General features: G+C 37.0%; 1 protein-coding gene across 1 annotated transcript; it reads left to right on the forward strand.

The window, feature by feature from the left end:
- Window positions 1-861: 861 nt before the first annotated feature.
- On the forward strand, window positions 862-47,778 carry LOC104074099 (DNA excision repair protein ERCC-6-like). Its single transcript, XM_009574099.1, is given in 21 exon segments — window positions 862-1,292; window positions 3,849-3,969; window positions 6,268-6,376; window positions 8,198-8,326; window positions 8,329-8,914; window positions 18,184-18,309; window positions 22,115-22,273; window positions 26,981-27,116; window positions 34,251-34,421; window positions 34,881-35,057; window positions 36,415-36,531; window positions 37,968-38,063; window positions 39,888-40,106; window positions 40,867-40,977; window positions 41,425-41,544; window positions 42,608-42,702; window positions 44,604-44,749; window positions 44,851-45,582; window positions 46,158-46,359; window positions 46,693-46,771; window positions 47,221-47,778. Coding segments are annotated over 21 exon segments (4,491 nt in total). The 3' UTR covers window positions 47,650-47,778.
- The last annotated feature ends 8,291 nt before the right edge of the window (window positions 47,779-56,069 follow it).

Raw genomic sequence — 56,069 nt, forward strand, 5'->3', positions numbered from 1 at the left:
GGGGTGGCTGGGGTCCGGGGTCCCTCGAGAGGAACTGGCCGGTGCGCGCGGTTGTCATGGTACCTGTTGCCTGAATGCAGGGCCAAACCCGTTGCGTGCGGGTTCGGAGCTGATGGAAGAAAACCGTGAGCTGGGACTGAGATCCGCGGGCTGCCACGCTAGGAGAGGTTGCTGATGAAGCCCACTGCCTTATTAATGTCTTCCTGCAAGTTAATAACGCTTGTTTCTCCCCGAAGTTGATAAAAAAAACATCCTTTCAGGAAACAGTCTCACCTTGAAGGCTTCAAACAATACTAGCTCCAGGCTTGCCTTGGTAAGTCAGTCCAGTGTTAATTTCCTAACAGCTAAGATGCTTTATGTTCTACTTCAAAGCTGAATTGTCAAACTAAAGCCTACAGCCAGCTGTCCTCATCAGTGCTTTCACTGGCAAGTCTTATCCTGTTTCAAAAACTTGTATTTTTTGATTTTGGATATGTTAAGTTGCATATGTTTTTGTTATGTCATAGTCTTCTGGAACATGACCACTTACACACAAGATTGAGTTCACTCTCTGGCAAGGAGGATAATTTTTACAGGTTGTTTTATTTATCTTGATATCAGCATCTTCCAGGAGTATTCCATATAGTTGTCTTTAAGACGTTTTGGCCACTTTTTCCTTTTGACTGTGGAAATTAGTGTGGAGAAGCCTTTGGGGGGAGGACTCATGGAGGAGTAGACTGGTAGGTGTTTTGAAACAAGAATTTCTCATAAAGAAACATCCTCATTGTTTTGCTTAGTTTTATTTGGGCAGTCTTCATGAGGAACTTTGCGGGTGTGAATGTTCTTATGATGACGTGGTTCTTTGTTGCCTTTGAGCAGAGGATGATAACAGACAACAGCCACCTGCCAGACAGTATCCAAGAACAAGACCCTGTAACTACTTCAAGCAATAATTGCCTGCATAATGCTGATGAATTGAGCACTGAACAAGAAAATGGCATTTGTAACAGTGAGCCGGGTAATGGTATTAGAGTTCCCAACTCTGCCAGCCAGTCATCCACTTCCATGGCTGTTCCTTTGGAGGTGCCCAGAAGAGGACAACCCCTTTTACAGATCAACAGGCAACAGATTCAGTCCATCTCATATAGTGCACAGGCTGCTGAGCTCAAAGGTTTAGGAATTGATGTCTATGACCAGGATGTATTGGAGCAAGGAGTTCTTCAGCAAGTAGATAATGCAATTAATGAAGCTAATAAAGCAACAAAAATAGCTGATGCGGAGAAAGAATATCAGTCAGTGCTGGATGACTTAAGGTAAATTGTGTCCTTTCTTACTGTTCCTTTCTGTTACTGACTATCTAATGAGGCTCGGTATCTCATGTTTTTAAAAGCTGGAAGATGAAAAGATGTTTTGAAAGCGTTAGATCACATGTACTCTTCTGAGTCACCCACCTTTTAAAAAAGGAGAAAATATTTTTGACATCAGAGCAGTGCTTCATTGCTCTTATTTGACTAATTCAGTCATGCATCAAGTCAGTAGAGGACAGCGCATCTCCTTTTTCTGCTTTGTCTCCTACCTTGCCAAGATGCATGTCTGTTTTCTGGGCAGTGGAGAACTGCGTTGTACTCTATTATTCAAAGTTATAGTCAGAAAAAGTGCCACTTCTTCAATTCTGTATGCTTCATGGGGTTATCTGCTTCTGGTTATGTGCTTTCTGTAACTTGGATGACTCCATGTCATGAGTGTACTACAACCGAAACATCCTTATCACAAGTGTTTGTATGAAGTACTTAGTGACACTTAAAATAATCAAATGCTTAATTAACATGGTATATTGACAGTAGAAGACTTTGAGGGATAGGAGCCACTAATCTTTTGAGTTTCGATCTCAGATCTCCCTTTCTGTTTCTAGTCTCGTTGTAGAGTTACTGTGTGAACTACTGCAGGTAAGTAATTCTACCTGTGCACCTTTCACTGTATTGCATTAATGTTGGGTTTTAGTGCTCAAGGGTGCTGTAGGCCTCCATTACCTATGTGAACATTCGCATAGCTCTCTTGTTATGCATATGCTTAATTTTATGCACTTCATTAATTTTCTAGTTTGGGTGTGGAGATGTGAAATTAAGTAAATTTGCAAAACTGGAACTAATTTCAGATGTTATGTAGCAGAAGGACGTAATGAGTAAGATGGTCGTTGAGAGGAAGAATGGAGCAGTGTAACCATTGCGATTAGGTTATGGAGTTATTGAAAGAGTGCACGGCACTGTCAATTACTTGATAGTTTTCCTTTGAGAAACATCCTGTGATTTTTCTTACCCCTCTATTTTCATCTGCCACTTAAAGTCATAAAATGAGATTTGCATGAGGGGATGCAAATGCTTTATGCAGACCTGTAGAACCTTGTTTGTATAAGATGTAATGTGTAAGTCTGCAAGTTGATTTTGGAGAAAATTAGAAGAGATATAGCTGGCTTGTTGAGCAGAGGGACTAACAAAAGTAAAGATGTATGAGTAGAGCGTGATAGAGTTGGTTCAAGTCCGGTAACATGGTGGATGCATGCCTAGAGGTAAAATCAGGCAAGAAGTGGTTTTTGAGTAGTTGGCACAGAGTTCATGGTAGAAACTGCGTGATTCTATAATAAACACACAAATTCAAGCAGAAGAAGAAGAATAAAAAATGGTTAAAGTTAAATCCTGTTTAAATCCTGCAGTCCTGTTAAATAAAGGTTTGTGGAAGAGGACAGTAGCGGTATGTGTCAAGAGACCCTAGGGCCAAGGAAGCAAGAGCCAAAAGGTAGGAGACATGCAACAGGATGGTATACTTCAAAGCAACGAAACAGAAGACTGAGAAAGGGGATAGGATGGTTCAAAAGTGTGGAAAGAGAATGGAGAAGTGAAGATGGCAGTGATAGCTGGGGAGCTGGTAGACTACCATCTCCTAGGGATAGCTAGGGGAACAGTAGTAGAATCCAGATTAGAGCTGGAGAGAAATATGGCCCAGTCAGTTTCCTCCCTGACTATTGAGGAGACTTATGTAGTGCTTTTCTTTGCATATAAGGGGAATAATGGCCGCTTTGCAGGTGTTGTAAAAAGTTTTCTTTGACATTTTACATAATGCTTTGAGATGTTAATTTGCGTATCCTTATGAAATACTGTCCTATTTGAATCAACAAACCTAGATTTGTTGCTTCTGACGGTGGGGCAGTGCCTCCTTCCTTGCAAGTGAATTCAACAGCAGAAACAGATGATATTAGGTTATAGTATGTGGTTCAGCCTGAATTTCATATTGTATATGGAAACATGAAAAACTGTAGTGCATAGGTAAGGAAAGTTTAATGTTGATGTGCTGTTAATTCTTTGAGTTAGTTTGTCTTCCTGAAACTGTATTTGTATCTTGTAGTCTATTCTTTGTGTAAAAGAGACATTGTGAAGGTAAAAAGAAATAGGCTTCTTTATATTATGGCATCAAACTATTAAGACATTTTTAGAAAATGAAAACATGGGATTTCCCATTTAATTTTTGTTTTGCATTTTGTTTACCTTGAATAATAAAAGCAATCACTATCACTTCCTTGTTATCATTATCAGACTTGTAAATTTTGAGTACTAAATATTGCAGTGGTTTGTTCAGTTTCCTTGCCTTTGGAATTTTAGTATTAGCAAAATTTTGTTTAAAAATATTTTATGATGTACAACTTCTTAAAGCGTTTAGTATTTCCAGTGTTGTTTAAATATAAGATGCTTATTTAGAAACTTAACCTTTAGACTTTTTAAAATCTTACCTTAAATTTCTAAATTGTCTGAATTGAGACTGTGCTATTTTTCTTTCTAGAGTTGACTAGTACATTGCAATCTTCCTGTTTTTTTCAGATCATGTGCAACATCTCTGAAACAAATAAATAAAATTATTGAACAACTTTCACCTCAGGCTGCCGACAACAAAGATATAAACAGAAAACTAGATTCCGTAAAACGGCAGAAATATAACAAGGTGATTGGATTACATTAATTTCCTGTTGACAATACTTAGCTTGTACTTTGGCTTAAGGTTTGGATTATGTGATATAATTCTTGCTTAATTATGTAGTTCAGAGTCAGTCTACAATTGCTGTTCCTTCCCTTTTAAATGGTTTAATTTTCTACCAAGAAAATGTAAATAATTATTTTAAAGATGTGAAAGTGAGAGCTGAATTTTTTTTTTTTTTTTTTTCCCCCCTAAGTTTCAGAACAAGCTGTAAAACTGAAGTTCCAGGACCTGCTCGGAAGACTGATTTGCATTAATTTAATTAAATCCCTTCCAGTAGCATTTGGAGAATTAGCAAAGCATTTTTAGGGCATGATTGAATAGTTGACCTAGATCTCAGCGGTCTTCATTCCCTACCTTCCTTTCCTTAATCCTCTTTCATTGTCTGTATCTTTCTTGTACCAGTACACATCATTCCTTTCTGGGAGCCATTTTAAGTCATTGGTTTGGCAGAAACTGCTCCAGCTTTTTTTCTGCCAGAGTGTTAAGTTAAAGGAGCTTGTAGAGCAATCTAGCGGGCATCAGGGTAATGTAAACAATAGACCTATACAGCTGTGAATAGGAAGAAGGAGAGTTGAGAAAAGGGAGACTTTGATCAGCAAACCGTCTGATGGAAATTCACCCTAATATTTTCTCTAATGATAAACCTGACTGAAAAACTTACTGTCCTTTGCCCGCAGACACATCTTCCCAGTCTCAGGCCATTTGCCACTGACTCATTCAGTTGTTTGTTTTTTAACCTTGATCATTTCAGAACTTGGATAACACTGTGCTCACAATTTGGCCAATTAAGAGAGTGAGGGGGACAGTACTGAACAACTAAAGAGTGATCATGTAATTGGACACTCTATTTTGTTTGTTTTCCTAGTACTTGAAGTAATTTCCGCAAGTGTTAGTTGCACGGGAAGTTCAGACCTTTTTGCAAGTTCATTGTTAGCCATCTCTAACAGTCCTTGAAGTGTAAGAATAAATCCCTGTATAAAAACTGTAATCTGTAGAAGTGGTCCTAATAACATCAAGAGTGTTTTGGAGGCTCTTTGGAGGCAGGCAGTGTATTCAGAGCTGGTGTTGAGCTGCTTTTTGCATGGAGAAGTACCTTTAGGTACTCTTCCTTTTGTAGTATTTAAAAAAAGAAATGGTTAAAGAAGACTGAATTCTTCGTTATTGAGACAAATGGGAAATTAATGACTGGTACAAGACAGCTATTTCCTTAGAGCTGTCATACAGGGGGTGTTTTATGATATAAAGTACTCTGGTAGCAAGGATAATAGTGCATACACACGAGATGATATATTGTACCATACATCAATATACTCTACCCTTTATGGTTTGAAAAGACATGGGCTGATTTTGCCATGAACTTGGTTTTTACTGAAGTATGTGCCTGTCTAAGTAAGAAAATATTTCCAAAGAATGGAGTTATAAATGTGGAAAGCTACATTGCCTATGTCTTTGTTTTACTGGTTGGAATTTCTTGTTTCATAAATGAAAGTTAGCAACACCAAGGAATCACAACGTCACCAGCAAATATACAGTTGAGGATATTACAATCAGATAAAAGGTGTAACAGAAGAGCTAGTTATGAATTATTTTCATAGCAGTAGTGAACTATACTTGTTATAGCACGTGTAATGTTGATTTTTTTCACTTACGTTTTTTAAAGTCATTTCACTTTGTAGTTTTTGCTGTTAAATTAGCTGTGACCGCTCCTGAATTAACTGTATACAAACATATATGATGGACTGATTTACAATTTCAGTTTCTTTCTTACAAAACATTCCAAAACTTCTGGGATGATAAATAAATCTTACTAAATCTCATAGCTGTTTTTAGTGGCTTATTAACCATTAACCCAGTCTTGCAAATCATGAACAAATCTTCTGGTGTTCTCTGTGCATCTCACTAGTCGTCTTGGTAGGCTTCCTTCACTAGAATCAACACATTCATAAGATGACCCCAAAAGATGTACATAAAAATGTGTAATGTGCACGAGATCTGTGTGTATAAACAATCTGATCTTACTGTACGCATATCATAAGATGATTGTACACACAAAATTGTGTGTGTTCTGTGGGTTGGAGCCCTACGGATATTGTGGTGACACTTTTTTGCACTTTTTTTGTTTCAAATGCAATACTGTGACCATTTGAATATGAGATTCTGGTGGAAAACACTGCAAATGTAGTAATTTACATCTTGTTTAAAAGGATAGCAAGTTTATGAATGAGATTAAAAATTAAATTATGTATCTACTTGTCATTCAAGGAGCAACAGCTAAAGAAGATCAAAGCAAAACAAAAGCGTCTCCAAGCAATTCTTGGTGGAACAGAAATTCTTGATAAAGTAAATGAGATTGAATTCGAGGAAGATGAAGGTATGGGAGAAGGCTGAAAGTTCTGTTCTACTTTGATGTAATACCTTTTTTTGTTTGAAGCTAGTTTGCAAGATCTTTGCCAATAAGGAAATGAATTTCAGTAGTTTGCTTTCAAAGAGAGAGTTAAGAACACTTATGCTCTGCACCTGCAGAATTGCAGATCTTGACATATTCATGTGGGGAGTTTTAAAAAATGGATGTTAATCCGTGTTCAGCTCAGTAGGGATGGCTGAGGCACATTAGAGTATTGGGCTTAATAAATTGGAAATCCTAATGTTTTTTCACGGCTAATTTGATAAAGATGACTAACATCATGATTGAATTACATTTTATATGCTGAATGCTATCAATCAGCGTTAACAAAATTGTTTTTTCTTACTGTTGGGAAGTATCAGTAGAAATGGAAGGGGGAAGTGGTTCTTTTTTTCAGGCTGCACTGTGATTTAAAAAAAATAAAAATAAGGCTTCTTCCAAAGCAGGGTATTTGTTCTCTCAGTGTTTCACTAGGTGTTCTTTCTCACTGCTGTCTGCAAACTGAGCTTGGGTTTTGTAACTCCAGCTTCGCTGCGTCTTGGCCACAATCACTAATCTGCAGTATTCTGCAGTGCAAGTCTGGACCCCGTTGACATCTGCACATCACCTTTGGGTTCTATTGTTGTTTGCAGGGGTGTAAACTCTTTGTGCTATTTGTCCATTGCAGATGTGGCTGGAGCGGATTCCAGATCTCTCCTTATTCAACAAAACTTACAGGAGTCAAAACCTCAGTAAACGTTTCTTAGTAGAAAAGCATCTTTAATCCTTTTTCTTTGAATGGGTTCATGCAGTAAAACTCAGGCACCCAGAGTGATGAAATGTCACTAGGAAGTGAATGGAGCCCAAGGCAGAAGAAATGGAGTTCAGCAGTTCCAGTAGTTTGAGAACTGGGGGGGTGGAGAGGGAGGAGTTTCATGCCTGATGCATCATCATTACTTGTTAAACATGTTTTGGTGATAAATACAGTGCTCTAAATGGGACCATGCTGGTACAGCTGTTTTGAACTTTTGGACCCTAATAGTAGATTTCAGGCTGGAATTCCCTTTTAGATTCTGAATTCAAGAGCTTTTCCCCCTGTTTGGTTTCAAACACCAATTATAGTTTGTGTTAATATGTATAGTAACTGTATGCAGTTTAACTGAAGTGTTCTTTTATGGCAACGTGCTGTGCAGCCAGTCATAATCCTAATATTAGTATTGTAGAGTAAGGAGATGGGTTTTGTTTTCTTTTTTTTTAAGCATGTGGGAAGACAGTCTTTGTGTTTTGTAAGATTTGTGTCTGTCCTGGTATGGTCATGGAAATGTCAAATTTCAAGCTTATGAGTAGGACTGAAAAATCAATGGTAAAATAGAAATGGACAATGTTGCTGCATATGGGAATGCAGTGGTTTCTTGCACTGAATGTGGTGACATGGGTTGAATTGACAGCAAAGGGAGCACATTAGAGTTCATGGGCCATGGGGGACTGTAATTTTATGGTAGTTCTTGCTGCTGTGTGTTGTTTCAGAAGTATTTGCATTTTGATAGCATGTGTGATGTTTCCTGTATGAAGTTTGAGAAGTAGTTTGAAGTAAAAGTTAGTCTGACTTTTTTGGCCTTCTGTTTTGTTGGGGTTTGCCTTTTTTGAACTTCAAGTATTATGTGTGACAATAATTTGGACTTTTAAGTTGTATATAAAAACTGAACTGAATGCATATAAAGCTTGCGGGGGGGGAACCACCCTTGTTCCTGTGTTTGTGTTATTCAGAGGGTGTTAAAGGCGTGCTGGATGTTCTGATTTTTGTTGTAGAACCTGGTCCATCATGTCTTGGCAGTATGCTTATGCCTGTTCAGGAAACAGAGTGGGAAGAGCTTATTCGTACTGGCCAGATGACTCCATTTGGAACTAAAATACCTCAGAAGCCAGAGAGGAAGACACGATAAATGAAGCATCTGATTTTGAGAAGTACTTAGCAGACCAAGCTAAGCTGTCATCTGAAAGAAAGAAGTTATCCCTTCACAAAGGAGCAAAGAAGAAAGCACAAGCCAAAAATGTTCTGTGCATAGCTCCCACATCTACTACAAAGGAAAAAAGGGGTAAAGTCCTGTCAAAAACAGATAAGCGCTTAAAAAAACATATGAGAAAACTTCAGAAGCATGTCCTTCAGATTCAATCAAAGGCAGAGATTCCAAAAGAAAAGAAATCTCTTGAGGCCAGGAAGTTCAGGCATGAACAGGAGGATGATAGTGGAGAGTCTGAACATGTACCTGATGAGGAGCTCTTTGATCCAGAAGCAGCAGAAGAGGAGGAAGAGCAGGCATCTTCTCATGCTGAGAATGATTCTGATTATGAACTCAGGAATTTGTCAAGAAAAAGAAAATACTTGGTGAAGAGAGATTTTAAAGAAACTGAAGATGATGCTGACTTCTTTCCAAGCTCTGAGGAAGAAGAGCATACACTAGGGAAGCGCAAAGTAAGGAGATGGAGAGATGATGGAGATGAAGACTATTATAAACAGAGACTAAGGTTAGTCCTAGACATTTTTATTAGTAACATTAACAAGTGACGTTGAACATGCAAAGGGCAATGTCTGTAATACACTGCTAGGAACTGAAGTAAGGAAAACGAGACAGTCGGAATGATCATAGCCTTCCAAAAGGAATCAGACATACCTCTTAATTACAGGACTTTACTATTAGATTTTTGTGATTGTTATAGGTCCTTCAGTAATAAGCTATTTGTGTATCAGTGTGTGTTTGTTGTTTGCAGAACTATGAATGTGCCCAAAATCAAGTATATATCAAACAACGTATTACTTGGCAGTTTTATACTTAAGTACTGCCTTTGTCTGTAGATCATATACCTACCTTTCAAAAAAAAAAAAAAAAAAGATGATGTCTTCTGTTTGATAGGCAAAATTACAGTGCAGACAGACAATGCCCTCTCTCTTCAGAGGGATGGCACTTCTCCATTGAGAGAGAAATCTTTGGTTTTGGATGGGGTGAGATGCTTAGTTTTCAGCTTTAAATAATTAACTGCTAGACAAGAAGAAATCATTTGAATAAACTATAGTTACATATTATTTTTGTAGAATCTGTTAGTTTATTGAAACCCGAGGCAATTACGTATAGTTTATATGGCTAACAGGTTTATTTGAAAATCAATATTAAAAGGATCTTCTGAATTTAAACTTGTAAAAAAATTATACTGGAAAGGACAATATCTATATTATTTAATTATTAGCACATGATATGTCTTGCATAACTTATATTAGAAGACATAAGTAATGAAGACTGGACATTTATACTGCTGTTAGTCAAGTCTAAAAAGAGCTGCTCTGTTTGATAGTGATTTTCCTCTCTTTTTTTTCTTGATGAGAGTGAGGGTAAAAACATCCTTATCTAAAGAGATAGTGACAATGGTGGTAGTAGTGGTGTTTTCTGTTGCTATGATGACCTAAGGTTGTAAACTGAGTAAGGTTTCTAAGAAGAATCTGTTAGGTGGGGAAATACAGCTAAGAACACAAATTATTTTTGAAAATGGCAGCTGAAACACCTTGTGCTAATCTGTGATTTATGAAACTTGTATAACCTGTGTGTTGATGATCTCTCTGTAGCTACAATGTGCTGTTGAGGTGTTTTCTCTACTGACAGCATAGCTGTTGAGCTCCTAACAATAAGACTAAGCAATGTTTCCATTTTCACAACTGCCTGGAAAACGTTTTGAAGGGCAACGAATTGACATGTGATTTGTTAAGCTGTTAAAATGCTAACTAGACATGCCAGTGAAGTTAAGAGACATTTCTGCACATACCGGGAGTCAAAAGATAAAGATGACTGAAATAGTTGTGTTGTTTTAATTGTTCTCTAACCGCTGGCATGTTGACTCTTTTCTAGTATAAGGGTTGAGCTTCAACTTCAGCTTGTTGATAGCATGCTTACTTTTAATTAATTACCTTTAGTGAATGTCCTTCAAGTAGTTTTATAGTCCTCTAGAAAATGGATGGATTCCAACTTGAAAACAGCTGCTCTAGAGTGAAAGGAAGAATATATATTAGGGCCGTCAGTGAAGCGTGATTGGGCGTCACATAGGTGATTGGGCCAGTGGTAAGGCCTAGCATAGGAACTTGGTTAATGCTTGGGAGACTCTAATTTTACACTTCAATGGAAATATAAAATCTTACGGATTTAAATGAAGCTGTATCAGAGAAGGGGTCAAGAAGTAGAGGTATAAACACCATCTCTTCCTGTGGTGAGAGCCTGAGCTGCTGTGGAGGAAGAGGTATCATCTGGTAGCAGAGGTACTCACAGTTGTAGAATTACTGGTACAAAACCTCAGGTAGGAAGAGCCTAACTTCACTTTCACATCCCAGGTTACAAAGGTAGATCAGGAGCTGGTATGATATGCAATAGGTTTGCAATCTCAGGATGCTGCATTTCAAAGTTAAAGCATAGTTTAATGCTCTTGAATAGAAGATTTTGGCAAGTGGCTAATCTGAACAATGTCCGAAGGGTCAAAAAGAAATATGTTTTTTATTGGATGCATTAACAAAAATTAATTGTACTTAATTGGTAAAATATTTACTATTTTATTGAATAAAACTGTACTCTTCACATTTAAATTAGACCAATATTAAATCATTTTTAATTCAGTGTTTTCATCAAGAGTAATTTATTTTGATTGAAAGTTTTAATATGACTCTCAGCTTAAATTCATTCAAACACATTTTTTAATAACTTTAAGATTGTGACAATTTATCCTTAGCAAAGTCATATCATAGACTACATTTCTTTTGGTTACTAAAGTTACAATAAAAGCCTAAATGAATTTTAGAAATATCAATAACTGTAATTGCTACCAAAACACTACATCTCTTAAAAATTTCATAGCTATAGTTATTGTGGCTGTTAAGCTGCAGCTGTCCACATTGACGTTTTTATGCTGACACCCCCAGGTAATCTTCATTATGGGAAATGCCATGAGAAAATAAAATGTAGTGAATTAAGAAACATATTAAGAATGCTATAGAAATGCTGTCATTTGCTTACATTTATGTCTTGTTTCATGTCAGTTTTACTTTTGAATGCAAACGAATGGGTGAGATTATGGTATATTTTACCTCTGAGAGAGGCAGGGGAGAATCCTTTAGGATTACTTTAGTCTTCTGAACATCTAGTCTTGTGCTTGGCGCCGAATACAGTCCTACACTCTTAAAGATTGAAAATGAGTTTCCGTAACATTAAAACTTTTCAGAGATGGGACTTGAAGAGATTGGTCTGTGTCAAGGGGAAACTACAATGATGTTGTTAAAGCATGATAATTAGCTAACTGCGGGACTGCAAAGCATCTCTAGAACAAGAGTCTGTTTTCAGAACAGGAGCTGGTGTTATCTGCAGTAAACAGGGCAGGCGGGAAAGCACCTGGCTCTTTCCTTTCCTTCTCTAAAGGCTACTTGCAGTGGTCTGCCTAGTCACTCAAAGCAAGATGTGATCAGTGGAATGTGAAAAAGTAAAAGTTAGCTATACAGAATTCAGCTCATGCTCTCAGTAATTTCAGTTCTTTTCCCTTTTGTGGGTCTTGCCTTTCTTTAGTTACTATTACTGGAGTCATGTTGCTGTGCAGACACGCAGGGGAAAAAAACTTCTGTTCTGAAAAGGTTAACGTCTAAGGTGAATCATAGCTTGCAAGAATAACAAACAGTAGCAAGGAACATCAGGGTTATGGAGAGTAAGGTAAATAAGTAGGATATTGTCAAGCAGCTAAAAGGTAAGTTTAAGATTCAGTGAAAAGTAGAGTATCATCATTCCCAACTGTCTTTCATACTGGCTGTTACCAGCTGAACCCAGAGGATTAGGTCATCAGTCTCTAGGATGGTGCTGAAGTTCTCAGAGGCTTGATCCCCATCCCCAGGTATGTTATCGGTGTATATTTTGTCATACGCAACAGTGACCATCTTGGTCTAGAAATGTTCAAAATTGGCGCTGGTGGAATCTACCTGTTGCCTCCTGCCTGGTCAGGTCATGGCAGAGCCAGTTTCTTTGAAGGCTATGGAATGAGTGAAAATGCACCTGTTTGCATACAAGTAACCTTGTATGCAGACTAAATGCATAGGAAATAAACGTTTTCGTTGTTCTCAACAAGAAAACTGTTGCATGGTTTTCTTGTATTATTCTCAAGACTCTGCAGGTGTGGAAACTGCAGCTTAATCAAGTTGGGGGTTTTTTGCATATTAATCAAAGTTTTCCTTTGAATGTATTAAAATGCAAAGCATAAGTATAACGAAGTAACTTTTTCTGCTTATAATATATGGAGTTAACGTGTTACATTATTGACATCACTAATACAGTATCTGCATAAGATAATAGCTTAGAGTCAAAACAAAACAAAAAATTAGCTGTCTTATGGTCACTATTCCCATAGCAGTAGTCAGTATGTTTCTGCCCGCTGCTTCAAAGAAGGAATTACATGTCATGTTATGGGAATTAAGTGCCATTATCTGTGTTTCCTTGTGTATTCTGTATAGTTTGTGGAGTACAGTTGTTTGAGTTTTTCAATTGCTGTCAAGTGCTCAGAGGCAAGGCTGGGAAAGCTGCTTCTTTCCATGTCTCCTAAGTGAATCCAAGCAGCTGAGTAGCTGGAAGTTGTGGCTATCAGTGCACAAAGTAGTCGATACAAAGAATCAAACCAAAAAATAAAATTTGCTTAAAAATAAGTTGTTTTTCTCAAATCAGATCGGTTTTCATGTGCTAGCTCTCTCTGAAGTATCTGAGTCACTGAATCTCTTGATGTTTCAGAGTTATAAATTAAAAAAGGATTAAATACTACCTTCTACCTTTCCTGAAGGATACTTTCTTAGAGCATCCTAACTGCTCTTTAAAATGACAAAGCCAAAACACAAATGAAGATACATTTTTGGCTCACTTGCTGAGTACACCTTTCATTCTAAGCTCAAGTGTGTCATTGTCTACATCAGTCTTAATTTACTTATGGAGACTTGTGGTACTAACTGCATGTATTTCATCTGTTAGGACGTACCAATTAAATCCATCCATATAGACCATAAAAAGTTAGATCAGAAAAGTAATGCTGAATGCTTCAATTTAGCAAATTAGAATAATCTGTAAGGGATTCTTAGCTGTATAAAGTAGAAAACATATTGTGCTTCACAAATGCAAACTATATTAAACACTCAGCTTGGTTCCTGACTGTATTTTAAAAAAAAAATCAAATTGTGCTCATTACTGTTTTGGATGCAGAATTTCTTTCTAGGGTATTGCAATAAGTGGGAAATGGGCTTAGTATCTGTATACATTCTTATATTAAGAAAGATTTAATTGTATGATATATGGCTTCATACTGCACTTCCAGGATAAAATTGTATTTATGTCAGTGACCATGGACAACATAAAATAGATTTCTCAAAGGTCATGCTTTTATTTTCAAGAGACCTTGGTGATATAGTAAAACCTGTATTTTCTGATTATTTGGGCATACTTATGATTTTAACTGAGGTGCCTAAGGAAGATACTGACCAAATGGTCAATGTGTTACTGTGTGGTTAAGTCAAATATGAACTACTGTTCTTTCTCCCTCCAAAATTTAACTTCTGGGGAAAGGTACAAGACCAGACTGACCAACTGACTGATCTGGTCTAGCAAATAGTTTGTCCTCCCATTGCTTCAGCCACTTAGATATTTACACTTTTTTAAAGAAAATAATGAAGTTTTAGTGTAGAATATCTTAATACAATGTCTTGCATTAAGTTCACAGCCTTTCAAAAACTGAATAGCTTCTTCAAACTTTGAAAGTTGTTAGTGGTAACAACAAATTTCTGCTTTTTCTTTAAACTGGTAATTAAGGGCAAAAAACCCTCCAGACCTTTGGAAGAGATATACCAGAGCCTTCAATACTACAGCTTATGTAATTATGCCCTTCAGTAAAGTAGCAGATGCAGTGTGTATAAAATAAACTTTTCTTTAGGAAAGTTAAGTACAGGATTTATTAGTTCAAATTCTATACCTATTTTCTAGGTATCTAATAATTTTAAGAGAAATCCCAACATTGATCACCCTTCTTGCAGAAAATATAGTAGTTACATTAAGGTGAAGTGCCTAAATTCCTGGACAGCTACGAGCTAATCTCAGAAACGTTTCTTCTTGGTTGTTTCTGGATCGCTTTTTCTAATGTACACTAGAGGGCAATCTGTTTCTTCCCAGGGGAGACTGAAGCTCCAGTGTTGGCTACTGGCGACTCATATTGCAATATAGAATTAGAAGCAAACTCTTGTACAAGTTATTGCCCTGCTTGAGTTAATACGGATTGTTTACCTAGCTGTCACTTCGTAAGCTTTGTAATCTACAATTGTTTCAATTTTAGTGTGGTAAGTAGGAGTTTTCTTCCTTGGTTTGAGCTTTGTCATAACCCAGTCAGATAAAATAATCAAGTTCTGACATGTCTCAGTTCTAGTAATGACACACTGTGAAGCAATGACTGTCAGCATTTGTCAGTTTGAATCGTTGATCTTTTTCTGGAACTCAGAAGAATAATTGACCATCTGTGCCTGATAGCACAACATTGTAGTACTGAACAAAAATAGATGCATTTTTATGCTGTTCCTCTAGAATGTATTATATCTGCCTGCTAGACTCCCGAGCACGAATGTTATTTTCCTAAACCAAACATTTAACAGACTGCTAGTTTAAGATAGAGATTTCCATTCCTGTGTTAGGATAGGTATGTAAAAGTATCTGTGGGGAAAACTTTGACACTTTATATATTTTTAGTAAGTTCTTTTTTTACTACTTAACTGGATACGTGATTTCATATAATGAAATAAGAACAATCCGATAATAAACATTAGCAACTCATGAGTTTTTAATCAGAAAACTGAAGACTATCTTTGTCTGTCTTGGTTTTTTTTCTCCTGCATATGCTGCTTTTTCTCTCCATCATGATTTTTGCTTCTGAAGACATCCTGACTTAAGAGATCAAAATATATTCCGGCGAAGCTGGCTCTCTAAACCTGTCCAACATTGTGTTGTCTTAGTTAGTTTTGCAGTGCAATCGTTTTTGGCAGTTATTTTAACCTGTGTATATTTGGAGATGGTGGTGTTTATTTTCACTTAATAAAACAATACCACAGTTCCAAGTTTGTGACTGGTTCCATAAAGGCAGACTGTAAGTATTTTCCCCAAAGATACTGGTGAAAAGTTGATCTAGAAACCTGCCATATTAGCTTTCTTCCTTGAGAACGGGTATATGATTGTGGTGTTTGTATATGAAGTGTTGAACTTCTTCCCTGTTCTTTTGTTCCTAACCCGAGTTTTTTAAACAAATTTGCCAGAGATGCAGAAACCTTTAAGTGGAAGTTCCAAAAAGTTTCACTGAAGTAAGTGGTCAGAAAGACAAGAGAAACTCTATTAATGCTGCCACTGGAGAAAACACAGCTTGAGCTTAAGTCTTGTTACGAGTTTGCAGATCCTGTGGAAGATGATTTTGAATGACCTAACAGCAGGAAGAGTCTCTTCTAGTGTTTTCACCTTATTTCACACCAAAGAATGCAGAGTAGTGTCCTTAGGAGACAGGCATCATTGGTTTAATTGTCCCCAGAACTGCTTATGTAGTTAAAAAATACAAGGGGAACACTAGACCTTCATTGCCTGTTTGGTGTTTTTTTTTTTTTTTCATTCACTGATGTGTTCAAGATAGTAAACTTGAATCAAATTTGATTTTAAAGAGTTTTAGCTGACAGGATTTTTCTCTAGTGGAGAAGGCACTTCTCATATCAGGCTGGAAGGAGTTTCGGTACTGTACGTGATACTGTGCCAGTCGTGTCTGCTCTTAACATGACTGAGCTAGATAGCAGCTTGGCTGAAGTCTTAAAGACTTGGAGCAATGCTTGAGATGTTTTATAGTGTCTTCTGGTTTGTTTGCCAGGTTGGAAGTGTAAAATGTCAGGGATGGTAGCTGTCTTACAGGCAGTTGTTTGAGAAGAATGATTATGCTTCTTTTTCCTGACATCGATAAAACCGGGCTAGTAGCTTTGAAAACATAAGGCACTCAGCCCATAAGCTTAAAGCACACTGGATTGTGCATAGCAAGGCTGGAAATAAAATACAGTTTGCATGTCAACCTCTAGATGCAGTTTTTCTTTGAATGCTTGAAAGCAATGCAGAGCTTTACAGAAAAATCAGGATAAATAACTTTAAAAATTAAAAAAAAAGAAAGAAGAAAATGTGAATTTCCTCATGTTTTTAAATAGTTCAGAAATCCTTTTTCACAGAATATGGAGTGTGTTTTGGGGAAGGGGGTTAAGGTTCTTGTTTTGTTTTGTTTTGTAGAACTCTGTTAATCCATTATGCTGCCATGTTTTTTGCTGCTACAGGGGCAACCTAAGCTAACAAGAAGCTGTTTGTGTAATGGGTAAATAGTAAAATGTTGCCAGGAGGGACACAGACTATTCCCGCACCTGTAATGTTTGTGATTCAGAAACTGGAGGTGTACTGGAAAGCTGTTGCATCCTGTTAAGTACCCCCCCATCCAGTTACTACAGGACTGTTCTAGAGTGCATTCTCCAGGGTTTCTTCAATGTAGAGTTAAAAGACTGGACAGATGAGTTTTCCAACATCTCACTCAGGAGGCTGTTTGTCGCTTAATGCAGCAGATTTCAGTGCTAGGCAGCTTAACTTACTTTTTTTGGCCCGAGTTTTCCGTTTGCTTCTTTTCTTCCCATCACTACTATTTATAGTTCTTTGGGACCTGAACAATTTTAGTCTTCATGTATTATATTTCAGATACTTCTAGACTATTAGGTCTCCTTCTCCTTCAGCCTTTTTATGAGATGAAATATGGCAACTTTTGCGCTACATCCAGAACGGTAACATAAGGATGTTTTTCATCTGTTCTATAGCTTGCCAATTTCTGTAGGGATTTTGTCAGTTTATACACCACATCATGTGCCTGCAGTGAATGGCATTTTCATGAGAGAATTCCAGCAAAACCCAAATTGTCAGTGAAGTGCTGTTGATTGGTTAGTACGTACCCAGCTAGCAGTAGCATACACTTTACTATTACAGGTAGATGTTTTGGGGTCACTAAAACACAAGTCCATAATTTCCTTGGATGTTGAAGATCCTTTGGTACTTTTTCAACAGCGCGGGGAACGATGGGACGGGAAGGTAATTCTCTAGGCTGCCTAGAGTCCAGATAAGATCAGGCTGCAGACCACAAATCACTCTGTAATTTCAAAACCTCAAAAAACTCATCCTCTTAATAATGACTGCTTAACAGATTTAGAGCACGTCACCGTAAAGATAGGGATGTTTCCAACTGAGCTGTATAAGATTATACACAGCTGCACATTTCTCTAGGTGAAGGAAGTTATTTAAGTATTTGGTTAAATTAATAAAATAGCTTTGGAATACCTAAGCTTTATTGATATTTTTGTGGGGTTTTTTATGGAGGCTTAGGAATTTAAGGTAGCCAGATTTCTTTGATGGTGTTAACTGTTGATTCCATTATATTAGTATTTCTGTCTATAGAAAATTGTAACTAGCTATAAAACTCTGAAGGCTTATAACTAAATAGGAGCGCATGCACCTTTTAATATGTCAGATATTTTGAACATTTACTTGCATAATTCTCTCCTCCAAAGGATTACTATTTAAATCATGACATCAGAGAATGCATTGTTGTTCGGTTTTTACGTGATCAAAAATTCAGTGTAGTTTTCATGTAGTATCTTTTCTATGCAATAATTGAATGTTGACTCCTTCTCAACACTTGTGTCACTCCAGGAGGTGGCAAAAAGAACATTTGAAGGACAAAGAACATCAAAGAGCTGAGGAACTCTCTGAAGAAAGTGACACTGAATTTGAAGAGGGTTTCAAAGTACCAGGATTTCTCTTCAAGAAACTTTTTAAGTATGTATTGTGTACTTTAATATTATGCTGCTGTATGCTGCTAATAATAATAGTAGCAATAGTCATGGTGATTTCTGGATGCCCTTTGCTGCAACTTTTACTTAAGTGAATGATGCCTCAACTTGTACTTCAGTTGTTTCTGTATGATTATTTCTTTAAAAAAGGCTCCAGGATGAAACCTCAAAGAAACTAATTTATTACGAGCACAAAATGCAGTTACATGAAAATACGGATGATAACTGGCTGAGGTGAATATCATGAATGCGTATTAGCTAAACTACGAATTGAGAAGCTCTCCTTGTCTATTTTTATAAATGCTTTCTTTTATTGATTTTTAATTCAGGTGTGGAGTGGTAGAATAACTTTACTTTGAGGAATAAGGTGTTGGCAAGACGTGATAAAAGAAATGTAGGTGTTTCTGTGATTGAGTGGAGTGAGTGAAATTTTCTGCCGGTAAAAAATACAGCCAACTTTAAATAACTACTCAAAGTCTACTCAAAGTAACTACTTATAATTCATATTATAAAATAATCTTGAATATTTTGCCCAGTAAAATTTTAAAATATGGAAAGTGCATTCTTAATTCCTTTAGTAGATCGAATACACTTTACAACTCATTCTTTAGTTATTTAATGCTGGATTACAGATTGGACATGACTGCTTTCTGTTTCAGGTTTTTTGAGACCATGGTGCCCAGTGACACTTTCAAGTTCATCTCAAAAAGCTATTTACAAAAGGCAGCCCAAACAAGCTAGCAGCTGACAGGTTAACTTCATCCATAATCTCTCCCTTAACTTCCATGCATAATAGGCTTGAATTCATTTTTGTTGGCAACATGTCACACAGCAGGAAAAACATCCTGTATTTCAAAAGCTAACTCTAAAATCCTATAATTACTGTAGTAGAAAGGCCTGGTTTATAACGGGCATGCATGGTATCCCTTCCAACAGGACCACTTAGTCTTAACCTCAAAGAAATTATTACTGTTGTCCTGCAGTTCCTCAGAAGGAGAGCACTAACTCTGAAATGGAATTTTATTAATGACTTGGTTGCCAGGACCATACGCAGCCAATATGTGGTCTCCTGTTGTTTATGCAAAGGATTACTGCAGAAGTAATCATCCTGAGAACGGATGTGTGGTCTGAGCAACCTGAAGGGAATTGAAATAAAGCAGACAACTGAAAATTAATCTTAGAGATACCAGCCTCACTAATGAAGGGTATCCCTGCAATCAACTGCATGAGTCAGTTGGCAAAACTTCTTAAGTGGTTAGAAATATCAATTGAGTTGAATGATTCTTCTGACTTGTAACTTAAATGCTGAAATCTCCAATGTAGGACGGCCCATAGTCAACAGGTATTAAACTTTGAGTTCTGAGCAAGTTTAGTACAAAACATGGAAGAATATTGACCCAAGGAGGTATACAGCAGTATACTGTAAGTGATCTGCCTGCATAGTTGAATTGAATTCTAAAGAAGTTAGCTCACGCTAGAAATAGTAGACCCTTAAGTTCATTGTTTGGTAAGCCTGTTAAAGCAGACAATCTGTTTCTTCCCTATATACTTGTCTGCTTTGAGGAAAGTTCAGTAAGAATACCATTGGTTCTGCTGTGGAACAAAACCAAACACAGTGAGGAAGACTGTCTTACAAACAGTGCCTTACGCTGTCTGCACTTAGCCTGAGAGAACGCTATCTGTATAAACAAGAAACCAGGTTTCTTCATCAATTGCTTTCAGTGTGTGATTTCCCTGATATGCCTGAAATGCAATTTTGTCTCAGCAGCTATGCAGCTAACTCTGCTAGCTACTGTGGTGAATTTTGAGGGATGCATCACAGCATGATTGCTTATGTGAAATACAGTCCAAACATAACTATTTTGGAAGACCAGGCAACATTTTTATTTTACTTCTACAGTATTTTTGGAGGAAAAAAAACCAAAACATAGAAATTGGTGAATGAAAGCATAGGATTAAAGAGAATTGATTATCTCGCCATATAACTATAAAAAATTATTGGGGGGGATTTTTTTTTTACTTCAACTTTTGTGTAGTTGCAATTATTGCATGTTTATATGATTATATAAAGAAAGCACCTGCATCTTTTCCATTTTTAGATAACCTTGGAGCAGAATTTTTCACAAACTTAATTCTGTACTGTGAAACTTTCTCAGGAGAAGGGGGAGAGGGAGAAACGTGCTTATAAATGCAGCTGGCTTTTAAGCACTAGGATGTAATCCTAAGAAATAATACAAAATAATATCAGGAAGTTCTGGAATGGTTGTCTTCTGAAGAGGCATGCTGGACATTAGTGTGGAGGAGCAGCTTCTGTCTGGAATTAGGGTTCTTTCCAATTCTTTAATATTTGTGTCAGAAAATGTTTTGTCTTCAAAAAATGTAGTAATGGTAGCATCTTAACCCAATTATAGCTAATCCTGCAATCCATTTCATAGTTGGTTTTAGATTTGCTGCATTTTTAAGGTGAATTAATCTCTAATAAAAGGGGTTTTTTAAGGGCTTCTTCGTATGATGCATTTGAGACACCAGCAGATAGTATGATGTCTGAACCATTAGATGTGTTCTTTGATCATCTTTTTCTAACTACTCAAGCTGTTTGTTTGTCTCCGTTTAGCATTCTTTGAATCCATACAGAACTCCTCATAAATTGTTTTTTAATAGTACTTTGTAGACACCAGTGTCATTAGCTGTCAGTAGTCCTAAATATTATTTGTTCAAAGAATGAAACAGGATTTTGAAATGCACACAAGACAATGCCCTAAAATGAACAATCCCTATTTCACAAAAAAAAATGTGTTTTGCTCTTTGCTGTGCTCTGCACTCCGGGAATGCATGCCATCAAGAAAATGGTGTCAGTAACCTTGTTCTTCCTCTAAGTTACAAGACACAGAAGTGCTGAAATGTGTTTTTTTTTTTTTTAACCATAATTTAAATATACTGTTTCTTCATTTCTTTCTGTTCTGTTTTCAATTTAACCCACACAGGTTGTGTGTTATTCCTACTGGTCTCAGTATTTCATATCATTATAAAAAAGCATGTCCTAAAGTGATTCTCAGTCCAGCATTTTATCTCCACCTTTTCATCTTGCCATTGTAAATCTTGCTTTCTAGTCTACTTCTTTTAATTGGAATGTATTTTACATTGTCGCTTATACAATTTCCAGTGAATGACTGGGAGTAGAAATTGCCCTGGTACTCTCACATAATAAAGCTCTGCTGCATCCCATTCACTGGAATAGTTTCTATTATTTTGCCTTCCAAAACATTTTGCCTTGTTGGCTTTTTTCTTCATTGAAAGAGGCCAAATGTTATTAAATAAATTTATGTAAAAAGAAAGCATGCTTTGGCAGATGTGATCAGTTTTCACAATGGAGCATGAAGTCTGTACCTCTTACAAGTCAAGCTTTTCCTTAAGTTCAAGGTATATGTTCCAAATAATATAATTTACTAGACCCTTACATGTCGTCTTTTCTGAAAAGATAATGCTTTTTTAGAGTAGCTTTCCAAGTTGCTTTTAACACTTAAAATATACATGAAATAAAATACCCTCTAATTATCATGACTATCAGTTTAATTAGAAATGTTTTAGTGTTGCATAAAGAATGAAAGTCACATGTAATGTCTGAGTGCATCAAAAATGTATGACCTAGTAAATACAGCACTCATGTAAAACACACATCCAGCGTGTTACTGTAACTAGTATAAGAACCTTGCCAAATAATTAATTCATGAGTACTTTCTGTTATGATCTGTATTATCAAACGTTTGCCATCTTCTTTTTCCTTGTTTTAGGTACCAGCAGACAGGTGTTAGGTGGCTCTGGGAATTGCACTGCCAGCAGGCAGGAGGAATTCTGGGAGATGAGATGGGATTGGGCAAGACCATCCAGATAATTGCCTTCTTGGCAGGTCTGAGCTACAGCAAGATAAGGACTCGTGGTTCAAATTACAGGCAAGTGCTCCTCTGCAGACTGTCAGTCTGTGGAGCTCAATTAATATTTCATCAGATGTATTGCTGGTGGAGGAGGGTCCTGTGAATTATTAATGACATTTCAATTACAATATTCCTTTAATTCTTTTAGTGGGGGACATCAAAGGAAAAATTTTACGAGACAATGGAGCTGTAGGGCAGGAAAAATTAAACATGTAACACTTTTAATGAATTCCAGGCATTGATGCTTCATTTTGCAGATGAGCCACACTAGATATTTTGGGTCAATACAGTGTCTAAGGTTAGCTTCCACAAATGGATTGTTTACAAACTCAATTACATTAATATCAATAGTTTACACAATATGGAATTTTAAATTAGCTGTAATACCTTTAGTTCCATTTATTAAATTTTACATTAAAATATTTGTTCTGGCAAGCCACCAGGTAAATGCTTTACAGGAAGTAGCAAGCTGATTTGCAATGAAAGTTAGAGTTTCTGATCGGCAGGGAATTATCCATGCCAAAAAAATAGTAGTAATAGTAAAAACAGTAACTTATACAGAGGAATTTCCATCTGCCCTTTTTTGTTGTTGTTGTTGCTTTTCAAAACTATGTTAGAGTGACTGGCCTTTCTTACAAGGTCTTTTATGCTTTTTTGTTACTGAACAATGCTTTAAAATTCCTTCTTCATAGGTGAAATTACTGGAAAAGATACTTGTTGGTGTCCTTAGATTTACAAAGGCATGCGTGAACAATACTTGATTTTTCTAGTTCTGTTGGCCTGTTTACCTGATGTAAATTACTACATGCAATTAAGCAAATGTCATAGTACTATAGTAAACAAAAATAATTAACTTTATATAGAGGCATATTTAAATTATGTTCAGCATGTACATGAATTGTAAAATAATGCTTTAAAGAGAAAATATTACTGCCTTTTCTCCAGTTGCTTCCTACTGTAGCCTTTATATAAAAATCTCCAGGTCTTCCATCACTCGGGTCAGTTGATTTACTTTGATATGGCTGCCTGATTTAAGGATGCTACTGTACAGATTATTTTGTGTAGGTATATTCCCTGCCCCAGTTGGAGGACCACTGAGTTGATGGAAATCTTTCAGGAACATATCTTGACATTGTTACACAGTTACAGCTTAAGACCTAAGATACTGCGGTGAAAACAATGAAATTTGAAAAGGCCAAAATATAAATACACACCTAAGTTGCAGTGTTCTTTCTGCATGTAAGATTATGTGTTTGGTTTCATTTTTTGGCTGGTGCATGTCATTAAGTCCATCATGATAGTAATCCCATGGGAGGAAACAAGGTTTAATTTTTTGGTGAAACCTACTCTGATTTTTGCTTGTGTGCCGTAAGGCAGAGGGTCTAAACAACTTGATCTTTGCATGGGCAAGTATTTTCCCCATCTGCACTCTGAACTAGCAGGCAGTAACACTGGCTAGCTAGCTTCTATCTGAAAGCCATGTAGTCTAGTAAGCAGAAGACCTTCTGGTCAGTCTGGCTGAGAAGCAAGCATTAAGATTGGATGTAGTTGTGTTGTCAGCATGTTTAAATGACTTCCAGCCTAGCTTGTATCTCATTACCTTGATGTGTAGGTGGAGCTAGCGTGCTATTGTATGAATCTGGCACTGCGGGCTTTCCCAGCCTCAGCTGGCCTTCTGTGAAATGGAGATCATACTGTAATCCCTGCACAGAATTGCAAAGATTGTTGTATTTGGAGGCACTTGAGTATTAAGACAATAGGGTTACTTTTGTTGATATTCAAAATATTCAGCTTTATTTTCTATCAGTGAAATTTTCTGCAAAAGTATCCTTTAAAATAAGGTGAATAGAAATTTCCTTTTGTAAACTGCTTCTGATTCAAATGGTTTTCTGACCTTTGAAGGAGCCTCAAGACTAGCTGAAGTAAGGAACTACTTGTTACGTGGAGTATAACTGTTACAAAAATGAAAATGTCTCACTTTTAACAGTTATTGAGCCATACAGCTGGGGAAAGCCAAATGTCATGTGAGGTATCACTAGAAGCATTGCAGCTATGGTGGTGTAAAGGATATAAGGGAAGCAAGATTTTTAGAGGGGGAACGGTCTTTTTTTAGACAAGCTGAGATAGTTGGAACAAGCAACAGCTTTCAGACCAATGGTCCTTTCACAAGAAAAAACAAAGCAGCAGCAAACTTCAAGTAACCCATCTCTAGCCTCTATCTAGGTTGAAATCTGTTGTTGAAACCTGTTGAAGGGCTTCGGTGTCCACAAGTCTGCTTGTTTCCAAATACATTATTTTGTTTAACAAAGATGTTACCTTTCACTACAGACTTGGCTTCATTTATTCGAGAGATCAGATGAGAAACTCTGCCATAAAGTTTATACACTGATTATTTACTCATCTGTGCTCTTCAAGATACTGAGATACAATCATACACATTAAACATTAAGGCTCAATATCTACTATGACTGGCAGAGAGATTAATTTCCATGATGCTTACATAAATAAAAATCCATTGCCCCAGATAATTTGTATTGCTCTTGCTGCTCTGTTCTTTTATTTTCATTAGGATTTAGTTGTCATTTCAATTTCATTTTGAAAGCATGATTTGCCAGTGCTTGGCAATAGAGTTGGTCATAATGCAACATGTTTTCCTCTGCAAATTTTTTGAGTACTTAGATTATATAGTATGATTACAGCTTCCTTTTTCTTGGTAGTAAGTTGCAGGAATAGATCTCATTTGCAATTCTAATCACATCCGATTAAATAAGAACTAATAAAGGATACTTGCTGTGAATTTGGGTTTTATAAACCAGAAGCAACAGAAGAAGAAGGAAGAGATTTGGGTATATTGATCATGCATGATACTGACCATAAGCTATCAGTACAATGCAACTGTGAAAAAGGGACAGAATACGTTATGACAATATATTTGGGGTAGGGCACTATTAGTATCCTGGTACAAGGCACCAGTAGGACTTTGGTTTGGAATGTTACCAGTGTCACCTTTGTTCAAGGAAAACAAATATAAATTGGATGGGCAGCAGAGCAAGTCTGTTGCAATGATTAGGATTATGAAGGATGCCTCCTAAGCGTAGCAAGCAGAAGTGCGTCGTTTGTTTAGTTTTGTGAAACAGCACAGACTGGAAGAAGTTAGATGACTCTTTTATATAAATAAATAAATAAAAGCTCTCATGAGAAGAGTAAAATGTTGGCTAGTGGAAAGTGGTTAGAGCCAGACTAGACACAGAAGAGGTTTCACGCAGCCGTGTGGAGGGGAAGTGGATTTTCTGAAAATTGATCAAAGGAAGTGTAAACTCTTTGTGTAAGCTGGGGGGGTGGACGGGACCTGGATAAACCCAGCATGTGAGCTTATTTCATACACACCAGGGGAATAAACAGAGGTAATTTGTTACTACCCATGAAGAATGAGAAATATGTTCTGAGAAAGTTGGCTTATTATTCTTTTATTATATTATTATATTCTTAAGAGCAGTTGGCTTTTTTGCTACAGATATTTTTAAGAGCAGTAGCAGTGGTTATTTGGATTTGTAGCTTAGCTGAAGCTATTTTTTGCATCTCCAACTTCTAACTTCCCCTTGGATTGCTGGGATTTTTTTAATTAGGCTATGTATATAATATTTTTTCATAATGAAAGAGATAAGCAACATCCAGGTTGTTATTCTGCATATGTATAAGCTTTTAATAAAGAATATTATTTCTTAGTGTCAGCAGTTTCTGAAGGCACTACAGGTTTTTTTAAAGCAGGGTGTTGCTGGTATCTGGGAATTGCTATATGCATGTGATCTTGAATGTATACTGTGATCTTTTGAATTGTTTATTTATTACCACTCGAATAGTACATAGTCGGCCAGACACAGATCAGTATGTGATAAATGTAGCTATTGCCTTTGTTTGCAAAGTCATTTTGTTCTGTTTTTTAAAGAGCAAATATATTTGAAAATAATTACTAGTAACCACTGCTGAGTTTATTTCCTATATGATTGTTGGTATTTGTTTGTGATGGTAATATTTCTTGTTTGGCTGTTGTGCCAGAGATTTTTCTCTTCTTAACCTGAAAAGTAGCTCTGAACTTAATGTACAGAAAGACTTTGTTTCAAACATCCTCAGTAATTCTCAGAAACAATCATTTGATTATGAATAAGAAACTTACGAGAGAGTTTAAGCCCAGCTCAGACCTCAACTTCCATGGATGATATATTCTGCTGCTTTAGAGTCTTTGTCTTATCTGTAAATTATGGTGATAACAGTACAGTATATTGCCAACATGAAGCAGAACACCTGTGTGTGAGTCCATTTGTGAGACTCAAGCTACACATTCTTTTTAGTAGAAGTAATAAAATAGTTGTTTGTTAATGACTTCTTTTCTCTTATAGAAACAGCAGTCACCCAAACCTGATTTGTATTACCACAGGAGGAAGTTCCCTTATGCCTTATTGTTTGGAGCTTTTCTATTTCTGTTTTTATCTTGATAGATGCATCCATTAACTGTTCAGTGGATAGGTTCTTACAGCAGTACCCCTTTCATCTTCCTTTAAAAAACAGACTTCCAGAAAAACAAAGTGCCAATTAATTTCCATAGCTCTCATATTCCACTTGAACTATAAAGTGTGTCATTTTAATATGTGTGTATTCTAATAAGCCACTTAATATAGAGTATTTATTTCATGTTAAAGGGTTTTTTTCTTGAATACTTTATTTTAGGTACCAGGGATTGGGTCCAACAGTGATTGTTTGTCCAGCTACTGTGATGCATCAGTGGGTAAAAGAATTCCACACTTGGTGGCCTCCGTTTAGAGTTGCCATTCTCCATGAAACCGGTTCTTATACTGACAAAAAGGTAATGGTTGACATCCATTATGTAACCCCAGAAGCTTCTCTTTTTTTTTTTGTTTTTTTTTTGTGCTAGCCAAAAAAAAAAAATACCCTGTTCCTGAATATTTCTGTGCAACCTTGTGCTCTTTCTCTGATTGTTTTAAAAGAACAAAAAGTTCACTGTCTTACATAGATTTGATAGGAAACTGGGCCAAAAGGGGATGACATGGGGTACATTTATATTTGTGATATAGACTAATGTTGCCTGAACAAATTAAACATAGTAACAGGTTTCTTGCTTGAGCTTTGCTTGTACTGTAGTCCATGCTAGAAGTTCATGACTAGACTGCTTGTACACCAGATAATGCTTCTAATACTGGTGAATTGTTTCCTTGCACTTCCGTGCATCAGTATGTCATTGATCTAATATTTAACACGTTTTGCTTGCACAGGCAATTTCTCTTCAGTTGGTCAGTATGTCAGTTAATATCAGCTAGTCTCATTTTCTTTAATGACAGTGTTACTTTGTACTTTGTTGGTTTTCTTTTTTTCAGGCAGTGCTTTTTGTGTCTTTTAATTTTCTTGGCCAGTCTCTTAATATGCGTGTTCTTATTCCATTTCTTAAGTTGACAAGCCTGACTTGTCTGAAGTTTCACTCCTTAGTACCTTGCAGGAACAAAACAAGGAAAACTTAGATTTTTTGTTTTGTTTTGTTTTGTTTTCCTTTGGCCTAATATTTCAGATGCTTAAATGGATTTTCAGGATTCAGCAAAGCATTTTTAAATTTCTCTTTAAATATTTATTGAATTTCTTGTAATAACATTAAAATGATATGGTGCTTAATTGCACTTGATTAAACGTATTCTGAGGTAATTGATGCAGTTACAGTACATGGCAAAAAAGGAATAGCACGCTGTAATGTGCTAATAGCTTCCTGTTGTTCAATTAACTTGGTATGTTTTCAAGCCCTAAAAGTCTGTTGACCTCAATAACATGCTCGCATGTCTTTCTAAATTAAATCGTGTGTGCTTATTTTGGGGTATTTGTTAATTAATGCAGTTGACAAACTGGCTCAAAGTTTTCCATCTGCAGGAATAGTCCAGTTTTCAGGACTTCACTTCCTGTTGTCCTCCCACAAATGCCTGCTCAACAACTTAAAATTAAGGAATTTGTATACCATATGATCACTTTAGATAGGTTCAGTTCTCTAATTCTGCCCTAATGCCTCCCCTTCTGAGAGCTGCAACAGTATGCTTTAAACAAGTGTCACTGCTGATGTGGTCTTCACCTCATGCACATTTTTTTCCTAGGTGCCTCTTAATCAGAGAAGAGCAAGCTCATGACTAAAGTATTAAAAAAAAAAAAAACAACAACAAACAACAAAAAACCAAAAAACTTTCCCATTCTCATTTTCCTTATACCTGCAAAAAAAGTTTACTACTAATTTATTAGCATAAATAACATTTGTACATTGAAAATATATTACATAAAATACAGGCCAGATGATTTACTCCCACCTAGAATTTCTTTTCAATATACATTATTTCTATGAATACATTGGTGCTGATCTGATCTCATGACAATTCCATTTTCTGATAACCTATGGCATTACAGGAGACTGCTTTTGCATATGTTAACTTTATAATACTCATCTAGGGACCATTCTGCCCTTATGCTCTGACATAAGGCGTAAACTTAAATAGGCTTAAGAAATAAATAAGAAAATTACGGTTAGGCTGCATAAGAACATATGTTTCTTCTTTGATTGAAATTAATTTTATACGGCCAAAAGCCAAGTTGCTGTGCATCTGTGGTCTCAATGTTACACGGACCTGTTTGGAAAACTGACAATTCCAGAATTCGCCTGGTGTTCTGTTAATATATCATGGTTTATCACAAAGTAAATGAGAAAAGTTTTGTGCTGGACAGCTAACTTGCCAGGAGACAGGATTGGAGAACTGAACGTTGTTATCTGCTTTGGAGTGAGAAAGGTCACTTCAGCCTCTGGGCTAACAGATGTTAGAATGGTCTGGGCTGGTGGAAGAACATAATTGTCCCCCAAATTAACTGGACATCAGACAGTGAAGATCTTAATGGGTTTTGAGGAATGCATTATCCTGTAGTAGTTGGCCAGCAGGTTGTTCGTGGTAAAAGACAGTATTGCAGCTTGTTCTGTACAGGGCTGAGAAAGACAAATAACAATGTTCTCTAAGGAACAGAAAAAGATTAATCTTAAAACTAATGAAGGAGAATTTTGGAGGAAAAGAGTGAAGCAATGACAGGTGTCATAGAATCATAGAATCATTAAGGTTGGAAAAGACCTCTAAGATCATCAAGTCCAACCGTTAACCCAACACCACCATGGCCACTAAACCATGGCCACAAGCGCCTCATCTACACGTCTTTTAAATACTTCCAGGGATGGTGACTCCACCACTTCCCTGGGCAGCCTGTTCCAAGGCCTGACCACTCTTTCATTGAAGAAGTTTTTCCTAATGTCCAGTCTAAACCTCCCTTGGCGCAACTTGAGGCCATTTCCTCGTCCCATAAGGCAAGACAGTATTTCATAGCAGAAAGAGACAACAGCTGAAGTTTCATTTGATAAAACTTAAGTTGATCTTTTAGGTGAGATGGATCTACGTATTTATTACCATAACATTGTCAGGAATCCTGAAATATTAGCAAATACTAAATCTTTCAGTGCTGGTTAAATTATATGCTTTTATGAATAGGTATTTTCTGTTGCACCTTCTCAGGTACCCAAGCATCAATGCAAGATCCTGTCTCCCAGTTCTTTAGACTTGCCCACAGAAGTATTTGCTTGGTAGCGAAGAGTGGGGTAACATCTGTTCCGATTGTTTTATCATAAATTGATTCTAGGTAATACCTTGCACATCTTTTCGGTTAGTGGCACTTTTTTAGTGTTACAAAAGGACTTCTGAGCAGTGTGGTAGGTGAAAGGCTCACTGATCATTACCTTGGCATATCCTCTCTTCCCAGTCCATCTTGGTTTTCTTTGCAAGCAACTTTAGGATTTTCCACAATAATAATAGGAAATAACAGCCTGAATTGTGAGCACCAGATTGGCTGCAAATCTGGTCGATCTGTTTCAGATGAGTCATTGAGACATCCTGCTTAGATATCTCTGCTGCTATAGTATTTGTATAGGTTTTTAGCATATGTGATGCTTCAAAAGAGACTACTTCATTCCTTTGCTAAAATAACAATGGTAGAGAATTTTTGGCAGTAAGGGAAAGAAGTGTAAAGTTCCAGTTTCACTGCTTGAAATATGACTAACAGTTTAAAGGCCTTCAGCTATCCACAAAGGAAGGCAGATTGGTATTTTAGATGATGGAAGGAAGACACAATAGCAAGTTGGATAGGTTTCCAAGACTTTACAGCTAGTTTAGGGCATTTGGAGGAAATGTAAAACTTGCTTTTTTTTATTATTATTTGTGATCACAGATCATTTGGCTTTTCTATGATGATAAATGTGCTTAAGTTGGAAGCAGTAGAAAGAACCAGATTTGAGTAATAGCCTTCCCCTGTGAAGTCAGCTTTCAGTTTGAACAAGGTACAGTGTTTGTGGCTAAATATGTCCTGTGGTGCTGTCTTATGCTATTAACCTCCTACTATGGTTTACACTCAAATCTGATGTAGCTTCAAGTGACTTGTAAGTATCAAGTGCTCTGAGACCTCTAAGAATGAGAGAAAATAAATAAGTAAATCTAATATAGTGTATCATAAATACTGGTTTATTTATGGTATAGAACAGAAGCTCTGTAAGTGTAGGGGAAAAAAGCCTTCTGTACAAAGAGCTTGTCCTGTTGTTTCAAAACTTCTGATGGCACATGAGCATTTGTAAATCATAGAATGTAAGAGGCAACATGAACTTTAATTATCTTGGTTTAACATATCGCATAGGGAAGGAAGCTGTATTTTTTAAGATCAAGGCTGAACTTTTAATTTCTTGATCTTTAGAACAGGTATCACTGAGCTTAACAATTCTTTCTGGTGGTAATCACATACCATTTGTAAAGCCATAACTTTACATTCCCTTATTCGGGTCAAATGTTGGACACACAATGCAGCCCTCGAAAGCAATTTTCAGTTTATGCTGCTTTCACCTGTGGAACTATCTATTTGAAGATGACTTTGCACACTGAAGATTTTAGACCTTCTAACCTCACAGTAGAGTACGCAATCTACATCTAAAGAAAATAAGCTGCAGAGGTTAGAGTTATTGGTATGACTGCATATGGAATGTCTATTTTAGCCAAAGGCTCTATTTCTGAGCTAAGGACCAAACTCGGATAAACTTAGTATCATGCCACAAGAAGTAGCATTCTTGTTAAATATGTAGTAAGTGCTTTAGCTCTTTTTATTGCAACTTTTACATTATTAAACATTGTAATGTGTTCTTTTGAAGCCTCTTCATGGTGCCATTTAGATTGTTTTGTTGGGGGCAGGGAAATAATAAAGAGGTTTTATAGGTTGAATTTATGGATCTCTGGGCTTAATGGTTGGTTATGAGATAGTGATAAGTCTGCTGAAGAATGCATTTTTGATTCACAAGTGATATACGGTTGTGTAAGTGACTAGATGTTATCTCTCTAAGTTCACACTTGCCTTAAAAGTATCTGAATATTTAGAGAATTTCGTAGTTATCACTAGTCTAGTTCTTTAAGTTCAGTCTTAACTGAACACATTTCTGTTTAAGAAAATTACCATTTTTAATACATAATATTATAGAGGAGTTCAGGTCCTCTTAAATATTTTTAAAAGACCACTTTATGCTAAAAAAGATAAACCTTATTTCTGTAAGCATCAGTCAAAAAAATTGTCCTGGTTTTGTAGTTTCAGAAACAAACTGGTAGCTACAGCAAGGTACCAACATTTGCTTAGAGGTGTGTCCTTAAAATAAATCATAAACATTTTAGCCTTAAGAAATGATGCTTGCCAAAAATCTTCCAGTCTTTGTACATTGCATGTGTCCCAGTGAAGACAAGGCAACACAATCAACTTATCACCCTAAGTTAGGAGAAAATACTGTCCTTGAATTGTAAAGGCCTGAAATACTGTGCTGAACAGAACTACAAGATCAGAATTACTCAATCTACTTGCATGTTCCTCTATTCATTAGCACCATTTAAAGGCTAGAGTTCAGAATTTCAGAGCTAGATAACTGCTGTGTAATCTTTTGGCGTTAGTAGGATTTGTCTCTCTTAAGCTGATATTTTTTTTTTTTTTAGTTTAACAGTGCATGCCCTGAAATATTTCACTGAAGTGTATTTCCTGAGAAAAAAAAATAAAATTAAATTAAACATGAATCTAACCAAATAGGAATTGTGAATTAAAGAATACATAATAAAATAGCATAAACTCTGAAATGCCACAGTCTCAAAACAGTGTGTATCCAATATTAAATCTGCTATCATATTTTAAAATATTTAAAATCATTCCAAGAGCTGCAGCTAAGGCAAAGGCAACCTCTGAGAAGTAAAATGAGAGTTAATAAGTGTTGTAGTGTGAGTTGATAAAATTGTGGTGTTGTATTTCTTCATTGTCAGCACAAATCCTTGTTTATTAAAAATTTAGCTTGAAGGAAACTTTAATTAATTACAGGTTCAGTAAATCCTGACTAGGATTCTGCTGTGGTGTGTTTACAGTGAATGGCCTTCATGTGCCTGTGTTTCACTTCTGTTCTCTCTGCTACCTGACAACGTGATTTATGGCTGTTGTTTTCTACTAGTCCACTGTTTGCCCTCTAGGAGGGATTGGTCTCTTGAGCCTCCATAATAACAGCAGCACTTTCACAAAACATCTTTTAATGACAACAGTGTAGCATTCTGTAAGTCGGGCTAATTGCAGACATACCCTATTAATTGCAAAAACTAGGAGAGGTTACATATTTTACAAGCTTTTAATTTGAAATCGCCCGAGATGATTTGTCTTAAGTGTTTGGGTAGAGATGTCTACAATACTCTATGATAGGCCATTGCTGAGACTCTAGGACACGGTTGCAGACTATGGGCAATGTAAGCTTTGGATGTCCACAGCTGCCTAGAAATCCTGCTCTGTCTGTAGTACAAATTGTTCTAAAGATTGCATATTCTCTTGAGAATCATGATGTCAACATTAAATAAGGTGTCATGGTTTTGTCAGGAGGTGATAATCAGAAAGTAGAAATTCTTGAACAGTTAAACACAGAAGAGCTTTTTGAATCTTGGGGTATGTCTGAGCAAGAAATTTTACAGTAAGAGATCATGGACTTTTAACACCATCTGAGTCTTTGAGATGGATTTTTCCCTTTTGTTTTTGTTGGGTTTGTGTTGTTTTTTTTTTTTCTTGGAGGCATTTCCAGTAATAAGGGTTTTGTCTTTACTTTAGCAAATTCTGTGGTGGTTCTACTTTTTTTTTCTTTTACATTGGGTATGTTTGTTTCATCCAGAATTGCCTCCCAGCCCATCATCTTCTGTTTAAGTCTTCTAGATTTATATATGGAGGATAAATGCAAGAAAGATGGGTCCTGAATACTGTGAATGCTGTGGAAGGTGATATAGACTGTCCCAGCCGTATATAATTTACAGCTATAAAGGCAGTAAAAACTTGGGGAAAGGATATAGCTTACAAGAGAAGCTTACAAAATCTGAAGATTAATAACAAATATATTAATCCTAGTAATGAAAAATGTTGGACAGAATTTAGGATTAAGCAGATAGATTTTTGTGATTGTTTTTCAGTTTTTCACTTGTTTAATTTTGCTTTAATGTTCTAGATCTTGCATGCAGTACACAAAGCTGGGTTTGTGAGGTAAATATAGGAGAACTTGAAGAAACCGGTTACTTTAATCAAATTTAATGTTTGTTTTTTCAAACATTGCCTTTAAAAAAAAAATAAATAAAAACCACTCTTTCCTTCTGACCAGGCTTCAGGTCAAATTCTGATCTGTTATAACACAGTATTCAAGTGCTTCATTCTTTTACAGATGAGCTAAGAATCATATAATCAAAACCTTGCCTATACTTATTTTCTTTGCAAAATAAATTACATATCTGCTTTTTCAAAACTCTTTGTACATACCTTGGACAGCAGATCTGCAGTTCAGTAGGTCTGAGTTTTCTCACTGTTACTGACAGTATGCACATTTTGCTTTTAGGTGAAACTAATTCATGAAATTGCTTCATGCCATGGAATTTTAATTACCTCTTATTCATACATTCGACTGATGCAGGATAACATCCACAGCTATGACTGGCATTATGTGATTCTGGATGAGGGTCACAAAATCCGAAATCCAAATGCCGCAGTCACGCTTGCATGCAAGCAGGTACTTTATAAAAAATAAATGAAAGATTTTAAGCGCTTTGGGGGGGAGGTTCCAAAATCTAATAGCCTGTATTACTTTATCATAAAAATACGTGTTTGACTATTAATAAAGAATAAAAGCATAAAACACAATGATCTGTATTTGACTATTTAATTTACTTAGCATTTTTAATGAGTTTACATCAGTAAATTTACAGAATTACGGTAGAGGAAAAAAATAAAAAAATTTAAATTGCGTAGTAATTTACCATTAGGGATAAATGTCACATTGCTGGTGTTCATTTTCTGCTAACAGTTTATGGACAATATATTGCAAAAAGGAATTTATTTCAGGAATATGAGGCCACATATCTTAAAATGAGAATTCATTGATGGTGAAATTGAGTATCCTGTGAGGCAGGAGGCAAGTTACACCACGAACCATGAAAATAACTTTCTTTTGGTTTTGTGTTATTAACAGTTCCGCACACCCCATCGAATCATCTTGTCTGGCTCCCCTATGCAAAATAACCTAAAGGAGCTCTGGTCCCTCTTTGACTTTGTATTCCCAGGGAAACTGGGAACACTACCTGTGTTCATGGAACAATTTTCTGTTCCAATAACCATGGGAGGATATTCCAATGCCTCTCCTGTCCAGGTAAATGCATCAAAAATATCACTTTGCTTGACGGAAACTTTTATGTTGTTTCTAAATTGACTTTTAAATGTACTTAATGCAGTATGTTCTAGACACTAACCCAGAAGAGTTGCATGTGTTTTTTACTACTATGCGTGTGAAAAGAACTGTTAACTAAATGAGACCATTTCATTTATACAGGGCTATAGCTTATACACAAGGTTTTCTTGTCAAAAGCCCTAAAGTTTAAATCATTAGAAGTATTCTTTGATATAAAGTAAAGATAAGCAAATTGGGGTGGGAGGTGACTGACTTTTTATTTTGATGTATTTAATAGAACTTTCCTGTTTGATATCAAGCTTCAGCAAATTATGCAATAGAGGAATCCTTAAATCGAAACTCAAAACTGTTTTCATTTTAAAAAGCTAAAGTAGGTATTGGAAGTCTGAAAGTAGATAAACTATTTAATTTTGAAAGCAAAAATTATTTGGAATATTATTTTGAATAAGTATGTCTATTAATCTTTGTAGTTGTGGTTCTCGGTATTTATAACTTCTTAAACATTTTTTGAATTAGCTGATAGATAAATTGTCCGCATAATCATCTGCAGACTAAGTTTCATATAAATGCTAATAAACTTGTATCCTTTTAAATATTCTTTGTAATGTTTTGCACACATACATTTCTAAAGTTTTATTTTCTTTTTCAGTTTAAGTACTTCCCATGTCTAAAGCTTAGTAATTTACTAAATTGGACAGCCAATTTGTTTTTTACATATCAATAATTTACTATATTCTTTGTTTTGCTTTAAGAGAAATGAAGGTATTTTTAGCCATTATGTACAGTTAATACCCATCTCACACATCCATTACCCATTATAGAACCATATGCTCCATTTAAGGCCAGAGTGACCTTTAGTTTCTGTGATCGTAGGGATTTTCTTGTACCGATTTTTTTTTAATAGTCTCAAGCGGGCACTAATCTTCACTTATTGTCTAGTAACCACCATTGCTGCAGGCTTCTTTTTTGATCTTCAGTATATGTATTAGCACTTTTTCATGAGGATTTTGGTTCTGTGCAAGTTTATACTCACTTCTTGGATTGGTTTCTAAAAGAAATATCTCATTTCTGGTCTCTTTTAAAGTCCATTAAATTAGGAAAGATAAATTAGTGGTATCTGACGAAGACTTGCTTACTCAATGTTATTGTTGCTAACATGAATTTTATTGCAATTCAAGTTGTGTTGAATATGTAACTGTAGATCCACATAAATCATAAATCATCTCATTTCATTAGGATTTTCCTATGGAACTTTGCTTGTTGCTAAAATTAGTATCAAGAACCAAAATACAACTTTTGCTTTTTCTTCCTTTTTCAGGTAAAAACTGCATACAAATGTGCCTGTGTGTTACGGGATACCATAAACCCCTACTTGCTGCGAAGAATGAAGGCTGATGTAAAAATGAGCCTTTCACTTCCAGATAAAAATGAACAGGTTTGCTTCTCTTTACTATTAGATCTGAGCCCTCTCCCTCCCCAAAATCCAGTCTTTCATGGACATTTGGAAATAATTTGTGCTAGCAGATGAAATGCTCTTTTAACTAAAGATAAGATGTAGAGCTTTCAAGTTGTATATTCTTTTCACCTGTGTTCTGAGTATTAAATGGTCGTAGTCTTGCAGGGTCTATACAAGTACACCCTCATCTAAAAAGCAAAGGATATATGAAGTATAATCACGTCTGCTTAATACTGTCCTCCTAGGTCACAGGTGCATACAAATGAGTTGTCTGTGGGGTGTTCCCTGTGGTGCCTCTCCTGGACACTTTAACATTGTTTCCTGCTGTAAAAAGGTTAATTTGGGCAGCAAATAGTAGAGAAATATTTGATGGCAGTTGTTCACGTTGCAAGCTAGCTGGGCCTGTACATTCCAATAAATTTCCAAAATATTAGCCTTTTGATCTAACACTTCTTTGCTCTACGAAGAGGTGTGATATTTTTTAGGAAACATTTTGATTCTAAGTAGAGAAGGTTGAAAGAATTATTTAAACAACTGAAATTCCTACACATACTCACTTGTAGTAATTACTAGATTCTTCTGCCACTCAGGTTTCAGAGCTTCAGGCTTTCTTGTCCTCTCCTCACTCTTTTCCTTTCTGTCTCCTCCCTCTAAAAGAGAAGTAGACGTGCTAGTCGTTGTAAGACAGTGCTGAAAGGTACATAATAAATGAGTAGGCCATACTCAGTTTCTGCTGTGCAGTCTAATGATCTTTTTTTAACCAAATTTTGAATTTCTATATACTTTAAAGAGTCTGGGCTAAAGAATGCAATCATAAACAGATTAAACAAATTTGATTTTTCTTCTTGTCAATCACAGGGCAGTACATAAGTTTGCCTTATGGCATAATGTTGGCTGCCTTGCAGGAGGCAAGGAAGTGATTTTGTTCCATTTTAGCCCATCAGTCCATCTGAAAAATCATATATGCTCACACTGAAAGGCTAATGACAGAACAGATTGTGTGCTAACCTTCCCATGAGGTACTAGGAATTTGCAAGTTGTAAGGGACGTAACAGACACACAATGGAAAGTGTTTCCTATAAACAGCTTTGAGAGAGTGCTAACATTGCACAGTTACCTCATTAAAACTGGAAAATGGCAGCACTTCCAAAACTAAAGCAATTTGAGGGGAAAAAATAACAACTGAGAAAGAGCACAAAAAAACCTCATGAAACCCGTCTTAATGATTATGTTAGTTCTCTAAAAATTCTAAGTTTTTTTATTTCTAATGATTTCTATGCACTATCTTTTAACTTAGTATTTCAGTATGTCAGACATCTATGGAGTTTCATTGTAGCACATTGTAAAACTTTAAAAGTCACTCTATTTGGAGTTTACAGCTTGGGCTTGAGCAGTTCGTTTGTTTGTTTTGGTAGGTCCTCTTTTGCCGTTTGACAGATGAGCAGCGTCAAGTCTATCAAAATTTCATCAACTCTAAAGAAGTTTACCAGATTCTCAATGGAGACATGCAGGTTGGCATTAATTAAGGTTAATGACAGGTAGAATTTGATGGATAAAGTCATGGACTGACCTTCGCATTCTTATAGCTGGATTCTGAGCAGAAAGGGAAGCAAACACACTGATCTCAGTTCTGCTTTTGTGGATGTCTGCTTTTTTTTCTCAGAAATGTTCCATGGAATACATAGAGTTAGTGATCCATATGTAGTGGCATGACCAGATAAAAGTAGGAATGGAATGGTCTTCGCAATATGTTTGTGATCTTGGGAACGAATTATGGCTTGTTGGATGACCTGCTGTAGGTAACTGTAAGCATGCTTTTAACCAATTGCAAAAGTGAAGCAAAGGAAAATAGTGATTTGTCCTGAGAGTACAGTTCAGGTGTGATAACTTCGTGATGCAACAGTTGATGATTTCACAGAGTCTTAACATATAGCAGAGTAAATAGCAAGCATCCTTCTTATTGTCTTACTAGTCACTTCAACATCTTTTGCCTCCATCCTCACAACATAAGTGTTGAAATTGCTGTGGCCAGGATGACAGCAGTAATTGAAATACGGTTTCAAATGCCTGCTGTTGCCTGTGTAAAAAGTCTGCTATTCCCTGTGACTCCTACATTGCACACATCTGGTCCATTTGACTTTTGTATGCATGCAGTGGGCGTTTTTCACTCCTGTTTTAGCTGCAGGATACAAACTATTGTTTGAAGAGGAAAAGTAGTATGTCTTGGTTATAACATGTAATTTACCACATGTTTTCTTGTCTTGGGAACTGTGAAATTCCTTCTCCCCTCACCCCCAGTGGCTCCTGTTAGTTGTATGGTCAGTACAGTCATGTATATTGCAGTGCCATACAAAGCAGATGTTGTTATCACTGTTTTGACTTTTTTATTTTTCCAGATCTTGCAAAAGTATAGTGCCCAATTTTTTTCAAGTGCCTAGCCATTTTAGTTATCCCAATGAAAATTATTTTAAGGAGCTTGATCTTCAAGAGATGGCTTGTACAACACTATCTGCAGATATTTCTCTAAGATGTTACAGAATGGGCTATATATATTTGCTAGAGTTCTGAAAATTTTGAACAGTAAATGTCAATGCTTTTATTAGATGTTTTTAATGACAGCAGTGAATCCCAGCTGAAAAACAAAAACCCCATTGTACAAACAATAAATTATGAGCAGACTGATCCAACTTGTAGTGACAGAAGATTGAGGGATTTGCTGTTTCAAGCTAGTTCATTTTTATGAGTGCCCATTATATCAGAAGAATAAATAACACTTGTAATATTATTGAATGAATAACTGAACAGAACCCTTCTAACATGGCATCAAAAGTAATTTTCAGCTTCATATGTTTGTTCAAATATGTTTACTCATCTGTTCTTTGTTACCATGCATTCTGGTGGGTATACTTGCTATCCTCAAGGTCTGTCATAAGTTACCTGCTAACGTGGCGGGGGTTGGAAGAAGGGACACAATAATTTCAAGTAACAAACTTGGTGGAATTTTTCCTTTTGAGTGGGGAAAAAATTGACTGTGAGTTACAGCTAGGGACTGCTTTTGCTAATGTGGAAATTGTTGCAGAATTCTCTTAACTTCGTCACCAGAATAGGCTCACAAGAACACAAAATTTCATTGACCTTCTCTTGTACTGATTTTTCCTAAAACTTTCCATGAAATGAGTATTAGCGTCCATTGGCTTCTCTAAAGATGAAACTACTATTAATAACAAATTTCTTGACAATGACTGGATTAATCCATTGCTGTTTATTTTTCTCAGCCCATATAGATACAAGTATTTGTCAAGAAAATAAAAGTATCTTTCTTCTGTATTCTTTAGATTTTCTCAGGACTAGTAGCTTTGAGAAAGATTTGCAACCACCCTGACCTCTTCTCTGGTGGTCCCAGGATTTTGAAGGGTGTACCAGATGCTGAAGTGGAGGAAGCAGATCAGTTTGGATATTGGAAACGTTCTGGAAAAATGGTAGTGGTAGAATCCTTGCTGAAAATATGGCACAAGCAAGGTCACAGAGTGTTGTTTTTTACTCAGTCAAGACAGGTAAGATGAGCTAACTGGTTTTAGTTTTGGTTATTACTAAAACTAAAAAAGTACATGTGTGTCCCAACGAGACTTGTAATTAGAACCACCTTTTGTAGTGTCCTTCTCAGAAAATGAACATCTTATTGAAAAAAAACCTAAAATGACTAATGTCTTTGGAATAATTGGAGACCAGTTCCCAAGCTCACAGCTTTACTGGAATGACAGTGTTGTGGCAGTGTTGCCCAAATTCAATATACTGGGTCAAAGCTTGTATCAGCTATACCCATATAATACTAGGCTGAAGCAGTGGTGATATATTTATTGTCCCTGCTGTGTAGTTTCAGGATGGAATTGGTAGTCAGTTTGCTCGCTCTGTTTAGTGCATGTGTACATCTAATCCTCAGAATTGTGTGCTTTGGGCACAGACAGTGATCTTCATTTGTTTTTCTTATGTATTCACTTGTCTTGCTTCTGTGGATTCTCTTGGAATGCTGCACCGTTTACCTGGTTAATTGTCTTGAAACCATGGCTCTTGACTTCCCAAACTAAGCATAAACATTCCCCTCGTGCATTCAGCAGTGAAGTAACTAATTCCACCCCCCGCCCCACAATTACATAAGTTACTGAATTTTCTGCTCATTTAAGATTCACGAGTTTTTGGTCGTCATCTTATTTGTTTGATTGGCACTGCAGTTAGTACCAGAAATTCTTATGACTTGATTAGACAGTTGCTCAGTCTTCACGTCTGGATTTCATTAAATTTTTTCCATCACAACAGATGCTGCAGATACTTGAAGTCTTTGTGAGAGACAGAAACTATTCCTACCTCAGGATGGATGGCACCACAACAATAGCTTCTAGACAGCCCCTTATAACAAGATACAATGAGGTGAGATGTGGCATCCTGCACACTAATGCCTATTAGTGACTATGGTTGAGTTCTTGCATTCCTTTTAGGTCTGTTTTTAAATATACTACTTCAGGTTTGAGACACAAAACTGAGGAGTTCAGTCAAATGAAACCACTGTCTTTGTGAGAGGGGAAAAAAAGTCATCACTTTTTTTTTCACTTAAGTTGGGTTTTCTGCTAAGAAAAAAAAAGCTGTTGAAAAGGGGGAAGAGAAATTTTATTGGACAACAGTAAATGAAATTTAGATCAAGCTACTTTTATTTGTCAAAAGAGATATTAGGCAAACAAGGAAATGTATTCCTTCTCTTGGCTCCCTTTGCATCTTTGCAAATAACGCTGATGATAAAAAAATCCAGGAAATCAAAAAAAAAAAATTATATTTTACTTTGGTAATTCTTGCTTTAGTAAATTCTCTCTTGTGTTATAGGACAAATCCATATTTATTTTTCTTCTAACAACTCGTGTTGGTGGCATTGGAGTTAACTTGACTGGTGCTGACAGGGTTATTATTTATGATCCTGACTGGAATCCCAGTACAGACACACAGGTGAGTTTGGTTCATTACATTCCATTTACCTGCTAAGTTGAAATAAAAATGAAGACCGAATGACATTTATCTCCTCAAATAGTGTTAAAGCACTAATGTTGCTCTTCCCTAAGTTGCTGCTCTCAGCAATGATTGCTTAGGGTGCAGTTCCACATTATGATTACTCTTGTGGCAATGCCAATTTAAGTGGTTCCCACCACATCCCCTTTATGCTGTTATACCTTACCACTCTTCAATATTGTCAATTCACATAGTCTGTTTAGAGCGTAGCCGAACAAACAGTTGAAATGGTCTGGGTTTCTTAAATAAACAAACAAACTAGATGTTTCTGAAGGGAGAGTACAGCTGTGCAAGCTCTTGAACAGGCATGATTGTTCATGGTGGCAATGCAGGGTAAGAAAAGGAGAAGTGTTGCTTAAATTGGCTTTGTCACTAAATAATGACATGTAGCTATGCCCTTAGAAGCTGCTGTTAAGCCAATACCTTAAAGAAGTTGTTCTTTATCTGATGGTGTGATGAGACTCTGGTTTATCAGATCCCTTAACAGTATATGGAGCTTACATGCTTGAGAGGAAAAAAACTATTTTTGATGGAAATCCTACATAGCTCTGAGATCTGCAAGCGTGTAATCTGACCTAGGTGGTCTGTTTTAGCAGTTGGTTCAAGATGTTTGTAGGAAAGCTTTCAGTTAAGAAAAAGAAGAAACATTCAAAGGAAATGTGTATATTAAAGCTCTATTGTGAAATAGATCCCTTTTGGAATAAGTCTATATAAAGTACATATCCTAGATATGAGTTCTAATTTTAACATCATTTATTTTTTGAGATTTTTTGCATAGATTTCTTGGTACAGTTGGAGACTTGTATTTTACATACGTAAACTTTCTAAATTGTTTTCCTCTCCTGCTGAGTCAGTTGTCCTAATACTGTAGAAATACCACAGCTGTGTAACTTCTTGAACTATTTGTTAAATGTCCAAACTAAGTTTGAAACAGTGGTATCGATAGCTCTCTGTCACGTGTCTAAGAGGCTAATGTCTGGTAACCAAACCTTTTGTGTTCCAGGCTCGGGAACGTGCTTGGAGAATAGGCCAAAAGAAACAGGTGACTGTGTATAGGCTTCTCACCGCAGGTACTATTGAAGAGAAGATATACCACAGGTCAGTCAGAACTACTCCTTGGATACAGCCATATGTATCAAGAAAATGTTTGTAGCGAATCTGAGGTGGTGTACAGTGACATACCTGTGCATGTGCACACATGGCTTGTAACCCCCAACCTTGGTCATGATGGGCACATCATGGAAAATTTCTAAAAATCTCTGCTGAGAAACGGGCCGCCTTATAATGTTAGACTCCCAGCTGCAGGGCTGTGCTGCTGCCTCTCTAGCTCCAAGACCCACATGCTAAATACACCTCATCAATCTGTTCCAGCAGCTGTGTCCAGCACATCCAGAATTCACTGTAAATGAGTCACTATGAGGCATAGACAGGAAAAAATGAACCCCTTACTCAGAACATGAGACTCAACAAGTCTGAAATGCAAATTGAAATCAACAAGTTCTTTATATTGTCCTTAGGATATATAAAGATGTATGCAGTACATATATCTATTTACTACTCTGCAAAACAAATTTGATTTTATTCCCAAATCATTCCAAAGTGAGAGAATTAAATCCCAAGAACCACCAGTCATGTTCACATTATTTATTCCAAAATGTAGCTAAAGCCTTAAAGTGCTTGTATTTTGAAATCAATGAATTCTTTTTGTTTTGCTTTCCCATTAGCTTTCTCAGTAGTTAGCTTCACTCACATGAATTCCAAATGAATGTACATGGGAATCCTCTGTCTAGGCATTACTCTTTAGAACTGGAATATCCTCTTTGAAAATGCAGATGAATGAAAAGCTCTAAATAATGAAATACCCGCACTTATTGAGTGACTTTTTTAATCTACTTTACCACATGGACACAAAGCATCCGCTGTTGGTTGGCTTGCGTCCCTCTGGCATACTTCTGTTTGAGCAACACTGACCACATCAAGGAAGTGGGCTCTAAGGGTCAGGACAGCCATCAGAAATTCATTTATTTCCAGAACAGTACAATGGACTTGGAACTTTAAGCAAGTTGTCTTTTCTCTTTGCCTGTGTTTTCTTCCCTGCAAATATGTGATCATTCTTGCAGAAAGCTATGAAGCTCAGATAATTCTTAAAAACTTTAAAGTCTTCTGATGGGTGCACTACGGTATCTGGCACCTATGTTTAAACTTGATTTTTGCCAATTGGATTTAAAAATAGTTTCCCTGCTTAATGCCAGCAGAGCCAAAATCATGATAAAAACACTTCTTGAGAACTGATTTTCAGCTTTATTTAGGGATGTATTTTTTGTACAGGAAAATAGTGCCTAGAACTTGCAATCAAAACCTATGTAGTACAAACATGGCATAGAAGTAGATAAGTAGATTTACCAATACTAGAAGACTTTTTGCAGCTTAGTTCTCCACCAAATTTGTTTCTTTCAGTCTTCTGCAGATGGGCTCTTTTTTCCCTTCCTCTCAACCACAAGTCTGATTTCACTTTTCAGTGGTTGTCATCCAATCACCACCATTAGACTGAGCTACTCTGCTTCTTTTGATTCCTCCAACCAATTGAACCATTAAAATGGTGTCATCTTAACAAGCTCTTGTTTTTCTTTCAGGAGCTTTCTGATAGTTTTATTGTAATATATGCAAGCTTTTCAATTTTAATGGACAAAAATTCTAGCTGTGAAGTTATTTATTGCTTAGTTAAGGGATGCCTCATAGGATATTTCAGGATGGTGGTTACCTGTTGTGTTATGGGGTTGTTGCAAAACAATAAATCCCTGTGTTTAACAGTTTAGTTGGTTGTTTGGAAGTTACTAACTCAAGATTGTCTTTTGGAAACTAACATCATCTTCCCACTGCTTAATTGTTCTGCAGGGTAACATTTGTGCTTATACAGTTTTCTGTTTAAGTACTGTATTCAGTACTTAAACATAGCTAGACGTTGTTTCATGCACAAAGTACTTTTTTTTCTTTTTTAGACAAATCTTCAAGCAGTTTTTAACGAATAGAGTGCTGAAAGACCCTAAGCAGAGGCGCTTTTTCAAATCCAATGACCTTTATGAACTTTTTACTCTGAGCAGCCCAGATGTATCTCAGGGGACAGAAACGAGTGCAATTTTTGCAGGTACACATTTTTTTCTATTTGTTTAAAAGAAAAAATGTTTGAAGTGTTTGATAAATGGATAAGTGTTTGATAAATGGATACTAATTTTATTTATCCTTCAGGTACTGGTTCAGATGTTCAAGTCCCAAAACACCAATTGAAACGGAAACTTGAAAAGCCACCTGATAATGACACTTCTAAAGGTGATCTCCATCTTACAGAAAGCACCTCACCAAAGTACAGCAAGTCATCCAATTCCTATTCAACCACCCACATGACAAATTCTTCTTCTAAAACAATAGAGACAAGTGAGGAAACCAAAGGAAATTTGGAAGCCTTTGACCAAAATAGCAATGCCAAAGATAATGCACAAGCTGTTACTAATATAAATTCATTGAATAAAAGCAAGGACGAAAGCTTGGAAAGAGCTGACAAATCTATGTCCCAGTCATTGCCAGGTGATGTAGGGTCTTCAGAGAATGCCAAATGTCTGAATGCTGTGGTGGCTGATGAAGTACATGGAGCAGCTAATGCAAATGTCAAGGGAGATTTTAGCCTTACGTGTGGTGCAGCTGGCTCTTGGGAAAAGCAGGTTGCTAAAACTGAAGATGGGCAATTAGATAATAATCATTATAAATGTACCTCAAAAACAAAGCACAGGGTGGATATGCTGTCACATGAGAGCCACAAAGATAAGTCTAAGAAGAAACGTCACAAAGATGCCAAATTTGAAGGAGAGCGCATTCCTCATCTAGTGAAACAAAAGCGATACAGAAGGGAAAACAGTGAAGAGAAGGAGGAGGACTCAAAGAAAAATGATGATTACGTCTTGGAGAAACTTTTCAAAAAATCAGGTAACCATTGTTATTTGGCTGCTCAATAGTGTCAGACTGTAAAACTGGTGGTTAGAGCTACAATACAAAACGTGTTTTATCTATTATCTTACTGTAGTGAAACATTAAAGTGTTCATCATTGAAATGCTCTCGTTATGAATGTGTAATTACCTTGGCACAAACATTTTGGAGAGATCTGCAGCCTTCCAGAAACACTTCTGGATGTAGAAGTAATGCAGTGTTTCTTCTAGAAACAAGAATGTAACCAACCTTCATTTACACAAGGGTTTCACTTCTGTCTGTCCTGTCCATAATAGTATAAATTATCTATTTACTCACATAATTGCCAAGTCTGTTGTGACTAATGACCTCATGACCACACCAGAAGTGGTTTACTGCCAAATTGATTGCTTAACTGATAGAAGGGGATTCTCTTATTAGAAATTACTATACTGAAGTGCTGAATATAATCAACCTGAAAAAGGAGATATGTGATTGTGGCATTCCCTTAAATGGTGAATATTTAATTTTACAGATAACCATGTAAATTAACAGATGTCCTCCTTCACCTTTTCGTGTATCTTCTGGTTTTTAGGGGTACACAGTGTTATGAAGCATGATGCCATTATGGAAGCTTCCAGTGCAGATCATGTGCTGGTGGAAGCAGAAGCAAACAGAGTGGCCCAGGATGCCTTAAGAGCCTTGAAAGTCTCTCGACAGCGATGTTTAGGAGCTGCTTCTGGTGTGCCAACCTGGACAGGCATGAGCGGTCTTTCAGGTGCACCACCAGGAATAAAGTAAGTTCAGTTCTCACACTACTTTTCCAAAATAGAAGAGTTCCTTAGGATGCTATGGATTTATCTTGTTTTGCACTTGGTATTTGCAGTAACATGTATCAAAGTGGTGTTTCATGTTTTATATTTAATAAAGACATGAAGGCATATTACAAGCCTAGGAAGTCCATTCTGAAGTACAAAGAAAGCATTATTGTTGCACAGTAGAAGAGAGAGAGTTTGGCAGAGGGCTCTTGAGAACCCTAAAACGCAAACCCAGTTGGTGTCTTTGGCAAAACTATCCTAATCATTTTGAGAAGGATGTTTTATGGAGTTAATTCTTTTATGGGTTTTTAGGACTCGGTTTGGTCAAAAAAGAAACCCCATGCTGCTTTCTTCACATTCCACTTGTGCATCACCTGCAAAGAAGTGCAAGGTAAGAGATGCAAGCTAACATTTCTCTTTTAAGAGCTGATATATGTGAAATGTTCTGATTTATGCAACCAATCTGATTTATACTGTACATGTGTCTCATACCCATTTGTTGTATGATTATGTAGAATTCTAGAATTTTTAGTCACCCGTGAATTTGATTTTTCATGTTTTGACATAGGATCTTGATGAAGACTAATTAGATACAGCAGTCACAAATTGCAGCATGGTCTGGTTATCTGTCTCAAGACCCGCAATGCTTTTCTTTCACTTTGTAAGTTCTAAAGTTGAGACCAGAACATATTACCTCTTTATTGTGTATTTCAGGTGACTAGCTTCTGAGTGTTCATGTTTGTTGTTTAAGCCTAAACACTGGGCAGATTTTGTTTAACAGATTCTGTGGATCTCCACAGAAAATCCAACTTTCTCCATAGTCTGTATGCTTATTTGCAGGATGCAGATACAATAAAGAAAGAAAATGTAAAGAAGTGTAGTTCCAATGGACACTTTGATGGAAAATCTGGAGAATCGTCGTCCAGTGCACTGGACTCTTCATCTTTATTAGCTAAGATGAGGGCAAGAAACCACCTTATTTTACCACAACGGATAGGGAATGAGGGAGATGAGAATCATCAGCAAGCACCTGCCCCAGCCCCGGGTTCAACAGAATATGATGAACTGCTCGTGGATGTGCGTAACTTCATAGCGTTCCAGGCCCACACGGACGGCGAGGCTAGCACTCAGGAAATACTGCACGAATTTGAGTCCAAACTGCCTGTGGCGCAGTCCTGCGTCTTTAGAGAACTTCTCCGCAATCTCTGCACCTTCCATAGGAGCCCGAACGGTGAAGGTGTCTGGAGGCTAAAGCCAGAATTCCGCTGACCTTTGTCAAGGGAAGGCACCTGTCTGTGCACTCGGCCACCACTCTCCTTTCAAAGACTTACTGTTTGTCTTTTAAAATGATGAATTAGTTCGTATTCATAATTTAATAATTGACTTGAGCAGTCAGTGGTGCAGCGCTTGTTGCAGGCTTAGAGCTAACTTAATTTCTGATTTACACTATTTATATGAAAGTGCCATCTACCTCTTAGATGAAACAATACAAAATATCAGCACCTTTTCTTTAAAACAAATCTTAATATAAATGGGATGAAGAATCCATACTGACGTTTTATTGCAATAAGAACCATGGATGTTGCCGTGGGTTGTAAGACTTCTATTTGATTTCTGTGAAATTCCAAGAACTTCTTCCTCAGTTTTCTGTATGTTACTTGAATGGTCATGGGGCACACAGTGCACCATCAAAAAAAAAAAAAAAAAACCAGGAGATGATAGTGGTCAGCATGAGAGATTCACTTGTACTGACAAATGCATCAAAATCATTGTACGATATTTTCGTCAGTAGTGAGAATTTTATTTTAATATTGGTGCTTTCATTGTTGGCAGCATCTTGCATATGCAGTGTAACTTACATCACTAATTAACTTGCGAAATAATTCTAGTGCCACAGAGGTTTAATCACAAAAAATGGAAAGCCTGGCAGGATATTGAGATGACTGACAGGTGATAATTATGGAAAACTTATTATATTACGGAAAACCCATTTATACCATAATCATCAATTCGGTTACAGTCCCATACACCACTGGCAATTGCTTGGTACAATATTTCTTACCACTGAGGTGACAGTAACTGTTATGTTTGTCATAGGTTGTAGACTGATAATTGAAATCCTATGAAATGTTAATGTGTCTCACTGTAATTTATGTCAAAAACTTTCCAGTTCCCTGTTAGCACTTAAAATTTTATACCTTGACAAAGACTGAGGTGTTAGTTGGTCAGAGAGGGAATGGTTTCACTGTATTTTACTAAACAATCACTTTTGGCCAGAGACATAATTGGAGCATATACAGAAGTTACAGGTCATACCTATTCTGTAGATAGGGAAAATGTCAGTCTTTCTGACAGTCGGTCAAGTTCTGATACCCATTTTCTTCCAAGGAAGGAAGGATTGGATTATTTGTAGCAAACCCAAATACTATATTGGGTCTGTCTTCAAGGTATTAGTGTGCTACATAAGGAAATCTTAAGGGGGTAAAAAGGGATCGATTTTGAGAAGAAAACCACATTCTTGCACATTCTTGCAGCAACGTTAAATTACTGTATGGCTTAAACTAGGAACAGTTAAATATGCCTAATGTCCTTCCTGTCCCTAAGCTGTTGAGAAAAGGGAAAGCTGAGCTACTTCTAGTTTTTGTTCAGAGTGAAAGTATCTTGTTTACTTCAAGTGAAAGTACAAATACTGAAAGATGAACGGTGAAGCAAGAATACAAACTGTTACTTTGTTCTTGTAAAGAAAGTCTTTAAGATACTTCTAATGGCTTTTCCTCTTGTTTTTGCTTAGTGCTAAAGGATCTGTAGAGATTTGCAAAAAGTGGTGCCTCACTGTTTCAATAACTGGTCAGTTAGCTTTTCATAGACTAGAGTTGGAGAGGGCAGACAGTCCAAGAATGTGTTTCTTTTCCTCATGGCATTTGAAGGTGGGACTGTTGCACCTTTTCCTGACATCTCTTTTTCTGATCCCATTTATATTCACTTACATTCCCTCTTTCAGGAGAAAGATGAAACCAAGAATCTAGGCTGCAATTACGAAACACTTCAAAAATTGTAGATCTGTTGATATGACTTAAAATGGGTCAGTAAAAGAGTAAAACCAAACCAATTCTGCTGTTCTCTCCAAAGCTATAGGGAATTTTAATTGGTTTTGGGTGTCATGCCCCAATGCATCCCTATGCCCCAGGAACAAACCAGGAATTCAGCTGTCAGCAAAGCTGCTGTTGTCACCTTAGCTGTCAGTTCTGGTGTCCTGTTTTATTTACTACTGCCAAACTTAAAGACATAGTTCCTGTACTAAGGAAAGTTTGCAGCTTCTCACTGATCTGTTAATGTAAATAGACTTGCATGTGCTTTTTATAAATACTTGGCTTTTATGGACTTATTAAAAAAGCAAAACCAGAAGTCTGTTCTAGAAGTCTTCTTTGGGGGTGGGACGAAGAATGGGGTGGGAGAGCAATTTTTCCTGTATAGTGTGGCTCTGAATAAATGACTCATATTATCTTTAAGTACATTTCCATTTTTTGTACAACTTCGTTACGCATCCTGGCAACTAGATTTTTTTCCAGTGCTAGCTTTTGTTTAAAATGTTTAAAAGACTGAATGAATATTAGTATAATACTTAAAAAAAAAAAATTCTAAGTATTTCACCTCAAAAGCGTATGTGATTAAAGGTCTACAGGCTGATTTATAGGTAAAAGTTGTTCTGAAATATAATACAGCTGCTGTACATTTTAAAGTAGAAGAGTTATTTCAGAATACTTTTATTCCATAAAGCATTATCTGATTTTTTGTTGGTTTAGCTTTACCTGTGTAAAGTGAATTCTTTTCACATCTTCAAAGAATATCTGAAACAATTCCTGACTAATGATACTGCATAGCCAAACATGTTTACCATTAAATAGCTTACAGATACGTAATATTTGTAAAAGCATGTATTTTAGCCTTCTCAGTTTCCAAGTATTCAGTGCTGCAGTTGGTAGTTGCTACTTTATTTGTGCATGATTCCAAAAATCACTCATATGAAATGTCTGTGTTTTTATAATTTGTTTTCTTACCTCAGTAAAAAGGGGATAAAGAACAATCAAAATCCAGATGTTAATTTAGGAATCAAGTTGAAAAAAATCATTAAATCTTATTAAGGAAAGACATTTCAGCATGAAACAGTGGGTATAATCTTTAAATTTAAAAAACGTATACACCACAAGGAACTGCTGAAAATTTCTTTCCTATAGAGATGCTAAAAGCACCATGCTACTCCAAAAATGTCATGCCAATTAGATGATGTGACCTACTACCCACACAGCTCAGCAGACAAATGCAGTTGAACAAAAATCTAGAAAGCTAAACAGCAAAAACTTGGATTGTTCTGTAAGCGGTTATGGGGACTGTGTACACTGTTTGGGTAAAACATGCTGCACTGGTATTTTGACAGCAGAAGTTAAAACTTACCATAATTGTTCCTTCTGGTTTCAAACCATATTTGTAAAGAGGGAGATAAAAAAAACTCTTGTTTTGTTTATTAAGATGTTTCCACCCCTCCCGCCATCCCATCCTCCTTTTACATTCTTCCAGGTGTTTATTCTCCTATGTTCATCCTTTTGCTGAACACTTAAGTCTTTTATAGCCAACCCACTCATCTCTGGTATAAGAACTAAATTCTGACCTAGGGAAAAGAGATTTTGCTAAAGGTTGTAGGCTCTTCTGAACAATAATGACCTGCCACAAAAGAAATGTTAGCAAGATGCTGAATGGATAGATTGGTAGAAATGGTGATTAAAAATGGAGAGGAGTATTTTTAAATCCGTAACTTTTTACTGTGGCTCAGCCTCTTCTCAAAGGGCTACACCACGTGGAGAATTGAGTCAACTACAGCTAATAAATGTTACCCCCCCCAAGTAAAGCTGTAGAGAATTGGGCTTTTGTATGGGTAAGTTTTGGCTTCAGGTGATAGTTACTTATAGACAGTTGTACTCAAGTCACAAGGTCCACTTTGCTTTTTATTCCAAGATTGCTAAACTTGGCTAATTTTGACTGTCTTCTAGTAGTGCAATTCTCTGCCTTTCAAGAAGCTACAACAGACGGGACAATACTTTCAAAAGGACTTGATGAGATTTTTGTTGTTGTTCATAAAATCCTGCAGCACTTCCCTTCTTTGAGCTACTGAGTCATTAGGGCTAAGAAGTCTCCAGTTGCTCAGCTGTTGTAAATGCAGCTCCACTGACATGAATTGGCTGATGCTGTTCCTTGAGGACCTAGCCTTCTGATACTAGCCTTCATCAGAGCCAAAAAGCATGTCATCTGGGATGCTGCACATACATGATTGAAACAGCCACAGCACATTAGCCTTTTTCCAGTTTCTGTGTGCTTATTGATACTGCCATATGGAAAGGACAATTAGAGGCGAGTTGAAGGTAGGCTGTCACACAGGTTTTTGGTTGATTTTCACAAAGAATGATCTTGTGGGCTCCGTTTTTGGCTGAACTCCAGATACAGTTTGAGATGTGCTTTTCAAAAATCATGGAGATAGGTGATGGCAATGATTTCAGTAGCCATCTTGAAGAGACCTTTGCGTGTTGATTCCTGGTTTTTTACACTCTCTCTCTCTCACTCTCTCATATAACCAAGTGCACTTGGTTATACTGATGTTAGTCTGCAATTGAATCAGGGCTTTTTTCCTCATCTACCAATTAGCTTAGTTTGGTAGTGAATACTGCCAGAACCCATAATGCCCCATCACTAGTATGTAAGGAAAAAGCTCTTCACAGAGGGGGAATGTTTTGCATTTGCTAAGACTGAGCAGATACACAAACAATGATACTACTGTGTAACAGTGAAAATGAGAGGGGAGTCATCATAACAGCATTGGTGGGGAGGGAGGGAATTTTCCAATAGATTTGAAAATGTTAAACATTGAGATCTATCAAAAAAAAAAAAATCCACATATAATGATATACCATACTTTCTCGGTGACAAAGATACCCAGGCAGACATCACATACCTAGAAAAAGTGTGAAAGTTGCTGTTACAGGATGTGTCCTTCAGGGAGAGCTGTCACAGGAAACAGTAATTAAAGCAATTAATTTGACAAAACAGTCTTAGAGAAAACAGTAACTTGACTAATGTTCTTTTGACAGGATAACACTTCTCCAACATAAAATAATTTTATTTTTAAAAGAAGGAACCAGGTAGATGAATAATAAAATTGGTGGGATAATACCTGACTTGCATTCTTTTTGCATACTGCTGTGATTCCTGTGTCAAATCTAGCAATAACAGTTTAAGCAGTTTTCTCTCTTGGAGGGAGGAGGTGTTGAGGAACAGCCATATCTCAGTGGTTCAGCAAGGAAAGACGACGCAGTGTCTTTTCTGCTGGTGGTGGCTCTGCTTTCTCAAATGATACATAAAGATGATGGAAAGATTAGATGTGAAGAGAACCCGTAGCAGCTTTATCCAAACTTGGCTTAATCCCAATGTATGGGCCAAGAAATTACTTAAACCATGAGGAAAAATTAAGAAGGAATTAAGTTAGGTAGCATAGTCACTGAGACGGCTTAAAATGTGGAGTAATCTACCTGTTTGGTCTTTTAAGAGCAGGGAGCTGTGGATTCTCCTGCTATAAACCTCTGCGTGACTTTGGATGCGGTACTATACTGCCTGCTGCATTGGTTTCCCCATCTGATGGATGCAGTCTTTTGGGGAAGGCAAGAAATCTTTCAAGTCTTTTGGAAATGCTTCAGGAAATGACAGCACAGTACAAAGAAGTCCTGGTTGGAAAAACAGAGGTAATATGGCATCTTGTTGTCTAGATCATTAATTCAGCAACTGTAATTTACACAAAACTATCATACAAAATTGCTGAGAGTCCAGTTTTTGAAGGGCTTGAGTAGGGCACATGTCTGGGACTTGGGATGTGCTGGCAAGTCTGCACTTGGGAGTTTCTCTCGTCTGGGAGAGGTATTTGTATGTTAGATAGATGGTAAAAACACTCCCTGTTACTTAGGGCCATTTATAATTTCCCTGTTCCAACATTCAAGCTCAATGCTGAATATACGCTTACTAACTCAGTGGCTCTCTCCATCTACCCAGCCCTCAAGGGATTGCTATTCTAGGCTCTGGGGTGACGTAAACACTTCTACTTCACACGATATCGCCGATGTGGTACAGTCCTGTCACTTCAACTAAGACTTAGAAGATGAAGCTTTCCTTAGTAATTCTTAACTTTTGTGGGTGACCCTGGTTTTGCTGCATCTACTATCATTAAAAGTAAAGAGAAGGCTGACATCTTTCACGCAAGGGTCATTCCTCTTTTCTTTTTTAAATGGGTCTAAAAGAGCTGCTATGAAGTGAGTGAAATACCTTGTGTTCTTGCTCCCTGCCTGCAAAAGCCACAGTGAAGACTGCAGTGTATCATTGCTGCATTCAGGGAGCAGAAAACTACTCATTTTTTTTTTCCAGAAGGAAGAGATCTGTTGTGAGTCACTAAACTAGGAACTACAGAACCCGCACAGAGAGTGTACGGAGAAGTGTCAGGCAGCTGTACTGAGAAAGAAGCAACTTCCAGCCTGCTCTATCCACTAGTTTCTTATTGTTTGTGCTAACATGAAATTAATGGGAGAAGGGAGAGTATATTCTGAGCTGAGCTCCTCATTTCTGAATGGCAGGGTTGGACTTGCATTTAAGTCCAAACTTGCTAAGGTTCTGAAATGCACAATGGAGGCCCCCAAGTAAATTTTGCTCTGCCCACCAATGATACCATGCAATAACCATGCTTTTCCAACATTGCTGTCCCATATTAATTATAATGGTATCAAAAATGATGTGGCAGGCCACATAGTAAATCCCACTGTTCTTACCCATAAGCTATACCTGAAAGCCAGATGGTTTTGAACTCTTCAGACCCTCCAAGCTGTTTACCCAGTCATTTGAGAGAGGGAGAAGGAAAAGCAATGCCAATGCTGAACTCTTTAGAGAATCCACCTAAAATTTTAAGTTGTTAACTATCAATCATAGTTCCCTACAGATTCCCTGCTTTTCCTGGGCTCCCAAAGCCACACTGCTCACAACATGTAAGTTGAGAGAACCTATTTTTATTGTACAGAACGGGAGGTTGAAGCCTTGCACTAATTGCAAACCAGTATGTAGTATCATCAGTGGAGCTATGACCAACTCCTGCATAAGGCTTACATAAGTGGTGAGTCATACAGTCTTACGAAAGAATAGGGAGCGAGGCTTTCATTATGTTGTTTGCCTAATCAGAAATATGAAAATAAAAGAACACAGCACTCAGTGGGTTATGTTTGGCTAACTGTAGGCTGGAATTTCTGCAGTTGCACTACTATGATTGAGGCATTTCATTGTTTGTGGTCCCAGCTTATATTAAACAGAGAGGATTTTTTCATAAATCTTTGCCTCTAGGGCAGAGTTAAGGTTGTTTGGGAACCCTAGCTATGTGTTTCCAGACATTAATGTCTGGAAGCAGCACCATGAGAGTAAAAATGGAGGTATATGCCTAGGGAGGATACTAGGAGTAAATGAAGAGGCCCAAGGGCAGGGTAGGTTTTGTGAGGATAAGCATGTGAAGAAGCAGTGGAGTGGAAGCAAAGCTTTTAGGATAACTGAAAAACAGTCTAGTGATGATTTCTCATATCTTACTAGTCTCTTTCCATGCTCTTAGGCAGGTAGTTGAATGGATATTACTTTATCCAGCACTGCTGTTAGTCATGAGCTGAGATACCTACAGCCCTTAGAAGACAACTGGAAAGTTTTGATGATCAAAGTTGGCTGTAGCTTTATGTGCAGCAACAGTGCTCTTTACACCGATCTGATTAACCCATCACTGCTTCTCACTTTCCACCATCAGTCCTATGCACCTCATGTGGCAAACTGGATCAGCAAGCTTGTCTCCTGGTGAAAAAAACAGCAATAATAACTATCCAAATTTTTTTTCAAACATGTGGCTACAATAGCTGACGGCTGGAATGAGTGACAGGAGGAGGGAGTCTGGAGCTGAAGAGCTGCATGGCCAAGTGCCCTAGGAACTTCAACTTCAGAGCAGCAAAAGGTGAGTGCTTTCTGTATCAGAGCTGTTTGAACAATCCAGATTAAACCTTTTTTTTTTTTCCAAATGGCTAAATTGGGCGCGTGTGGAGCTGTAGCCTCTTTGTCACCACCTCATCCCCCTACGGCTCCACAGGCTTGCTCAGTGCAAGTACTCCTCTCTAACACAGTGTGCCTAAGCAGAGGAGACAGAGGACGTTTCTACCTGCCCCACAACCAACTCCCTTTACTTTCCTGCCTGGAAAGGGAACACAGGGCCATGTGGCACAAGCAGAACAGGCACCGCTGCGTGAACCATCAGGAATATATAACTGCTCCTCAGTCAGTTGCCAGGCTGCCTTAAAAAGGACTAGTATGCAGCATGCTTAGGGTTTAAGTTTGGTTTGTTGAGGGTTTTTTTTGGGGGGTGGGTGGGGAGGTGGAACTCCCTTCATCAACCAAAGTGGGGGAAAAGGGCAAATTATTGAAAGCTGGTTCAGTTTGGGAATTATTTAAGCCTTAATACAGTTTTTCAGAATGTGTATGCCTCCCCCCATCCCTAATTACTTCGAAGCTTGGCTGCTCTTGCTGCACTGCAATAGCAGAAACCGGGACTCGGTTCCTAAACCCTCACCCCGGGCAGCTGCAGG

The sequence above is a fragment of the Fulmarus glacialis genome, unplaced genomic scaffold, assembly GCF_000690835.1.
Source record: "Fulmarus glacialis isolate BGI_N327 unplaced genomic scaffold, ASM69083v1 scaffold47853, whole genome shotgun sequence".
Lineage (NCBI taxonomy): Eukaryota > Metazoa > Chordata > Aves > Procellariiformes > Procellariidae > Fulmarus > Fulmarus glacialis.